Below are 61,119 nucleotides of genomic sequence, written 5' to 3'. Positions count from 1 at the left end.
TCAGCTTCAAGAATATTTGATAGCTTATTCAGATGATACAAACAAACTTTTATAAAAAAAAAAAGTTGAAAAAAAAAACCACTTAAGTCATGATTACATGAGTAAAATGAATAAGTTTAACCGCATAGATTTTATTTTTTTTCATTTCCAAAGTTTCACAATATTGTGATTTTAAGCGACACAAAATTATATGGATCAATAAGGAGGGTTGCAGAAAGGTAGAATTTTGACCATCATAGAAAGTTTACAAATTCTTAATATTTTAGAAATATTTATGACTTAAATTGCATATATAACGTTATACCAATCGGCCAGGCATCCATTTTTTATATCATTTAAGGATGACTGCACTTAAAGACAGGCGAAATTTGCGACAAAATAAACTTTCAAAACAAGCATTTTTCTTTCCATTGCAAGAATGGTCAACATCCAATCTACAACTTACTGTAATTACGTTTAATAAAAGTGTGTATTTACGAAGTTCGAATCTGTTTTCAAAGGCAGGGGTCATCACAATTTCTTGAATCTCCGTTCGATAATGAGGACGCCCACTTTTTTACTGACTTCATGCATAGTCAGCGCATGTTTGTCTATTGTTCTACGTTTAACAGTAGTTGTATATTTGCATAAATAATAATGTGTCAAAAGGAGATTAATAAACAAACATGCGCTCATGGTTAAAAAGAGAAAAAACTGCTTCTTCTTACATTCGCTCTCTGTGTTGTAACCAAGGGTTGTGACATGTTGAATATTATAATTCACCACGTGATTTCTTACCCCAGGTAACTTTGTGAATACTAAATTCCGTCACGTGACTTGTAAGGTAGCATGTTTTGTGCTTACTAGGACATTGTGTTCGAACACGTTAAGTCATCTGGCATTGATATGAAATCTGCTTTAATTACATTGACGTGCTCCTATTATTAATTTCGTTTTGAAACCTTTGTCAGTAGTGTATTTGTGCCATACAGAATGGAGAGGGAGATTGGAAAGAGTGATCACGTTCTTTTTTTCAAACAAGTCATTGTTATTTATCAAGTCTAATTTTAGACCCATTCTTACAATGTTAGCTCGACCTCTCATGCATATCTTATGTTCAATCAAGGGCAGGTAAGTGTAAATTCTCTATAGATCTAATTGGAAAGCAGTAAGGACAAAAAACATTGAATCATTTTATTGTATCACGGTCTAAAATCATTTTAAGATTTAAATTTAGTTCCAAATTGACAGGATTCTTTCATAAACATACAAAAGTGAAATAAGGTTTAGATATAAAAGCAACAGAAGCAACCGAAAAAGACCCAAAAACCGGCGTTAAGTGCAGTCATCCTTTGTCCTTAATTCGTAAATTAAAATATATCAGAGACCTAAAAAACATTATCCATTCATTATCTAATAAGATTTATGAACGGATGGATAAGAAGAGCTTAAAAAGATTATTGGATGCACATTAGATTACTGAATTTAAGAAGTCAGTACAAGATTGTACCTATGACAGATTTGAAATAATTTTTCGCGCCTTTATTCGTTGCCATATCTCGCGAGACAAAACGAGATTATGCACGATTTCCATCATGGAGGCTAAATGTGTTGTCAAGTGAAGCTTTCGCATGCTTGTTTATTTCTGTATTGTGAAGTGCCTCGAAAGATTCAGAGTACAGATGTAAAATATGTATCAATGGATAATTGTAAATAATGACCATAGTTTTGGATAAGTACAGTTTAAGTTAATTAATATGGGTAGCTTAGATGCGACGTCAACGTCGCTTGCTGAGGACTTGCAGGATTTGCAGCTTGATAGACCCACTAAAGGTCTAAAGGTATGTGATGCCTCATACGATCATATTTATTGCAAAATATAAATAAATAAAGAGAAATATTCCACAAAAGTACGAATGCACTTGCAATATTTATTTTGTAGTCGGTAGAGGAACTTGAAAAATTAACGGTTGACGAACATTTGAGTGATATCGAGAGGGCAGTTTATTTACTGAGGTGAGTATAAAACTGTACGAAGTGATGTGTTACAGAATATTATATGAAATTTTGACATAACATATTGAAGCCCTCAAATGACATATGAGTCGTTAATTTAAACAATTTAAATACCTGGGTATGATTATCTACCTTGCTAATCACTTCTTGTTGCCTCTTAAAATACAATGGAAGAGTAATCACAGATTGTGTTTAATATCTGCACTGCAAATATCCGCTTACTAAGATTAAAATCATTGAATGTATTTGTTAGAATTATGACTAGTTAGAGCTGCATGCGACAAGCAAATATATGTCTGTGTTTATTTTAGTGACATTAAATTGCATGCACTTGCGAAAAATATATTCCCAGGTAAAGTATGAAATGAGCTTTCACAGTGGGATTTTTAAAAAATCAAATATTGTTTTGATTCTGACAAAACATTTAGGTGGGCTCAACAAAATACAGCTCCAGTCAGGTTTAATGTGCATGATAATTTCAGTATGCCTAATATTTTTTTTGCATGCACAATTCAGAATAAATAATTTGATATGTTAGTTGTAATTTTTTAGTCCGCTGATCAGAGGTAATTTTGTTTAAAAATCTAAACCCCCTTGAGTAAGTTTAGATTTTCTCCCCCCCCCCCCTTCCCACCCCGTTTTGTTTGTTTGTACTTTAATTTATTTCATTTTATATGTGTTTTATCAAATCAAATTTTCTTGGAAGATTTCCGAATCAATTTAAAATTTTGAATGAATTTACTTTATTTGCATCTTGTCCTTTATCAAAAGATAAAATAAATCAAGGGGTTAAATTGCGATAAGAAATAAGTTTGACAATTTTAATTCTAGCTAATAAAAGTCAGGTCATATTTTAGCACATTCAATGTTATGTCTGAATGCATTCATCGACATTTATGAATATGTGTCTATGCATGTATTGGAACATGAAATGCTGCAGAATTTTTCTTGGGGAGGGGGGATGGAGTGGGGGAAGATTGATCTAGAATTATCAATTCAAATGTAAACACTGTCACTAACACTGCCAGATGGTGATACAGGTTAGAGCCCATTCACTTCAGATGTATTAATTTGTTAATACATGTATTGGACACATCATGCCCTTTTATAGATTTTGAAAACCTTTTCATTTTCCACTTTTGACAAGGTGTTGTAAAATAGGCAGAAGGTAGGGCATTAATATGCTGTAAATACGTGTAAAATTGGCACCAGAATTATTGACAATTATACTATACACCAGGAGTAAGCAACAGAATAGAGAATCAATTTTTCTAATGTGAATTTATCTGCCCTATTGAAGCATTTAATGTATGCCATATAATCTGTTTACCATTATTTAATTATATTCAAACATTGACCCGATTGAATTTTAAGGCAGCTCTTGAGTTTGTATGCTTCACATTATGGATTGATTGCTCAGTTTGTCAATAAAAAATTTAGCAAGCCACTGAGTTGAGAAGCCAGGTATATTCCTGTAAGAGCTTCATCTTTTATTCATATACTTGGGTAGTTTGTAGGAGGGCATGGATATACTACTTTGCCAACTTCCAAGATTAGTTCTACTTGTAAATAGGATTTACTTAGACAGTGTTTGTTGAAGTGTATTTGCTTCAAAATCATCACATGTCATCATGAAACAAGAAATGGTTAAAAAAATAAGTCACATAATATGTCTGAATATAAAATGTCTGAAACATCTCATCCATATTAATTTTTTTTTATATGAAGACTGTAGATGAAACACCTGATTGTGTCACTATGATAAAAGATTAAGGTGTTTCATTTGCCAATGTCAAGGTCAAATGTCAAACCCAAGGTCATCTCTGATAGTAGTGTTGGAAAAATCTCATCCTCATTAATTTCTGTATGATAATTTGAATGAGTCATCTATAGCAAATATAAACATGTTATATTCCTATCTTAAGGTCAAAAGTAGAGTTGTAATGATACAGCAATATATCGATCATATTGATCGTGTGTCTCAACGATACACATATTGTATCGTATTTCCAGAATTATGATACTGGAAGTGGTTTTTTACTTAACAAAAAAATTTTAAAAATCAAAACAAAATGGCGTCCAGTTTTGGAATTCCTATAGTAAGTGATCAAGTAGTCAAAGTGTTCTTTTCCAAAATATACCATAAATTGCTATTATACACATGATATTATACTGTTATACCTTTATAATATCATTACACAGAACAAAAGAAACAATCTTATGCTTTACATTGTATATTCAATTGTATCGTGATACAGAGTTGTATTGTATCATAGTATCATGATACGTATCGTATCATGACAATACCTGTGATACTCAAACCTAGTCAAAAGTCAATTAAGGTCAAGGTCTATTTTTAAAGGAGATAATTTTAGGTGCTCCAGGGCTCGACATTAACGCTTGTCCGCTTGTCTGGTACCAGTGAAAAAAACTTAGGGACAAGTGAATATTGCTGGGCACTTGTCCGATTGGACAAGTGCATTTTAATATAAAGGAGTCTCTAAATAATTAAAAAAAAAAAACGACTGTTGAAAGTTAATCGGTAGTTTCAAGACGGAAGCTGTACATAAAAACCGGAATTCAATCCCGATAGAGATAGCTATTAATTGAGTTCACATTCGATCGGGATCGAAGTTCACTAATTGCATACTACTGAAAAGGCATGGAACATACAAACCTAACGAAGTTTGGCTCACTTGTGGACATTTATGTTGTTGTCAGACCAGAAAGACTAGATAAAATTTCGTTTTATGTGTTTGTTGTATTAATCAATAACATCACGAATCAATCAAGCACATGTCATGTGTAATGGACTTTATTTTAGTTTTCCAGTTGATAGTATTAGATATTTATTCAAATTTTTTCGGACAAGTTAAGTTGAAGTTCGGACAAGTAAATGTCTTGGTCACTTGTCCGAATGGACAAGTAGGAAAAAAAGTGAATGTCGAGCCCTGTGCTCAAGAACAACAGAGGTAATAAAGTTATTGACACAGATAGACAAATGGATAGCTAAATTAATGTCTTCAATTCATAAGACCCGTTTTGATTTGCTTTCTGGCCACAAATTAATATCGTCTTTTTCATATCCGAAAATTATGCTCTATTACAGTGAAATGTGAATTTAATTTGTAGTGTCAAAGTGACTTGAGAAATATGTTCTTTTCTTTATTCTAAATCTTTATCTCATAATTCTGGGGGATAGGTCCCTGCCACACACATAAATAGATGATTTATAATTAGTCTGCAGAAAGGACAAAAAACTCGGTTTGGTGTAAACACCCATGTATATATACCCAATAAGAGTATTAACAAAAGATGTGGAGTAAAGATTTAAATGCCAGTAGTGTATATAGTGATTGTATAATTAAAGCTAGTATCTATTGATCCGGGTCCTGTGAAGTATGTGACTCCTTTGTGTGTACAGTAAGGCACCGTTACTGGCGGGTCTTCAGAGTGTGATATTACAGACACATGTCATAAGTCAGTATTATATTTACCGAGTAATCTGATTATGTCTGACAAAATAAAATAAAGGCCTAGATTTTGAATATTGACCCTCCCCCAACCCCTGACCCTCTGTCGCGCACATCAACCACCCCAACCAAAAAATAAGAAAACAGGATTGAGGCCCAGATTGAAAATACTGTCCCTCACATTACCCCTCACTCTCCCATCCCCCTCTCACCCCCTCACAATCAACCCCCAAATTTGGTAACAATTTACATTATATAGACCCAGTTTAAAATCGGACTCTCTCATGTCTCCCTGTAGGGCTTACTGTCAAACACCCCAACCAAATTAACTTGTTCCTGTGTTGTACAGTGGTTTGTAGCTTTGTTTAATGTTTGACCTGTGTTGTTGTTGGAGATTAAATTGGTTTTTTTGGAGCTGATGACTATCATGTGGGGAATCAGACCTAATTGCTCCTAAAGTTGTAATTATAAACATAAACACAGAAAACTGTATTGATTGTGTGTGTCAACTGATTAGTGTAGGAGCTCCTAGTTCTCTGGTACAATCGAATTAGGTCTGCTTTGGGTATCAAAGGATTTATTTTATTGTCAAAGAGTTTGTTTGATATTCAGCCAGAAAATTGCTTGAAATTAGCCAAAGCCTATTTTAGCCTTTTTTTCCTGTCTAAAATCAAAGTTGTATATCAGAAGTAAATGTTATTGTTAGATAGGCTCGGTGCTTTCCTCCTCAAACAATTGTGCTAATTGCGATATACTATTTTGACATCGTTTATTTTTTCCCCTTTTATTTTAGAGAAGCTGTTGAGTGCTATAGTTTTAGGTTTGAAAGAATCTGCTGATATAAGCTAATGGAAACTGGAAAGAGGCTTGTCCATTTAGCATCCTACACAGTTTTAGAAAAAAGTAACTGGCCGTACCCTAGAACATTACTCATTTCTACTGTTTGTAACAATTAAGGAACAAAGATCTGAACATTATTTGATATCTCCTGATTTTTAAAACTTATAATAGGTTACAACATACACTAGGCTTTTAAAATACTTCAGTCGTGCTTTTTTCTGCATGGGATTAATTTATACTGTGTACGCGGTTACAAATTTTCCACAGAAATTTTTCACAGCGTACTTTAAGGCAGGGGATCTAAGACATACAGTGGCAATCAAAGATTAAGGATTGAACAGAAATTGTGATTCTGCGGAATTGTAACCCCATGGAAAAAAAAGTGCATTTACAGTATACTGAAATACTGCTGTCAATGTCGTAATAAATATAAGCTTTTGCTTTGTCAGTGATGGGCCATTGGAATTGTAAACGCCACCTTAAAGTAGAATGTTTTGATATAAAGAAAAAAATGTTTATCTCAGACATCGGATATATCATACACATTTCTGAATTTGTTATAAACTTAATTCATTATATCCGTATAGCTTAACATTATTTTAAAACCTACGGGTAATGAAAGTCTTTCACTATAAGCGTCAATTCATTATAAGCTTGTTTTACTGTATGTGACAAGGTCAGGAAATTCTGGCATGCTTTACTAATAATAAACACAAATGTTTACCATAGCTTTGGAAAACATTTAGACATGTTTGCACAGAATGAAATGATGCTATAAAAATTCTTTTTTAAAAAAATCCATAAAATGGGAAAATAATTAACTCAAAAATTTTCCACATAAAAAAGGCTTCCCCATTCAGCAGTGAATAATTGCGTTTAATCATAAAGCCATAATTCATTAACACAGAAAACAATCTCCATGGCTCAATAATGCATAGCAGGAATAGCAAGTATAAAGGACGACAAAACTCCTCTTCATCAATAGCTTCTGTCTGAACAGTTAAATCAATCCTCCGATAGCACAGATGACATAATGGCCGATAAGACTGCATGTGTGAAGCACAGAACAATGTAGAAATGTCAGATCTTGACTGTAGGACTGACAATCTTTTCTAATTGTACGAAATTTTGAGTGAAATACCTCACAATCACTAGCAGAGATGTGACAGCTCATTCAATGGCTGACACATACTTAGGAACACACAAAGCCGGAAGAGAGAGCGCTCTGTGACTGCCCACATATTTTATCTGAGCGAGGCTGATGCATCAGCAATCAGCATGTGTGTGTTGTTATGGAGTAGTTCACTGTTTCTTATAATGTGGACATGTTTTCTGTGAGCTTTCTGTTATGGATGACATTGAAGTGTGTTATACAAACACAAGTACCGGAGAAAATGTGAATTTGTTTTGGGACGAGGTGCCCACCTCCTCCCTGGATAATGTCGAGGAGGACAACACGAGGTATGTTTATACTTCTCTAACCCCCCTTTTTCGATCACGAGGAAGTAGATTTTGTCAATGACTCTCAATGTCAGTGGTTCGATGAAGCCAGAGAAGGGAAAATAGAGAGTGTGGAATAAATTGTTTAAATCAGACACTAATTTGTTTGCTCTGTTATGTCGTCACTAAGAAACATGCCTCTGGGTCTTGCAAATGGTGCATCAGAGCATGTGATTTGTTGTCTTTGGGTATTGGAGATGTGTCCCAGCACTCTGGTAACACATAATTATTGAAAATAAATTTCTTGAGAGAGAGAGAGCTAGTTTCCTCATTTGGTGTGCAAAAAATTGCTTTGTCGACCATGTGTGTTTACAGTTGGCTAATATTATTCTGGGAGAATGAATTTAACTTATGTTTACTGTACAGATAATTATGTGTCTATGTATTTTAACTAATCTCTTATGAAGTGTGTTTGAGAATAATGTCTTTTTTCCCCCCTTACATTATATAATTCCAAGTAAAAGATGTGGTTCACTCCCATATAAAATGCTATAATTTACTGTCATGTAGAACTAAAATGTCAAGTACTTACATGTGTATACACTTTAACTTTGCAAAAACAGGAAATTTCAGGGAAACTGCAGGCAATATGTTTCCTAGCTGTCATCAACAAGGAAATATTTCAAAGTTTTTTATACATACATGCATCTTGTTAGCTTTATATTGTTTACATTTTGTTACTATGACTTTTTTTTTAAAGATTGGCATTTGGTAGCAGATTGTTTGTGGTCTATCTTTTGTTTGTCTGTCAGACTGTCCAATTTCTTTTATAAAATCAAGTTTTTAAAATCAGAGTGGAAGGTATAGACTGGGTTTTTTGGAGTATTCAGTCAAAGAGAAGGTCATGCAGAGAGAGTATATTAGGTCAAGGTTAAACTTAGGGGTTAGAGGTCAAATAAAATTGGTCAAAACCGAAAAAAATTGTGCCTACAATGCCCTACATATCATTTGTAATTTCTAATCAAACCTTCTGTATTTCAGCGGATAGAATAGATGAAGATAGAAAGTCTGATTTTGAAATGATTGAAAGCGGCTTGTCGTATGAGTGTTCCAGAACATTATATTCAGTTCAATACACAAAGATTACATTTAATTTCTCCAGTGAAAATCAAACCATGTAGTCAAGTCAGATAGGGTTTTAAAGATCAACATTGGAGGGGACCCACATGAATGAGAAGCAAAATTAGATTTATTGTTAGAGAGTGTAAGAGATTCCTTTATTTCTGAAGGGTCCTATATTCAATTATTGTAAAAAGAAATTAAAATTTAATCTAACAGTTTTTCTTCTTTGGATAGTCACACATGATCTCAATTTTTGATAATTGGTAAATTAAACGTTTTGATTGATAGCACATGTGTTCCATTATAAAGGTAATAGCAAGGATGTCATTGATGAATGCAGCAAATTATTTTCCAGTCTGAAATTAAATTTCCAGTATTTCTCTGAGGGGATAAAACATCATATGTGCCAGAAAACTTCATGATTGAAAAATTGAAGCTTAGGTGCGATGATTAGACCTTGAGATTAAAGTTTTTGTATTATCTTTTAAATTTTTTTTTATAAACTTTTATTAAGCCCCAATTACATACATGTTCACAGGCTGTAATAGATAAGATGGGCCCAGATCTCTACATCATTCTCTTTTACTAACATCTGTTTTATCATCATTCTCACTGAAATCTAATGTCATTATAAAGAAGAAGCTGATAAAAACTTTAAAAACTTCCAACTGTTCAGGCATGATGTTTACATGTGATGTAAGAGAGATGATTCAGTTGTTGGTGCTACATGACTGTTGAGGAGGTGATAAATTGACCTGCATTATCTTCTTAATTGGGGGATGCTTCATCTCTGTGGGGGTTTTATTTTACTGTATTACAGCTGGTGCTGTTTCATTCCTCCCCATGCCCTCCTTGGGACAGGTTGACTAATGCTGTGTTGCCAAATCCGTTAGAGAGTTAGAGGAAAAAAGTCAATATTTACATTTGTTGGTCATTTATTGATTTGCCTATGGCTTTATCCAGTGATTATGTCTATAGTTGCATACTATTACTAGCAATGCTGGCAGGCATTTTACTAAAATTAGTTGTTCAGTGTGTTGATGCATTCTAATTCTATTCATAAATCATGAGGCCAGTTAATTGACACAGTATTTGAAATGAAAACTGCATAATGGCAGACTTCACGTTCTGACACTTGTTAACGGGGTGTGAAAACGCTGCTGCAGCAGTCATCTGATAAACTGTCAATTTTTTCTTGTAGACTATTGATGATATAATTGAGAAATGAAATATTGGTATGACGTATGACATATGAAGTCCTGAATGTCCGATAAGCTCTTGTTTTGATGGGTATTTTCTTTCAATGAATCATTCACAAATATTTTTAAGGTAATTCAATAAATTCAGAAATGGCTAAATGGAGAGAGGGGAAAGAGATGGTCTTATGATTCACTGCGGGTTCTCCTAGGGTCACAGAGACAGACTGCCAGATACTGTTCACTTGCTTCTGATAATTATACCCCCTGATTAAAGCCTGGTGTGGGGCCTCATTATGTTCTGTCTACTATGATTATAATGTGTTCCATATGACACCCTCAGAAAGCAACACTCACTTTCCCAGATGTTGGTCATTTCCTGCGCTGTCTGTTGTGTCTTGTATACACATCGTTGTCTTCTGGAGATAGACAGGCAGGCATCACTATCCCATCAGACATGGCTTGATGAGCCTTGCCTTTTGACTTTATGAGAAAACTCTTTGTATTTTCTCTTTGTGATATTCAATAGTCTTCTTTCAGGGAGAGGAATTTGTTTCTGTTTTGCGTGATGAACATAATTGACTTCAGTAATTTTTTTTAGTAATAAGATTATTTTGAAGATACTTTGTGGAAGGACAGATTTCAGAATAATTGACATCAAAGAAATATTGAAGAGGTCAAGTGCAGAGAAAAAACATTTTCAGGAGACTGGGATTTATTGAGGTTTTATATTGCTTATCTTTGTATCTTCCATGAGAGCATATTGGAAGAGAAAACTAATCAGAAAATCTGTCTATTGGCAGCTATTATTCAGATTCAGAATTTAAATTCAATGATTTTTTTCTCCCCCTCGTCAACCATTATGCAATTCGTAGGGGCAAATTGATGTATAAGATAGCCTTCTTGTACAGCACGATATAATAAATGTGGCAAAAATGGCTTTCCTGTAGCGAGAGTAATTATCCAATAAAAAAGGGTTAGATCTGTGGAAAAAAAGAGTTTTGGTGCCAGATGCCTGGTTGGAACACCTCATAAGCTTGTGTGTGTACAACCTGATAAACAAGGATAAGATCTTTATTATGAGAAATTAATGAATTTAAGCCCCAGCTTTCATATATCAAAAATCGGCAGGAGATTATTTCATTAATCGGAGCATCCGGGCACAAGATGTCTGTCTTGATGATAAAAAAGGTCCTGCGATTCAGTTGTGTAGTAGCATTGATATCTTACTAGATTTACTACATTAAACATGACTGTTGATCAAAGAAGTTATGATCAAACATGCTTATATATTCTCCATAAAACTATATCAATATCACAAATATAAAGGTGAAACAATTTTAAGCCTAGTTTGTTGTATGTCATATGGAGCCTGTTTCTTACAAGTGCTCGCGTATCAGTAGATATTACATGTGTAGGGTGATGTATAAAAATCCTTTCAAGTGGTCACTGTGACAAGGCTGGCTCTCTGGGGGAAAAATTAAAGAAGCATAATGTAGATGAGATTGTCTGTTAGTAGTCTTGCAAGAAAAAAAGGGCTCATCATCTACTGAAAAATGTTTTGGAATGGACTTTCTAAGAGAAGAAAGTTAGTATTTGACAGAAAGGAAAGGCAGTCTTTTTACATATTAATTTTCCTTCCAATTAATTAAATGTTATTTGTCATAAAACCATATTCATATGGATTTTGCAGAAATCTTGTTTTAATTAGTTTACCTTATGAAGCATTTGGAGAATTTAACAATTTTTTATTTGTTGCATTTGTTTTCTGTGATATTTCTTTTTTGATGTTAAATCTGAATTTTCCTCTGTGATTTTTCAGTTCTGGACAAGAAGTACAAAGGATAAGTGTGATCCACAACCTGCCGGACTTACTCCGCGACACCGAGAGTCATGATGAGTGTATGCGACGCGTCGTCCCTAAAGTCAGGGTAAGTTCTGATTGGTCAGATTATCAGGGTATCAATGAATGATGCAATCCGTTTCTCCTTGTTCATTAAGTCCATGTAAAGTTCAGTGCCAGATGTGGGTCTCTCATATGCAGAAGATACCGTTAGTAATTGCATATTTATTTTAGCAGGATTCATGTAAAGCGGCTTCTGGCATTGGTTCTTTATTGATGCTCATTGCCAAAATATGATTTTATATAAGTATATTTGTAAAAACACTGATGGCCCTAATTTATGATTACAGTAAACTGTCCATGACCTCCCAAATGTTCTATATGCTAGAAAAAGAAAAAAAAGCAGGCTGAGTATTGTGAATTTGATATCTGGTCATGAGAAGTTCTCTCCCCTTAGATAAATGTACTGCTTGTTCCGTAATTTGTGTATGCTACTGTGCAGTCTAACAGTTTCAGTGATGAATTTGTGCTCCCTGTTCAATTCAATGTGTCAGGTGTACAAACATATGGTTATAACTATTGGTGTGCTTTTAATTGATTGTGGTAAACTCTCGTCAATATGTTACACCTGTAAGATAGAATTTCAATTCCCCAGCATGAATAACAAACCACAATCCAGAAAAAAATTCTGTTATGGATTTTGTTTGATGGTGTTTTTTTTTTTTGTTCATGTTTTTTTTTCTTCCTTTTCAATATTGGTCATAGATAGGAATGTTTTTGAGAGATTTAACAATGACCCTTCAATTCAAAGAGTCCTCTTATTGTAGGATTCTTTATATATTCATGTGTGTAGGGTATAGTTTTTGTAATAGATGTTGAAGTAGCCAGAAGAGGGGTTAGGGTATACACTTAAAGGTGGGAGGAGGGGAATTTTAAACCATACTTGTATACCATCAGTGTTTGAATTAGGACAGCTCATGTAATATTTGTGTGTACTGAGAAGAATGACTTTTATGGGGATTAGGCCTCTGAGAGAGTGCTTCAAAAAGAAAAGAAGAAAATTATATAGAACTTTTACAAAGCTCATCTGTAATGTTAAGCCAGAGAGAGAGAGAGAGAGAGAGAGTGTAAATTTTGTCAATTTAGTTTAAATCTTGTCTTGAGCAGGTGTCGTAGACAGTTATCTTCTTGTCATTATGTGATGGGAGAATATAGAATCACAACATGAGAGGCCATAAATCGGAATTATGAACAGATATAAGCATTTGTTTTTCGTATTATGACACAAACGCTAGGCCATGAAGGCCCGGGGCCAGTATTGATTAGCAAGCAGGTCTCAGGATGAATGCCAAGTTATGAATTTCTGATCCCTCCGTAATCTTTTTTTGGAAACGAGCACTGGTTTTATGGCAAATGAAACTAAGTGTAGAAGTAATGCTTATGTCTCCATCATTCCCAGACCAAAAATTTTGAATTAAAGTGATATATATATTCTTTGAGTCAGGTGTTGGTGATAGACAGGGATTTGTAAACTTCTTTTGTGTCGTGATAATATGTTTTATCATTTTTCAATTCAATTTTGAGCTTGAATAGAAACCCCTCTCTTGGATTTATTTTTCTTTTTTGTCAAATCAGTCACTTCATATAAATTTTATTATCAGAAATATTGAAGCACCTTGATTTGAGCAGAAACCTTTGCAAAAGAAATGCAGATTCTTGAGACTTTAGGAATTTTAATTAAAATGACTACATGTACCGTGGTGGTATTTTGGTGTCCTTTAATGAGGAAAGTTTTGGCAACTGCTTGAAGATAGCAGTGAAGGCTATGAAAGAGCAAATTAGATCCAAATAACTATAACAAGGACTCTGTGTGAGATTTTTTTCCTCTAACTGGCTTTTCATTCATCTGTTCATCAGCTGTTCCTGTACATTACATAAATTAAGTACAGTGTATATCTTAAAACTATGGTCAGGTGGATCTGCAAGGATATTGAAAAATCTCCCAGAAATATATCAGATCATTACTGAAAGAGGTTAAGTGTGTAAGTTAAAAAATTCACTGTTTCCCATCTGCTACCCTGAAGTTTAAATGTTGAGTAACGATATGGGAAAGGAACAAAATTTTTATTTTAATAGACTGTTTATTATGTTTTATCGCAGGTAGTATGTAATATTAAAAAAACATTGCTAAGAAAAGTATAAAGAGAAAGAAATATTTATTTATGCATAATTGTGTATTATTGAAAACAATCTTGTCAAACACAAATATAGAATAACAATAAGGGTGTTTAAAACTAGACACTTACGAACTATCTCCTACTGTATCCCAGTAGACAAAATAAACTGCGTTAGTCAGTGGTATTTTAATTAAAGTCTGCCTTCTGTAATGGCATCTTACGTCTTTGTTAATGCAGTTAATCTCATTGTGTTTCCAGACTCTTAAAACATACTGATTCATTTTTCACCAGTGACAAATTTAATTCTGTTGTATATAAATTTTACTTCTGTGTCTAAAGCTAATTCTCTGTTTGCTTTGCCAATTCATGAGAAGTTCAATTACTTTTACGTTCTTGCACTTAGAGAAACCACTATGTGTACACCCATGAGAAATATTTTGCAAAGAGAAAAAAAATTTGCACTCAGTTTTGTAAAACTCTGTTCATGTACGATACTTCATTTTGACCTGTAGGTAAGTGCCTCTCCCAACCACTAAGCATTGAGTAGTGCAAGTGTACTTTTCTACAATATACATTTTATTTCGCTGTATGTAGTATCCCTAACAAATCCCTAATGAGCTTTATATAATGCACATGATGATATTTGCATATATTTAAACTGTTACGGGACTTAGAGTAGAAAATTGTTACACTTCAGAAAGTGCATCTTAGAGGCTTAGTACATAGCCTGCATAGAGTGTTTCCGGTTGCTATGTTTTCCCGTCCAAACCCTGATTAAATATGCATCATCCATATAGGGACTTTTTTCCTATCAAACACAGCGTGATCCGGGCCCATGTTCCGAATTAGTGGTAGATGTGATAAAGGGGACGTGGGGTGGTTCACAATGTAGTGTAAAGAGATAGCACTTTACATCAATTGACAGAACAATTTACTGACTGAAATAAGTTTTACTGCATTTTAAATGTTGAGGGCAAACATCTATATCATTGATGACAGCCGCGAAAGAACCAAGACTTTATTTAGGGTGCATAATCTTGCTGTTGGCACCCAGAGAGAAGATAGCATGTGTACACAGTTGATAAGGTTAAAGTTTCTACTACTGATAGTTGCCATCCTAAATCAAACAACTATAATTTGAAATTATGAAGATTTATAAAAATGATAACCAGGAAATGCTGAATGTATCTGCCAACTGCACCATGAATTTATGGAGCCTCGCACCTTCAAAATAATCAGTGGGAATGATACCAAGATATGAAATATATGTAAAAAAAATAATGCATAGGCACACTTCCATTTTCCTTTTCTTGAAGCTATTAATTATAGCTGTCTCAAAAGAGTGTTTTAGTGGAGTGCTGTGTTACCCTGTAGTTATATATTTATACCTTATTCACTTCCGCGAGCGAAGGTATAGTCTAAAGTTCCTCTTTGTCTAATTTTTAGCCAGGAACCATGCATGTGTGTTTAAAGGGGGGAGGTTCACTCATTAGTATAACATTTTTATGTTTCAAATTGTTTATGAGTTAATCTGTGATGGACCTTTTAATATGATATTTTACATGGTATCATGGGGCCATATCATGGTGTATTTTTAATGCTGTGGTAAAACATGAAGGAGGAATTTCCTGGTGAGATTATTGACTGTCACTTAGTCATTATAGGTTATAAATAAATTACAGGAGGTACTCCATTGTAATTGACTGATACTTAGTCACTATAGGTTATAATTACATTACAGGAGGTGCTCCATGGTAATTGACTATCACCTAGTCACTGTAAGTTATTAATACATGACAGGAGGTGCTTCATGGTAATTAATTGTCATTTATAGTCACTATATGTTTTGAATACATTACAGGAGGTGCCCCATGGTAATTGACTAGCACTTAGTCACTAATAGGTTATGAATACGTGTCAGGAGGTGCTCAATGGTTATTAATTGTCATTTAGTCACTATAGGTTTTGAATACATTACAGGAGGTGCTCCATGTGGCCCAGACTGAGATGCAGCTGGCCGCTTCCTCAGCTTTCCTTCAGATCTTACAGAAGAACCTCGTTCCTATCCAAAATTACTCACAGACATTCCTACAGACAATCCTCAATAGTGTGGACAGCAAAGATCCAGGTAATATAAAGCAAAGAACTAGGTAATATAGCAAAGAAACAGGTAATATAGCAAAGGTCCATATAACATAAATCAAAGATCCATATAACATATAGCAAAGATCCAGATAATATAGCAAAGAACCAGGTAATATAGCAAAGAACCAGGTAATATAGCAAAGGTCCAGATAATATAGCAAAGAACCAGGTTATATAGCAAAGAAACAGGTAATATAGCAAAGAACCAGGTAATATAGCAAAGAAACAGGTAACATAGCAAAGGTCCAGGTAATAAAGCAAAGATCCAGGTAATATAGCAAAGAACCAGGTAATATAGCAAAGATCAATGTAACATATAGCAAAGGTCCAGGTAATAAAGCAAAGAACCAGGTAATATAGCAAAGAACCAGGTAATATAACAAAGGTCCATATAACATAAAGATCCATATTACATATAGCAAAGATCCAGATAATATAGCAAAGAACCAGGTAATATAGCAAAGAACCAGGTAATATAACAAAGGTCCAGGTAATATAGCAAAGGTCCAGGTAATATAGCAAAGAACCAGGTAATATAGCAAAGAATCAGGTAATATAGCAAAGGTCCAGGTAATATAGCAAAGAACCAGGTAATATAGCAAAGAAACAGGTAATATAGCAAAGAACCAGGTAATATAGCAAAGATCCAGGTAATATAGCAAAGGTCCAGGTAATATAGCAAAGAACCAGGTAATATAGCAAAGATCCATGTAACATATAGCAAAGATCCATGTAATATAGCAAAGATCCATGTAACATATAGCAAAGATCCAGATAATATAGCAAAGGTCCATGTAATATAAGCAAAGATCCAGGTAATATAGCAAAGATCCATGTAATGCATCTATAGTAATATTTCAAATATACCAAAATTGTACCTTATAAGATAAGGCAAATAATGTACCCATGTAAAATACATGTATAGCAAAGAACAATGTAATCTAGCAAGGAACCAGATATTACAGCAAAGATCTAAGTATTATAACAAAATTTCAATGTAGGTAAGACCCAGGCAACATAACAAAGAACAGACCCCAAATATATATCTTAGATCCTCTATTAATAAAACTCACCAATACTTAGTTTCAGAAACAGATGTATTTAGCTGAAGCAGTTTTAAAGGATAAAAGTTAAAATTAAATGACATGGAAAGTTCAGTAAAACTTCCGCTGAATGTTAGATGTCTGGTATTTTTATGATCGTATGTTTTAGATGTGGCTTCAGCCTGGTTGGATACCCTACTAGATGTCATCGATCTCCTACCCAAAGAAGTCATCAAAAAAGAGGTCAGTTTATTACAACCCCTCCCCCTCTCCTCAAGTCCCAGATAGACCCTCCAGTTGATTGATTAGTACCTTACACCCAGCAAATCTTTAAGAAACTTCCACATTAATATTTCGTAATTACATCATAGTAGAACTGAAATAACATCTTATTTGTAAATTGATATTGGACTTGTATAAGCTGCAGGGGTTGTGTCTTTTCAGAGGCACACCAGGAATAACATTTATATTTAATAGCCAATATAAAAACTAATAAAAACTTTTATATTCAGTGATAAAGGAACCTGTTCACAGCAATTACATAAAACTCTTTGTAAGAAGTTGTTTGTGGTTCATGTGTGAAAGACTTTTTACAGAACTTTAAATATTTTACTGTTGTTTTATTATAGATTCTGGGGTCTGCCATCGCCAAGGGACAACTAGCTCAATCGGTTCAGTCACGATTAGCATGCTGTCGAATTCTGGGCAAAATATCTACCAAATTCGAACCATTCGTGTAGGTGACAAATTTTTTAATTTTTTTGTGTGTTTACTTTTTGTCTGAAGTGTATGCAAGGTGCATTAAGTGGTACATGTACAAGGTGCAAATATACACTGTTCTTTTATGTCTTACTTTAAATAAACAATATTGATTCAGAAAATCAGAATAGTTTGGGCAACAGGCAATGCCTTATATATATAAGTGCCCTCTCCATACAAACAAAAGAGTCAGGTCTTGAGATAAAGATTAATAATTCTAAATCATTCGATCTTTATAACTGAATTGATAAGTAGCATATTATTCAGTTCCCCAACTTGTTTCTAGATAGCATTTTTAATACATGATTCATAACCTCTGTTATCTGTGCTGAGTATATGAATTATGAATTAGGTAGCTTATGCTTTTGTTATTAAAGATTTATTTGAATTTCAGAATCAAGAAAGAGATTCTACCTGTTGTACAGTCCCTTTGTCAGGACGTCGATTACGAGGTCAGAGGTTGCATGTGTCGGCAGTTAGACTGTGTTGCCAGGGGGCTAGGGTCTGTATAAATAATACCATAATTATAAATTGATGTGAAAAACAGAATTTGTTATCTAAAAAAAAATTGTATTATTGAACATTTGTTACAGGGTGTTAATCTAAATGATAGGTGATGTATGAAGATTTCTAGTTTTATGACAAGACTGTTTATCATGTACAGTCCCTGAAACGTTCTACTTTCCCATTTTTCCGTTCGCTCACCGTTCGTTCACCGTTCGTTCAGCGTGCGTTCACCGTTCGTTCACCGTGCGTTCACCGTTCGCTCTCCGTTCACAGTTTTGCGTTCAGCGTTCACCGTGCGCTCGCGTTCACCGTTCACAAAGCGTTCACCGTTCGCTCTTCGTTCGTTCACTTTGCGTTCACCTTGCGTTCAGCGTTCACTTATCGTTCAGACTCCAGTGTCATTCGGAACTCCGAAGTGAAAGGACTTATCTTTTATTTAAGTAAGGATTTACAGGTTTTGAATTTAATAAATAACATACCGTGTTTAATGAATCATTATTTCATGGGGAAAAAAATTATCTACAATATTTATTTTTATTATTCTAACTTAGCTGTTAGGTTATTTATAAAATTTATTTGGAAAATTAATGTTGTTATCAGTACATGTATGTACCTATGTAGAACGATGCTGAAAAATTAAATTTAAATACGGGCAAAATACTGATACTTCAAGCACATCAAACATTTTGTTGTTATGTTAAAGACGACAAATCGTTAATGGATAGATAATAATCGAAGTCAATTAATTTACCAACTGCAGCAAAAATACGAAAATATTTATTTTATCAAATTTTTTTCAAATAATACAGAAATACATGTTAGAACTTGTTCTGAGAATGATGAACAGTACTGCGGATATCCAATTAATTAAATATCTTTAGAGCGAATTAAATTGATAGTGTGGTTTAAAAGAAATATTTGTTTAAAATGTAATACATTAAAGAATTTTTTTTCTCCTTTACATATATAAAGTCTTTAATTAGAGAGAGAGAAATGCCTTTATAACATGATTATCATTTATATAACCAAAGTGATTCTCCAGTAATGATATTTTTCACGTAACTTTATATGTTTGTCATTCGATATTATTAAGAGCCCCCCCCCCCCTTTCTCCTAAATCGGTTACTTAGGTAGTATATCCAGTACATTTTAATTAACATTTAAAAAGAAGTTAATGTGTTTTGTAGCACAAATATTTCAGTCTGAAAACAAACATGCATCTAAACAAAGTCATTAAACAGTAGTTAGTTCAAAATATACATGTGCCGGCGGTGATATTTTAAATTGGCAGGGAGTATGTTTCAAATTCAAGCGGCTTAATTATTCCAAGTATTTATTCCCAATGTATTTTATTTATTTATTTATTTATTTATTTTTAGAAATGTTGGAATCAGATCTAGAAATGATAAGAAAAATGTTAAAACTACTTGGAAATACTAACACTTTGCCTTCGTTGTGACGAGATTTTCACACCTGCACAGTGCCGAATGATTTTGATTGACAGGTCAAGCACGTGGACTTCGTGTGAACTTGAAGCAGGAAAATAAAAACCGATTATGACTGTAAAACAAATGAATTTGTTGATAAAAAAAAGGTACTTTCACTGCCTGATATATTTAGAAAAATATTAGAATTTTTGTTTGATATAGGTACAAACATTTGAGGAAGGGGGGGGGGGCTAAAACCGAATCCCTCTCTCTCTCTCTCTCTCTCTCTCTCTCTCTCTCTCTCTCTCATTTGTCTGTTTAATAAAACTTACGACAGCATATTACTTAAATATCAAGTTGTGAAAATTTTATATATAACAAATAATATGATTGCCTCTTTATATCATCTTGTCCGAGTATAATCACGGCCAGGAAATGTCTACAGATACATGCAGAAGTCTGCTCAATAAATCATCATAAAAAATAAAACTGACACATAAATATATTATTGCATTAAAATTTTGAACTGTATATTTATGCAATACGTCCACATACCTTTGCAAAATATTTCTTTTTCTCATTATTTTACACGGAATCGCCTTGTATGGTTGTTACAACCGTTGTAATTCATTCTATAAGTCCGTAGTTTTCTCTTCTAAAATCCACATCATTTTAATGGTTTTATACATCAAATAAGAATAAACATATTTATTTCACAACTAGATTAATTTCATCTGTTATACTACAGCGTTCGGTAACAATTACAACGTTTTACTGCGATAAGAATCGTGTTATCAAAAAGTTGAATTTAAACATCGTACATATGTGCAGAAATATTGTAAGAAACTTAAATTAATAATTTTACTTAATGTACATGTATCGACTTTCTTAGGACAATTTTCATTGATTTGTTTATTTATTTTTTATCTATTTTTTTAGCACCAGGCATTCGAATACAATAGAATAGTTTCAATGCAAGGAAAAGATCAGAGGCATTCCGAATAAATCGTTCATCTTGCGTTCACCGTTCGTTCACCGTTCACTTTGCGCTCGCGTTTGCGCTCCGTTCGCGTTCTGCGTTCGCTCACCGTTCACCGTTCACACATCGTTCACCAAGTTGCGTTCAGCGTTCACACATCGTTCACTCACCGTTCGCTCTGCGTTCGTTCAGCGTTCGTTCACCGTTCGTTCAGCGTTCGCTCACCGTTCAAGTGGGAAAGTAGAACGTTTCAGGGACTGTAACATCATCTTGTGTAAATATTCCAGCCAGGAAAGTTAATAAAGGTAGAAGATCATTATCTGTTTGTTCCATTGTGTTACACAAAACATGGTAGAATTTTACTGCTACCAGGCAATCTGCACAAGCTCTATGTGAATCAATACATCAGTAGGTCACTTTGTATTCAAAACTTATTGAAAAGTCTTCACATGTTTCAAATTTCTAAGAGGGAGTTGTTGCTATATGCATTGGTTTTGCATGAATGTTCATATGTACTTGGATATTGCTTACTGTTGCAATAATTTGAAGACTCTATCAAAACTATGTCTTTTTTTAAGTAAATGCTATGCAGTTATGTCTCAAAAGTAAATAAAAGTCTAGTGAAGTTTAAGTGGTATATAGTATTATACTGTATACCACTATAGTTCCATTGGCCAAGACAATTTTTATGCCAGCATCGTAGTATGAACTAAATAGGCTTGTAGCAGAAGTGGGCAATAACGACTTATGTCTGTTAACTTTTTTGTACAAAAGACATTAAAATTATGTCTTAGAAATATAATGTTACCTGTATAGGCTTTATGAAATATAAAAAATAAGAGAAAGAAAAAACAAAAAACACACAAACTGTATGTAATTTTACAATAGTTCTATTGCTAGGACAATTTTCACACCATAACATGAACTCTGACCTCTGAATTCTATATATAGGTTGGAGGCCACAAAGAGTGCAATACTTCCAGAGCTTGTAGAGTTGACCAATGATGAAGAATGTCATGTACGGATAGCTGGTCTGGAGACCGTGGTCAACATTCTCAGTCTGCTGGACTCAGGTATAGATGACCAGTCACGGGGTACTGGGGTACAGTTCTGTTTTCAGGTGGTTTGTAGAGTGATGATACTGCTTAGGAAAAGTAAAAATCAAACTAACAACATAGGCTTTTATTATTCAGTTGGTTTGTAGAATCATTTTAGGTTTGATTTATAGAAAATGAACATACATGATAAATACAACATCACAGGTTATTTTAGTGAACTGCAAATTTTAGTGTTTTTATCCTTAAAGTTATGTATTTTTATTACTAGCTTAATTTTTAGCCACTTAAGGGATAAATATTTTCTTGGACAGCATTTGTGACTGAACTGTCACTCATTCATTAGCAATGGCAAAACCATAGCAATGTCCGAAACCCACGTGAAACGTTTTTCAATAAGTACATGCGAGATTGACAGTGGATTTCTGATGATAAGGTCATAGTTAATAATGTCAAAATTTGGATGGTTGCTAAAAATTCAGGCTAGTGATGTTGGAAAAATTTTTGCTAGAGGATGACATGAATTTTGTTTGTTTCAGAAACTTGTGGTACCACAATAATTCCTCTGGTGTGTAAGATCTGCCAGCAGGCAGTGCAGGCTGAAGATGCCACGTTACCTGTGGTGGCTACTCAGCTGGGCAAGTTGTGTCATGGTATTTCAGGTGAGTGGTGATTGAAATTTACTGAACAATGTTAAAAGAGAAGCATTCTGGGAGTATTGGATAAGGAATGCTGGGTCATTCATAGATATGGCATGTAATTTGGTAAAAAAAAAAAAAGCATTAAAGCAGAACAAAATGCCATACATGTGATATGTACCGGCGGTACGCAAAATGTACAGTTTTTCGAGCCCCTTCATCATGTACCGGCGGGACACCAAAATTCATGGAATATGAAAATTTGTACAGTATTTTGAATTTCTCGCTAAATGCCGCCATTTTCCTCTCATTCTCGCTCGCGAGACACTGGAAAACGTCACCTTGTTTCACACTTGACCTGATGATAATTGTGTAGTGTACACAAACCATCGCGTGCGAAGGTGTGAACTGCCAAATTGGATAATTATCTTGCTATAAATCTGTATCAAATACCCCTTTAGGTAGCTTTATTTTTAAAGGGGTACTTAATTATAACTGTTAATATTTCGTAACTTGATTGAAAAAAATTAAGCCAACTTCTAAAGTCACGAATCTGACCCAGATCTTTGTAGGTATAAAATATACAATGTTTATTACCATGATTACGCTGAAATTTCAGAAGAATTTAAGCGATATTTTATACCGTTTTTTGTACCATTTTTTGATAGGCAGTGTACAGTTTTTTTCACCCAAATTCCAGTTTTTTATGGCTCCTGTACAGTTTTGTGGTCTTTGACTTATCACATGTATGAAATGCATACTTGATCTGTTACTTGTCAAATTAGAAACACACACCAAAAATCAGGAATTAAGAAAAAAAATGAAAAAATATCAGTATGATAAACAAAAGTGAAAGTAAAGGGTTTAGAAAATACATGTATTTACAACTGCAGTAAATTTTTATATATAGTACCGGTAATTTCATACCCAGCTGTTTATATTGTTTGCAGACAATTTGACAGATGAACAGAAGCAGTGGTTTATAGACTACTATAAGAAGCTTTGTCATGTGGGTTTAGAAAAGAACAAGGCAAGTAGTAGAGTGACCACGCCTGTAAGTGAAAAGGATCGCAATAAAGTAAGTCATCTGTGTTATACGAGTGCTTGGGAGCGGCTAATCTCTTACCCCAGGGGATCACGCATGGAGCAACAACTCACCTTATTAAAGACTGATACATTCCTTGCCCAGTAATAAAGTGAAGAAATATGTTTTTTTGTAAACATGTATTATCTCAGATCTTTTATGCTACGTTGTATGAAATTTTATCTTAAGTTTAGTTGTTGTTCTGTGAAAAATTCCATATTTTCCTTGATTTTGAATGATGTGTTTTCCATCATTACCTTTCCCCATTTCTCCCGATTGATAGTTTTGAGTGAAATTCCATGAAACTAGCAGTTTGTTTCTTAACATTAAAACACTGATCACCTAAACACCCATATTAATGTGTCCTTCTGTTTATCGAAAAATGGTTTTCAATTAACCTGAAATGTCATGGTTGAGTGATTTCCCATAATGAAACAACATCTTTCTGATCATACTAGATAAAATTTGACCATGTTTGAGTGCCTCCTCCATCCCCCCTCCCTACTCACCCCCAACCATGCTTGATCCCCCACACTTAAGCTACAAGAGGTAATGGGTTTTTACTTACACTTAGTTATATATCAGCTTTTTAATACTCTTCGTAGACTGACTCAGCTAATGAACAATATGGGAAAAGGTCAGAGTGTGACATCACTCAATTATTAATGGCCAGAACTTGAAAAAATATAACCAATTCCATCATATATCAATATATAATGTTCAACAGCTCTCAAGTAATAAGTAATACAGTATTTCAATAATAAAGAGTAAATTACTGCTTTCTAATTTAATTTCTAAACAATTTCTTCTGATAAAATAATTTAGAATATATTTTTTTAAAAATGCAGTTAATACTTATGTAGCAAGAGATATATCTGTATTCTATAGAAGTAGTTTATATATAAGCTAGTAATGTAGAAATGGATTTTCTAGTAATCAGATTCAGACAGTAATAAATCTTTTTCCAGTGGATGCTTCATTCTGTTTCTGATTGTGAGATCAATTTTTAGGAAGCAGACTTGCCTGATATCTTTGAGTTGGAAGACAAATTGGTGGAGTGTAGAAAAAACAGTGCATTTAATTTCCCTGTAAGTTTTCTTTTGATTATTTGCCTGATCTTGCTGTCTATTCATGATTAATATATCTTCAATTTTCTTAGTCTGAGGACTGTCCATTTATTCACTGAAAGAAACATAATGAAAACCAGAAGTAATATGTATAGAACAGTAAATGATGTAAGTTTAAGGGAGCTAGAACTCCTCTGCTTACTGAAATGGATTTTTTATGCCCCGCCATGAATATGGCCGGGGTATATAGTGTTTGTCATGTCCGTCTTCCGTCCTTCCGTCCTTCCGTCTGTCCTTCCGTCACACTTTGCGTTTAGCTCTGTTCAAAGCTCAGTTTCAAAGAAACTATCCAAGATATTTTTATCAAACTTCATATGCTGATAGATATTGATTAAGGCTATGCAACTGCATCAACATTTTTTGACCTTGACCTTTCCTTTGACCTTGACCTCGCTTTTCTTAAATTAGTGTTTAGCTCAGTTTTAAAGATACCATTCAAGATAGTGTAATCAAACTTCATATGTTGATACATACTGATGTAAGCTATTCAATTGCATCAACATTTTTTTGACCTTGACCTTTATTTTGACCTTGACCGCACTTTTCTTAAATTAATGTTTAGCTCTGTTTTAATGAAACCATTCAAAATATTTTTAACAAACTTAATATGCTGATACATACTGATGAGAGCTATTCAGCTGCATCAATATTTTTTACCTTGACCTTTCCTTTGACCTTGACCTCACTTTTCTTAAATAAGTTTTTAGCTCAGTTTTAAAGATACCATTCAAGATAGTGTTATCAAACTTCATATGCTGATACATACTGATGAGAGCTATTCAACTGCATCAATATTTTTTGACCTTGACCTTTCCTTTGACCTTGACCTCACTTTTCTTAAATTAGTGTTTAGCTCAGTTTTAAAGAAACCATTCATAATATTTTCATCAAACTTCATATGCTAATACATACTGATTTAACCTTTTCAACTGCATCAACATTTTTTGACCTTGACCTTTCCTTTGACCTTGACTTCACTTTTCTTAAATTAGTGTCAAACTTCATATGCTGATACATACTGATGAGAGCTATTCAACTGCATCAATATTTTTTGACCTTGACCTTTCCTTTGACCTTGACCTCACTTTTCTTAAATTAGTGTTTAGCTCAGTTTTAAAGAAACCATTCATAATATTTTCATCAAACTTCATATACTAATACATACTGATTTAACCTTTTCAACTGCATCAACGTTTTTTGACTTTGACCTTTCCTTTGACCTTGACCTCACTTTTCTTAAATTAGTGTCAAACTTCATATGCTGATACATACTGATGAGAGCTATTCAACTGCATCAATATTTTTTGACCTTGACCTTTCCTTTGACCTTGACCTCACTTTTCTTAAATTAGTGTTTAGCTCAGTTTTAAAGAAACCATTCATAATATTTTCATCAAACTTCATATGCTAATACATACTGATGTATCCTTTTCAACTACATCAACATTTTTTTATCTTGACCTTTCCTTTGATCTTGACCTCACTTTTCTTAAATTAGTTTCTGAATCAAATGTCATATGCTGATACATACTGATGTAAGCTATTCAACTGCAGCAATATTTTTTGACCTTGACCTTTCCTTTGACCTTGACCTCACTTTTCTCAATTTGTGTTAAAATGTTGCATTACTAATATACCCTTGGCGGGGCATTCATGTCCTATGGACATATTTCTAGTTTTTTTGCAATTTTCTCACAAAAGATGATAAAAAAGAAATAAAATTCATGTACATTTAGTCATTATTCAAGGTAAAATTGGGTTGGGGGATCTTCGTGGAAGAAGAGTATTTATAAAAAGGATTCAAGGTCTCTTAGCTAGAGTTATATCTCTTAGCACAGTTATCTCTCTTAGCAAGAGTTATCTCTCATAGCAGAGGGTCAATTCTCTTTAAGTAAGTCTGGTATAGAAATGATAAGGGTGACTACTCTTAAGTTATAGAGATGAGGGAGATTACTCTTAAGTTATGGAGATGATGGAGATTAGGGAGATTACTCTTAAAATATGGAAATAAGGGATACTCTCTCAAGTTATGGAGATGAGGAAGATTACTCTTAAGTTATGGAGATAAGGGAGATAACTCTTAAGTTATGGAGATAAGGGAGATTACTATAAAGTTTTGCATGAAGAATCTGTTTTAAAACATTTGAACCTAATATGTGTAATTTATTCATTGTTCCTTTGTGTTGTTTCTAGGCAATGGTTTTATTTACTGGTGCAAAACAGTTCAAGTCTGACCTACATGTGACCTTTACTCACCTCTGTAAGGATCCCCATTTCATAGTTCGGAAAACTATTTCAAGCGGTTTTCACGAAGTAAGTTTACAGTATTTCTTCAACATTTTTCAAATGAGTGTTAAATTTTATTTTAATTACTTGTGAAATCTGAAAAGCGCTGTTTAAATGGTAGCTTGCAGTAGCTTTTATATTTGTTTGCCAGGATTTAATTTTTTGACATTTCTCAACAGGTATGTAAGCTGCTAGGAAACAGCGCACAGTTGATTCAGTCAGATTTAGTGGCCTTGTTGAAGGATGACTCAATAGACGTGAGTTTTATCACCAGTCTTTAAAGTGAAATATGTTTTCAAAATCTTCATTATTCCAAAATTAATAGACTTATCTTTAAGCTTTCTACAATTATAATTATTGTATAAATCTTTTTTTCTCCTCATCAATGTAAAATTAAATAATGAATTGTCATCTCCTTGTCATGTTTTCTTAATCATTGTAGAATTATCTGAGGATATCTACATGTATATTGTGATTAACTTATTTTGAATTTTATATGTAGAAACTAAATTTATTTTAATTTTTTTTATTCAGGTACTAAAAGGTGTTGTGAGCAATATGCCAGCCATTCTGGACTGTTACATGACCAGTGGCAGCAATCACACAGTTACCGAGTCTAAAGTAAGAGGGACAACTCTGGTTTACCAATTTGTTTTCAGCATTTCCTGAGAGAGTTCTCTCCCTTACACCACTACCTCTATAAAGCAGATCTGATGTCCTGTTTATTTTTATTTTCAGTCTGGCCCCCTTTCCGACATCATTCCAGCCTTTCTGGCATCAGAGAATGTGATTTTTACCTCCAATAACTGGAGACTTCAGCAGGAGTTGATGGAGAGTATGGCTTGCCTTATTAGATGTTACTCCAGTGAAAACCTCTACAACAAAGTCATTCCAATACTGAAACAAAAGCTCTGCAAAGCTGTAAGATTTCATTTCTCCCAGAATTTAGTTTCAGAAGACATATAACTAGTTACATCTTAGTCACTGCATATTCTTCATGATATTTGTCTTTTCAAGAAGATAGTGCAGATACTTTGCTTATGCTATAATGATGTAATTATCTTTGATCCTGTACTTTGAGTTGAGGGATGATGGAATGACTGTATGTTGTTTTGTTTTTCAGAGGGCACTGCCAGTGAAGATAGCGGCTGCTAGGTCTTTATTGACCTTGACAAGGAAGGTGAAGAAACGCGAACAAAGAGAAGAAATATTTCACATTTTAATTCAAGGTTAGAAATTATAGGTCCACAGTAACAATATTGAATGAGAAGCATTGCTGTGCTAAAAATAATAAATTAATAATTCTCTCAAATTAGTGTTCCTACCATGAACATGTATTTTTCTTTTTTTTTGGTTTCAGAAAGTTTTACCTCTGAAGTAAAAAGAAACTGCATGGAGATCCATGTTTTATTATGTCCTTCTCTTAAGCATTATGCCTATTGCCTTGATTATTGAAACATTTTTTGGGTTTGATTTTTGCAGACTTTTGCCATGCCAGGAAGTGTTATCTTAGAAGTGTCTTTGTGGACATCTGTAGTGTTGTGATAGAACTGTACTCCAAGAAATTCTTCAAGGAAACTTTCTTTGAATATCTATTGGAATTACACACAGACAGTGTGCCAAATATAAGACTACGTTTGTGTTCAATTTTACCTGACTTAAAACGTTTACTAATCCTTCCGACTGATCGAGGTCTCTTACAGCAATTAGACGCTTGTGTTCGCAAATTGTTAGTTTCTGAAAAGGATAGAGACGTGGCAGATGCTATTCACAGTGCTGTGGAGGAATTGGACAAAATTCACATTCCAATGCAATCTGTAAGTCTTGGTTATTACAGTCAGTGTACATAATTTAGCAGTTATCATATTTTAGTGCCTTTGGCTATGCTTCTTGACTGCTAATTCAGGTTCATATATGGTTGAAACAAATACGTACAGAAGCTTGGCTTCCCATACCTGAATTTATAATTTCACTAATCAGTTGTTGAGGGAGATTGCACTTAGTTTTGAGTGCGTTAATTAATTTACATTTAAGGTAGTCTGAGAAAAATCATCACATAGGGCAGAAGACCTATAAACTTTAAAAATCTAAGTGTTGGATTCTTAATAAACAGGGTTTTTTTCTGTATGAAAAAGCAATATTTTTTCATGTGTTTTCATAGAAATGTGTTGCAAGGATCGACACAGAATATAATTAGGCACTACGGTAAACAATACTAAGAATTACCAGTAAATGTTTCTTTCTTTCTTTCTTTAAGATGACACGAAGAAACTTCTTTGAACAAGATTTTGAAGATCAAAAGAAAGAGGAAGAAGAAAAAATATTACTGGAGAATGTAAGTGTTGGGGTCCTGAAATAGAGAGAAAGGAATTGCAATTCACCAAGAAATGTTGTTTACACATTCAGTTAATTGCATGTGATTGATTATAAAGATTTGACAGCACATACAGTTAAACCTTGTTATCTCGAACTCAATGGGACTGAGAAAAATCTTCGAGATATCCAAGGATTCGCGATATCCAGGGTAAAATACTTAAAGAATAAGGGGTTGGGACTTCCAAATCACTTCAACATATCCATGGTATTTGAGATATCAGTGTTCGACATACCGAAGTTCAACTGTACTTTTGTAAGATTGTAACACCCATTATTTTATGTTTATTTGCTGTATGTATATGGATTTATTTTTACTGTAGGAGGAGAGGGAAATGAAGAAGGAGGAAGAAGCGGCAGAAAAGAAGAAGGGAGACAAACGCAATCTAGTGTCGGCTAAAAAGGGCTCGGAAAACGGCTCCTCCAGTAAAATCCCAGCCCCACGGAAAGGTAACGATCCTGACTAACAGGGCAGAGTTAGCTTAGTGTTTGAGTAATTCTTCTACTCTTAACTCTATTTCAGCATTTAAAACATTGATGCTGTTTTCAGGTTCGCGAGCTGGCTTATCGGGCTCAAATTCCACTACAAAGAGTAAGAATGATTTTTTTGACCTAGTTTTTTCTTATGTACATCTGCTGTATGTTTCTCCACCTCTGCACTAATCATCAGTACACCTGTACTCGCCTTTGAAGTCGGAAAAGGTTTTTTAAGAACATATGCACTTGTATTAAATTGAAGCATTTTCTTGCACAGCTATTGTTTTGGTAGAGGTGAACGTGTTTTAAAAAAAAAAAATTAGTTATCCCTTAGTCTCCTTGATTGATTTTGTTTGATGTAAAAATAGTTTTCGGACATGTATTTAATATTTAATGTATTGTCACTTCATTTACCCTGGGCACGCACAAAAAATATGCATGCAATTTTCATGGTATGCACTTGAACTCTTTCTTCGTTATAAATTGTCATGTAATTTGAAAACTGGCAATATTATTTTGAAGACAAGCTTTGCTTGCATTTTGAATTTTCCAAGAGAAAGTTTCTTGTAATCAGATTTTGTGTTTTTGACAGAGTTTTTATATCCATCACACATTGCAACAGAAGGTAATAAATCAACCCCTGGGGCTTGCTGATTTATTTTATCTGCTTGTGCATATCAAGAGATCTGAGCATCATTTTTTTTCTTGATCATATTCTGTGTATATATTCTATTAGAACAAGAGGGTCAGATTTTCTACTTGGGTTTAAACTGTTTTTTATGTGTGGTATATACTGTTGTAAGGCACATTATTATTTTAATATGTAAGTGATCTTATATATATAGATTGTGATAACATTGTGGTGAGGGAATTACATGTATATATATGTATATATAAAGTTAATCTGTACACAATATATATTTTTTAGGCAAATGTTACAGATAATAATATTCCTAAATATACAATGTATATTGAATACTTGATAAATGATTCGGGTCGGAATGTTTTCTTTTATAGTTGCACTATAGTTTCTTTCATTCAAACATATATATCTAGTTTGAGGACATTTTTTGAAATATACAGAGTAATGATTTACTTCACAGAATTAGGACATCCTAGTTTTCACTTATTGATTTAATAATATAACAAAATTAGATTTAGTTTTAAACATTTAATTGCCATACATAAAGCACACAATAGATTGGGTTTCCTGGAGAGGTTTTTCTTTTGCTGTGTTTGAAGAGTGTAGCAAGAGAAGGAAGGAAAATATAAACCTAGACATAATCCAGAAAATATCTCTGATCTAGGGTAGTTTGTTGTTATCTATTCATCATCTGAATTTCCTGATGAAATTTTTTTTCTGTCTGCTTTTAAATCTGTAACAGGCCATACAGCTTTGACTAGAGCAGACAATTTGCCTTTACATTGTATTTGATCTGGAATAGCAGAGTACAGATTTATCTAATGTTGATGAATGTAGGGAGGACATGATACATCATGAAAGATTAATCTTAAAATTTCAACTCACCAATGAAAATAATGAGAATTGATATGGGACAAAATGTAAACTTTTTTGTGATATTCAGACATGTTATTTAAAAATTTGTAATAATTAATGCATCTGCATGTAGCATTTTCTCTTGATGTTAATGGTCACAGTTTGATTTTTTTTTTTAATGATGGGTCTATTTTAAATTTTGTGGATTAATTACATAAATTACAGTTGAGCTTGTATAACATTTTGATGTTTATTTTTATTCAAGATGAGAACAAACCGGTCACTCCCAACACAAAGGGGACGGGAACCAGTAATAATAGACTGGTCAAATCTAAGTCCATCAATTGTATTTCTCAAATTCCAAGACGAGGTAAAAAAAAAAGCATGTGCATCCCCATAACATGTCTGAAACATTGACAAAAAACCTAGAATATGCTTCCCCTTTACCAACTTGTGCAGTACCAGTAATGTTTTGTCATTATTTTTTGTAGATACTGAAGATCTAGGTTAATAGAGCATGCTTTTTTCATGATAAATGAGAGCATGCAAATTTTATTCTCTAATGCTTGTGCTGAGATTCTATTTTTTTTTTAAATATATATAATTAACAGTATAGGAAAGTTAGTGAGAAGAAGTTGTAGGATTTTTTTCTTAGAAATTTAATTGAATGATATACATTTACATAGCATGAAGCACAATATGAAATTAAACAATTAAGATATGTTTGTGAAACACTGATACTGCATTATGGCAACTAATGGCTGAGGTTTAAGTTTTTCAAAAGAAAGTCATACTCCAAGGTCAAGATAAAACAAAAAATTGGGATCCAAAGAAAGGCTTGTCAAAAGGAATACACATGTGAAATATGAAAGTTGTAGCACTAACTATTCAGAAATCATGGCCAAGGTTAAAGCTTTTCAAATAAGGTCATACTCCTAGGTCAAGGTCTTGAAATCAAAAATGTTGAAAATCAAAATATAGGTCTTGTCTCTAGAAATAGACATGTGAAATATGAAAGCCATAGCACCAACCTTTTAGAAATTATGGCAAGGTTATTTGTTTTTCAAAAGTAGGTCAAACTTCATGGTCAAGATCTTGATAAAACATGTTGTAATCCCCAAAAAAAGAGCTTGTCAAAAGGAATACACATAGAAAATATGTAAGCCTTAGCATCAACCATTCAGAAGTTATGGGCAAGGTTAACATTTTTCAAAAGTAGGTCAAACTCCAAGGTCAAGGTCTTGAGGTCAAAATTGGTAGTACCCAAAGATAGGTCTTGTCACAAGAAATACCCATGTGAAATATGAAAGCCCTTGCACTTACCTATGGGAAAGGCTAAAGTTTTTCAAAAGAAGGTCAAGGTCATGAGGTCAAAAATGTTGGTACCCAAAGAAAGGTCTTGCCACAATGAATTCACTTCTGAAATCTAAAAGCCCTAGCACCAACTTTTCAGAAGTTATGACAAAGATAAAAGGTGGTTTAAATTTTTTCAAAAATAGGTCAGAGTCGAACTTCAAGGTCATTTGGTAAAAAATGTTGGTACCCAAAGAAAGGTCATAAGAAATACATATGTGAAATATGAAAGTTCTAGCTCCAGCAATTTAAAAGTTAATATGGGCAAAAGTAAAGTTTTTGTGGACAGACCAAAAACTATATGCCTCCGAATCTTCAATTACAGGGGCATAAAAAACAATAAAAACATACGACTTCTAAAATGTGCGCACATAGTCATTAGTAAATTTTAGTTTATATTATAGCTTAAGTTTAATCCTTTTCTTTTACATCAACTTTTGATATATATAGCTTGCTGACCAGAATAAAGAAGGTGTTTTATGACCTAATTAAACTTTTATTTTGTATCTTGAATTTCAGTTTTTCTGATTGAACATTCATTTTCTATCTCAATTTTCAAGTATCAATGGACTTTAATTTTTCTATATTGCAGCATGTCCAATGTAATTTCTTGATCTTGTTTAATTTTATAATTTGAAGGTTCTTTATTAATATTGTATATACAGATACTGCCATTTTTTTGTTGAAATATATCTTTGTAATAGCTAATTTTAAGCCATTGTGGATTTTTTTGTTGTTGTAAATTTATATGAAATGAGTGCACTCAAAACAAATAAATTTAAGCAATTTTTGTTAATATCATTCATATGATAAGATTTTAGTCCCACTAAACAGATTATTTTGAAGCTATGATGTTATTGAAGACTTTTGCTGCACGAGTTGTTGGTTCATGGCCGTCCCAGAAAATCTTGGTATTGTGCAGTTTTGTTTAAGTCCATGCATATACGAAAGTCTTTCTTATCTTTAAATTTGGTCTTCAGATAGCAAGGAGTTGTCAAAGACTAAGATTGTGTCATCTGCCCCCACCCCGGGGAAGACTCCAGGTCAGTATGTCTGTCTGTCTCGTTTCGTGGCTGTCGTAGCGTTTCTTTGACTGTTCCGTCTACGTACGTCTTTCGTTTATAATATTAAGGATCCCAATTCTGTTGACTTTCATCAGTCTTGTTTTTATCTATATCTGTCATATCCCATGGATAATTTCTGTTTTGTTCATATGGATTACTAATACCAAGTGTATTATATTGGAAACTTTCTTTGTATGTAGAAAGTGTGTTTATTAAGAATTGTCTCTGAATTGAGAGGTGGACTAGGAGAAACTTTTTCCTGCCTTCTTGTTTTAAATTCCACTAATCTTTTTATCCTTTCTCAGTATCTATACAACTCCAAATGTAAATTTAAACCACAGTTTTTTTCCCAGCATTTTATTTCACTTTATATATTCTCCACCAATTCCCATTTTAAGGCAATAAAGCTCAGGTGAACAGTAACACATCCAAACTGCCATCAAGAGATTCCAACGTAAACAAAAAGGGAGTTTCGTCTCCTAAACTATCACGACTGCCTCTGTACAACTCCAACCCAAATCTTCACCAGGGACGACCGTCTTCTCCCTCCCTTATCCCCATCAAAGGTGAGGCTAGGAGGAGGCATAAGTGAAGCATTGTACAGCATTGTGCAGCATGAATTGTGTTTTGAAGGCTAGAGGCATTGTTTTGGTGGAGGGACACTGTGTCACATTGTGGGCATGTTCTATTAATTTGATTTGCTCTTCTTATCATTTATCTCATACTTTTCTTCATTGACGGTGATCTTTTGTATAGCTGTATTGTCGTTAGTAAACGTTGATTGTGGCTGAATGAGTTGTGTTGCCGAGCTTGGTGTAACTTGTATGCATTGTGGTGCCAGCATTAACAAACAGTAACAGCTAGGTGTTTTTTTATTCTACGTTGAAGCATTGATAATTGATCAATTTTGTTTCTTTTACTTAGAGCATGTAGTCCTGATATGATTTTCCAGGAGAATGGAAGAGGACAGACTTTGTGGTGCTTGTCTTTAAACATTGAATTGATTATCCTATTCTACTGCTATGTCTTGATTTATTCTGTTGCATCAAGTCTCTAAAGTTGCATTATTGTATTCTTATTTTTTTCTCCTCTCTCTAGAATCCTGTTTTTAGCTGTGAATACAAGACTATACCAGAATCAACAGACTTTTTTGTGCACTGTATTCCAAATAGCCTGCTGAATGTGTTAAAGAACAACTTTATAATTACCATTCCTGAACTATGTTCCTCTCTTTTTTATAATACATTGTAATTAAGTTTTTTACTGTTTTAACATACATATCTATATATACATGTATGTTGTATTTTGCTGTCTGCATAACCTGTCTGATTTAAAACTGGAAGTGGGGATTTTATTTCATGTTGAACGGAACAGATTTTTTTGGTTGTACTTAATTTATGCACAAAATATGCTTTTCAGACGGAAGAAAAAATGTTTTGATAACATTTCAGAGTACAATTTTTTTGTTTTTTTCTGTTAGTTGTTTTTTGCAAAGGAAGAAGAAAACAACACTGCAACTGGAATTTAACTGGAATTGAATTGATTTTGTTTGGTTTCTAATATTTTAGCCTCCACCACAAGTACAACCAACAAAACGAGCAAGACGACTCGCGGAAGTGGTATCCCGGCCCCCGGGAGTGCAGGATTAAGGTGAGATTTCTTGATTTCTCCTGTTGTAATAGTGCGCTGTGTCCTCTAAACTTTTGTGTTGTTTTTGGCTAAACAGCACAAAGAAAGTATTAATGTCTTCTGGCTCTTTTCTGAGTTTATTTCCTTATAAGGAGAATTGACATTTCTTTTGCCTCCTAAATTTTTCATAAATCCTTTAACAGATTATATATCCGGATATTTCATTTTATTTCTTCTTCGTTTTTTTTTTTTTTTATTATTTAACAGAACTGTTTCTTCATCATTGACATCTAATTTATTTACTTTTACAAACATAAGTTTTTTTTAAGTTCAAAATGGATCATCATAAGTCAATCTGTATATTATGTTTAATGTACTTGTATCTACCTATAAGTATTATCCCATAGACCAAAATGCTATTTTTATAAGTATGAGGTGGTTTGTTTTATTGTATATAAACCAGAAATGTAAAGCTAGGCTACAATATGATTGATTTGAAACTGAAAAGAGCTAAATTGCAGACAGTAATGTAAAGCTAGGCTATATGGTATCATAATGACTTTATTATTGATAATGTAAATGCATACAGTAATATTAAGGTAGGCTTTGAAATTGAAAACTAAATTGTACATGTTGAAAGCAGGAATGTAAAGCTAGGCTACAATATGATTGATTTGAAAATGAAGAACTAATATTTAAATATATGAGTTTTGTGTTCAAAATGGATAATTTTCTTGGAATTAAAGACATGTGATTAGTGTGAGCCAAGAAATATTGGAGTCAATCCAAGAATTTATATAAAAATATATATCTACTGATGTACCTGTAAGAATTGCAGTGCATTAACAAGCATGGAGCTTAAATGTGAAAATTAATGAAGCATAAATTTCATTCTTCATGTATTATGTATTCATTGACCAGAAAAAGAATGTCAAATTTTAAATGAAGAAAAACATGAGATGTAGCATTTTGCAAAAAACAAAACCAACAACTTAAAAGCCTAAATTTTTAAGTAATAAGCTCATGCACCTACATTGTATACTGGCAGCGTGTGTGTGTCCACTTGGTGTTGATGTTTTAGTAGCTCCACAATTTGTGTGTTTGTTTGTTGGTGTTTCAGACGTGCCTCTGTGCCCACTATTTCTACCAACAGAAGAGGATCATTAGGTGGTCAGCTTAGCACTGGTAGTTACAAACGCTTTCAATCTGTTGGCTTGGCTAGCTTTTAGCGCAGCTGACTTTTTCAGCTTTTTTTCTTTTTGCAGTTTTTTCAGCAGGACCTAAAGCCGTTTTTTTTTTATTTTTAGAAAATTGAGTTTCAATTGGTTAATAGTTCAAGTATATATACTTATTGCAAAATTTCATTCTAATTTGTACTTAAACATTGTATGCACCAATTGCTCATTTATAGCATCTGCTCATTTAAAATATATAAATTATTTAAAATTATGCAATAATTGTATAAAAAAAATGTATTTATATATATATATATAGTTGTTTAAAGCTAGATTTATGTGTAAAGCACTTACATAGCTTGTAATTGAAACTCACTTTTAAGTGTGAATTAAGATCGATTTCAAACAATCCAGAGTGATTTTAACATAGGGTACATATGCCCTGGCACCAACAGCACTGGCACCTTATAACCTCTCTTCCTCTTAACTTTAAACGAATAATTAACACAGTTAAATTACATCACAATTATGAAATCATTTCACATGGGCATTGTTGCATTGATGGTTAAAACAAGTTTGTTTTCCTGTTTATTAAAGAATATTATGTCATTTTTAGAGCATTTTTATTACCAAGTATGAATTTATTGAAAATATTCATTATGGTGGGTTTTTTTTTTACACATTAATGGTCAAATCATTTAATTTTCAATTTTCTATGCATAAGATAAGATATTAAGTTCCTAACATCATTCATATATTTCATTATATGGATCAGCTCAATTGCATTCGCCACTTTAGATTTAGAAGTGTGCAATAAATTTGTTATTAATTATTCGAACTGTCTTGACTAACTTTAAAAAAGGCTTAAAACAACTTCAGGTATTTTGTTTTTGACTTATTTTGACATTGATTTTTTGGAGATTATTTTGTGCAAGATCTATAGATTAAATTTTTTGAAATATTATCAGCAAATGATGTATGAATTAATTGCTTCTTGTTTGATTTTGACATCATTTTACCTATCAAGTGTATTGTTGTATGAAACTTTAATTACAAACAAAAACACAAAAAATGACAAATACTTTTAAAATATATAGGTGATTTTTATAGAAGAAAGAATTTAAGATGAATTTAAATTCAAATTAATTCAAAATCAATTTAAATTGATGATGTCTTTTACTAATACAGCTTGTTTTTCAAGGTTTGATTTGATTTTTGTTGAAGTTTTGATTTGATTTTTTTTTTTACGTAAAACTAATTAATTAAACCCTCCTTCCATCACACTGGCCCAATCATTCACACCTGTTGGTACTTATAACATCTCGAGAGTTAACTATTACAGAATCCTTTTGTTTAATTCTTCATCACCGTGACCATTATTATATAGATCTGCTCTCCACAGATAGAATTCAAAACATTGTGTTAGAAATGATTAATGATTCCATCTTAAACATAAATCTTGTTAAAAGGTTACAGCATTACATGTGTTAATCATAATTTTTTTTTACCTGTTTTTATTTAATATTTACACAGTGGTGAAATCAGGGGTTATTCCCCTCATTAATATTAAAACAAGATGAGTGTTTCAGCTTTTAAAAAAAAAGACCTCGTAACATTAATTCATATTGATATGCAATTTTTTTTTCACTAGTTGTATAGAGATTTGTAATTAATTAGAAATGTAATTTAATGTTTGTATCAATGTTATTTGACATTTTGGCTTATACGATGTTCCCTGTTTTTTTTTTCTTTGACAGAGGTGACTCCAAAAGCAAAAGGCAGTAATGGTGCACTGACTCCGTCCATTAAGTAAGTGTCAAATTACTTTGGAGCTGTTAATTATTTTTTAATATCATTTGCATTTTAATAGCTTGTTTTCCTTTCTGAGTTAAAATCTTATATTTTAATAATTTTTTTAACCATGTTCTTTGAAAAACAAAATTATTGGACATAGTTCATAAACGGCCCAACTTGATTAAGCTCAAACTTGTCAGGACTGTCGACAAAGTTTGAGATACATGTAAGCAGGTGTTTTAGGATATTGTAGGTAAAACTCATACACATGTATTATAGTAAGGTCATGATCAAGTCAACTTTGACTTATTTTGACATCACTTTATTACATCTTGGCTTGGTGAATATTGTTCTCTTTAGCTGATCATCATACTGACATAAAAAACAGCAGTTATTGTTTAACTAAATATCAATATTTTAGACATCCTATTCAAACTTTATTTAGGTAATCATACTATACTTTTTATTTTACAGAGAAAGGAAACAATCGAGATAATCTGGTGCAGTAAGGAAGCATCTGCATCAAGATGCATCTTGGGAAACATTGTTTCTATAGTGACTGTGATAGAACCAATCAGATTTCACCTGATGTTTGTGTATTATGTTGATCCTGTTAAGTTTATTACTTATATACTGCTGAAAAACACGGACAGATTTTACTTCAAAAAAGAAGGAAGTTAATAAAAAGACATCTGCTAAATCAATACTGCTAATGAAGACATCTGCTAAATCAATACTGTGTTAATGAAGACAGCTGCTAAATCAATACTGTTAATGAAGACATCTGCTAAATCAGTACTGTGTTAATGAACACATCTTCTAAATCAATACATGTACTGTTAACTAATGACGGTGGCAAATCATGAGGGTGGACTAGCACCATTTGTAAAGTGCCTGGAAGTTGAAGTATATTTGTATGTCATTTGAGATGTGCAAGACCGGACAACATTCCATTCTTTTTTTTTTTGTTTTATTCATAATTTATAATAGTCATATTAGCAAAATGATCACAAGTATAAATCAAAATCCTGTGATGTCTTCATGTTGATTTTGTACTGAAAAACTGTTGCAGGATTTTTTTTTTTTAGAAGACAATGTATTACAAAATGGCTTTCTGTGTCAGTTGGAATAAATACGCATAGTAGAAACTATGAAATGTCAGTTATTCAGGTACAAAACTGAGTCATTCCAGTAATTTAAAGCTAGATTAAAAAAAAGTGCCTAGATTGTTGAAAACTTGTAAATTTCAGTGAAGAAATAATGTTGCAATTATTACTCTGTAGGTTATTTGTCTCAGATTTCTGTATGTGTTGCTATCAGCATGTTTTCTGGGTGCAATCATTAGATGAGAGTTATTCCAGAAATATATGGGAAATTAATGTAATACATGTATATTTTTTAAGGGAAATGGCAGAGCATTGTTACAATAATCCTAGATTTGTTACTTTAAACAAAGTTGAAATTTCTGTTTTTGCAGAGCTAGAGTGTAAAAATTCATTAAAAATTAAATCACTTTTTTTATATTTTCATTCCAGTATTCTGAAGACTTTCTATGCCATAATTTGATTGTTTTAAACAGTGTTAAGAAGCGAATGTTCTGTAATGTTGATGTATTAGTGTTTTTGTTGAATGAAGAATTTTGTGCAATTGGCAATGAATCAGACATAATTCTATGTGCATGTGTGTTTTACACAGTATTTTTCTTGGTGTTACATATGTTGAAAGACTGTGTTATCTATGAGAGGGAGTTTATTTTTGTTGATTAAGAAACCTAGATGTGCCTGTTGTGTATGAAATTTTAATATTTTACTCTTTAAAGTTGAGATCATTTTTTTAATTTTTAAAAAAATGTTAAGTAACAGCTCATTGTAGAAGCCCATACTTTCAGATATTTACTACTTGGCACCTACATTTAATTGTAGTATTAGATATATTGTCTTCTTTTGTTTACACTACAGTATTTTGAAAATAAAAATTGCACTATAGACAGCTGGTAGAGAAAAAAAGGATTTTTTACATTTATATTCAGTGATAAACATTTTAAACTAAAGATAATGCATTCTTCTGTGATGAACACAGTCTGTGTTCAGTGCTTGTAACCTCTGATGCAATAGAAACCTAAAGAGATTGTTCCAAGTTTTATTTACGACCAATCATGTTACAATGTTTTATCAAAAGCACTGCAAGTACAAGGGTTAAACAGGAAGTCAAAAGTTTGAAGAATCATAGAATAGCCTCCCTTTAGCCAAAATAAAATGTCACTTCTAAAGGCAATAAAATAGTTCCTTAGATGTGACAGACAGGTAGACAAGGAGACTCTTCTTTTTCTTGACTTCTTCTTTGAAAATTATGCTAGTAATGAAATTAAGAATGCCCCCCCCCCCCCCCCCCCCCCCCAACTGGTATTTGAATAAATAATTTTTAAGAATTAAGATTTACATTTATGTCCCTTGAGTTGTGGCAGTGTTAAATGTCTTTTGATGAAATTATAACTTTGTAGTAAACATACTGTTACTGTTTTTTTTTCCTTGAGAAATGTGATAAAGAGACCATGACACATTTTTATCAGAGTTCTCTCTCCTGTTATTGGTTGTTGATCTGACACTATATCTAAGCCCCTGTTGTAGCTAATGTCTGTGTATAACTGCTGGTATTGTATAAACTCTGTCACTTATATAGAACTATTTTCTTTACTATTGTACATGTAGTTGCAGCTAAACATGTCAAAATGTTATTTTTTTTATTTTGAAGAACTGAACTAGAATTTCCTCTCTACTTTACAGTACTGGTTAAATTTTGATAATGGAGCTGGTAGAATTTGTACACCAGATTCAGCTGTGATTCTGTTGCATTGTTTGTGGAGAGAACTTGGGTGCTTCAGACCTTGTGGTTATAATGATGTCATCGTATTAAAATGCAATATTATTAAATGACTCAACTGATTGACTTTAGTTTTTGGTTTTATTTGTCACAAAATGAAGTTTGCCAAAATTTATCGTTTCAACATGAAATGATACAGAGATCGAGAGGGAAGTTCATGTAATAATGCATTTCACCTTTGAAAGATTGTGTGCACTTTATTATGCTTGAAAATGGACATTTCGTACTTTGTGTCAAACGTAGCATTTAACATTATAATCCTTAATTAGATTTAAATTGTCATGCTGTTTGACTTTGAAAGTGATAGTTATCTTTTGTAATAATCCCCACCTGCAGTAAATGCTTTTGTGTGCATGTGAATTTGTAATTCACAAAGTTTGGTAAATTGGCCGTAAAATCTTTCCATAGATATAAGGATCAAATCTGTTCATGAAGATGTAATTTAGCTGCTCAACTCCTTGTGAGTCTACGCTGGAGATCTTTGTGATCATATTCAATTCTTGTTCTCTAGTTAAACATTGATCATGTTAAACCAGGTCTTTAATTAAGATTTGTTCTGATGAACACCTCCACATCAATCGTTTTCTACAAAGACAACGCCTTAACAGCTATGTCACGCAACGTCTACTGAAATATAGATAATACACTGGTACCAAAATTTTAAATGGAGACCTTTCCAGTAGTCAATATACCATATACAGAATTGAAATGTGTTATAAATCCAATCAAGACTGGCTTTAAATTAAAGGACAACCAAGTTAATGAAATCAGCGACAATGACTTGTAGTATTCCAAATGCTCATTATCTTTTTTTATTGGACAGTAACTGCCATATTTGACAAATGTACATCCATAATTGATGGTTTGGAATGTCTCTGCGCAAGTTCAAGAACGCGGTATCTTAATAATTTATTCTGGTGATGTTTGTTCCAAACACGAAGACACACAGACTGGTTGCTATGAGTAACGGGAGGCTGGGAGGTGACGTGACTGGACCATTTTATGACAACACCAGCTTGGGATATCGGTATTTGTTAATTACAAGGAAATTCTTATTATTGACAGAAAAGTGTATGAACCTTGTTGGAAGAATGTAGACAACAAAAATAACATTAACATACGAATTAGCAAATTTCCGGTGCATTGTTAAGGTTTCCGTCAGTTAGTGAATTTTGATTACTGGGATTTACAACAAAACTTGAAATCAAGGAAATTGCAATAAAAAGCAAAGTATAGGATCTTTGAATTAAAACTTTAAAATTTGTACCTAGTTGTAATCATCTGTGCACTAAGACAGACACTCAATATATGGAACAAATAGCTTTATCCGCAACAGGCCCGTAGGAACCCCCCCCCCCCCCCCCATAATTTTACCAATTATGCTTTACTATAGAAAAAAAAGATTCATTTAGAGTAACTGTTGTGCCGCCAAATATTCTTGCCAGTATATGCTAAACATTAGAAAACAAAGCTCATTTACGGTTCAGGTCCTTCAAAAATGGTTGATGTCCTTTTTTTTTGTCTTGCAAGAGTTTCTGTTATCCCCCCCCCCCTTTCACACGCACAATGAAATTTATTCCTACGGGCCACATTGTATTCGCCAATTCCAAATTATCTTCTGTTTGAAATTTCTTTTAATCGTTTTTCTATTTGAAAAATCAGCTTTTGTTAAGTTATTTTTCTTTACTTCTTAAATTATATTTAACAGTAAGTTCGTATGATTTCAGTTGTCTCAGTTGAGTAAATTACTATTCTAGTAAAACACGATTTTTTTTCCTTTTCAATGTTTTGCAAATACATGTATCCAAACTAGTCGTTCGATAAAAAAAAGTACTATGTAACTTCGAAGTAAAGTCTTTTGATGTTATTGATATAGATTGTAAGTTCAATTTCAACAAAAGGTACCTATTATATTTCTACATAAACAAGATATGTTTGCGAAACACTGATGCCCCCGTATGGCATCTTATAGCAAAGGTTAAACTTTCTCAAATGTATATCAAATATGTTGGCACCCAAAGTAAGGTCTTGTCTCGAGGAATATACCTGTGAAATATAAAACCCTAGCAGCAACCATTGAATAGATATGGAAAAGGTTAAAGTTTTTCAAAAGTAAGTCAAACATCAAGGTCAAGGTCAAATCGTCAATATTAATGGTGCCCAAGGAAAGCCCTTCTCACAAGGAATACACATGTGAAATATGAAAGCCGTAGCACCAATCGATCAAAAGTTATGACCAAGGTTAAAGTTTTCCAAAAATAGGTCAAACCTCAAGGTCAAAGGGTCAAAGTTGTTGGTATCCAAAGAAAGGCCTCGTCACAAGGATTACATATGTGAAGTATGAAAGCCGTAGCACCAATCGTTCAAAAGTTATGGCCAAGGTTAAAGTTTTTCAAAAGTAGGTCAAACTCCAAGGTCAAGGTCAAAGGGTCAAAGTTGTTAGTATCCAAAGAAAGATCTTGTCACAAGAATTACACATGTGAAGTATGAAAGCCCTAGCACCTATGGCTAAGGTTAAAGTTCAGTAAAATTTTGCAAAACTGGGCCAAACTCCAAGATAAGGTCAAAAGGTTAAATATGGTGGTACCCAAAGAAAGGTCTTGGCACAAGGAATACACATGTGAAATATGAAAGCAATAGCTCCAGTTATGGGCAATGTTAAAGTTTTTGCAGACAAACAGACAGACAGATGGACGGACAGGGCAAAAACTACACACCTCTGAATCTTCGACGGGGCCATAAAAATGTTCTTAACTCAAATTATGTACGTCCCTTTGAACGACGTAAATGCAACGATCCTGACTGTCTGCTTTACATTATGCAAATGCTTAGTCACTGTTAACAAGCAGCAGGCTTGTACATACTACATGTATATAAGACTTAAAAATACTAACAAGGGAGTAAGGTTACTGTCACATGGAAAGTCACGTTTTAATGTGACCTTATCTCACTGAACAAGAACTGCTAAGCAGGAGTCAACAATGCGACACTTTCTTTTTCTCCCTTTACCGTTGAAATTATGCTAATACTGTAATACACCAAAATATTTGATAAAAAATCAGAACTAAATCCATACTTTCACCAAAAAATTGGTTGATATTTTTATCATCGACTGTCACCAACTAGTTACAAAATTTCATTCATCTGTAACAGAAGAAGGTTCTTTTTGCATTGCTTGCAATTTTCACTCATCCCCCAGCATCAATGATTATTGTTTGATGAGTAGTTGGTTGTAAATATTGTTATCAAAATTAATTTTTTATGCATCAACATGAAAAAACTCAACTGCAAGGGAACTAGTTCAGAATTTTTACTCATCAGTCAAACAAGCAGGAGAATTAATTTCAGTCTTTTTGATGTTTCTTAGACCCCAACTGCATATAGTTGTTCCATTATAAAGTCTTTTGACACTTGGATATCATTTTAGAAAACAAGGAAAATCCATATCATAAAATTCAATATCCTACACTGATCAGAATAATAGATGCAAAAGCCCAGGGTCGGTTAGTCTTATTTTAAAACAAAGAATTAGGAATATTTTTTATGCTTTGTTTAAGCTTTTCAGTTTGTAAAAATATTTCATTCAGTCTGCTTTTCAAAACTTAAAAGAACACTGAAACAGAAAAAAAGCGAACTATCAAACGTATTTTTGAGTGAATCTTCATTCATACCTTTGAGGAAAATACTAGACTAGGTTTATTTTGATCGGCTAATTAAACTGGTGCTGCCAGGCATTGAAATGCGATGCATTGCAGTACAGCGCAATAAATGCAGATAACATTCTATTTCAACAAGCATTTTACTTGTTTCCATCAATTATTGTTTGATGAATAATTAGTTGTAAATATTGTTACTAAAATTAATACCTGCTATGCCTCTCTGAGCTCAACTGCAAGGGTATAAAATTTTCACTCATCAGTCAAACAGGAGTTTCGATGTTTCTTAGACCCACAAAACCAGTCATTCGATAAAAACAGCACATGTAACATGACATTTATTTCCTTGCCTCATCAAACGAAATGATATTCATTTACGAACACCTCCCTTGACACATTTAGCATTTATTTTTATTTTTTTTTATACAAAGAAGAATAAATAATACACGTTAAGATTTCTATCAGGTAATTCAACGGGATCAGAATTTCCATAAGCAAATATAGAACTGCCTTTGTGTACAGAAAAGTGCATTTATTCCTGTCACTTGAAAGACTGAAGCCTTATAAATCTACCTTTAGACAAAAATATAATTCAAAGACCTAAATCAAAAGGTTGGAGAAATAATTGAAGACATTAAATTTAACAGTACAGCTTTGAGAGCATTGTTGAATAAAAGACTTCTGCACTTTCCATATCAGCGGAAAAGCAATCGAACTCTATGCGTTATGAACTATCTTTGTGAAAGATGTTAATTTCTTTGCTTTATTTCTTAATTTTTCATTGTAAGTTAAAAGAATTCAACACTAATTTCTACAAATTTACGAATTATAGACGTCAACATCTCTATGTCAAAAAATGAATTAAAACTAGTATTTCAAAGGTTGTTTTCTTCTCCATGTATTACAATTTATCACTAAAAACGGGACAGGATACACATGATCCATCAAGGTCGGGAAATAGATCATGCCTTATAGAGAAATGCTAGGGGAATACTATACCAGTCATACGTGATACCAAAGGATGTATAGTAATGGTGGTTCCCAACGGCAACTGTACTCTGTCTTGTTTTATTGCTGTTCGTTTCCTTCCTGTTTTAATTTAAAAAAAAACTGTTGCCTAGGAACAACAATTAATTTGAAAAAATTAGAGGACTGATTTCAACCCTGGTGTGTCCAGGGGTTTGTGTTTTTGCCCTCTTCATGATTTGTAATGTTAATATAAATGGATGTACGAAATCGATAAATGTTCGTTGTTTTCATCTTTTTCATTAGTATTAAATCCTCACAAAATGATATTTCCTGGCTCTTGTAGAAAAAAAATTCCGGCCAATTAACCAGTCTTTGTAAAAACATATATTAAAATGCACGTGAAACTATTTTGTGCAGGTGGGAATAATTATTAATATAAACGTCATGTTCACAATCAAACAGCGTGAAGATAAAGGTTATATCAAGGTTTACACTGTTAAATGCTTCGTTTGGCACTATAATTACAAAATATATATCCAATTTCAACCCAAGAACACACTCTTAAGATTCATACACTGCATTTCTCCATAATCATAATCTTTATAAAACAGAAATCAATTTTGTTTTAAGTACAAGGAGACACTTTTTATTATTAAGCCTAAAACATCTCCGTTCTCTCTGTAAGACAATGCAATTCGGATCACACAGTTTATCACCTCTTATCATCGAAATTACCAATTCTATACAAACTGTTATCGGGGATCTGTAAGTATATATTGAGTTACTCCTTTTCAAACAATTTTCACAAACTTGTACAGATATTACAGATTAAAACTCATTTTGAATTTTCAAAATGAAGAAAAATATTGAACACTTCTTCTCTCTAATTACAGGAAAACAGAAAACATGATTAATTGACAAGAAGATGCAATACAGGGTGAGGAATTTTGAAACATGCTCTCTATCACACAGTTATCAGAAATATTTCCAAGTATAACTTTGTTACAATTCGAAGTAAAGCAGGAAAGCGGAGATTTAAATTCAAATTGTAGTTTATCATCAAAACACAAACCAAAATTCAGTTCCATATCAGCAAACACGCCAAGAAGTTGTAAATTTGCAAGATGTATAATTAGAAATAAACCTCAGAGAAAAAACTGAAATGTGAACTGTAATAACAACATACCAATTTATGTTTGAATTCAGCTCAATCCCTACACTATCTGCAAACTTAAAATACCCTGATGTAAAATGCAAAAAAGCATAGTGACGATGAACATGGGTTCGTGCATGTAAGAGTTTGTATCTTCCATGTTAAAGGGATTGGGTTCACCTTCTACTTAAAGAATTTCTGTAAAATCAAGGACAACATCTTTTCTCATATACAATCAGCGATCTGAGAAAAAATTCTCAGATTTGAGTAAAATACAGCCCTTGAGTTCGACTAAAGACGTTTGTGGCCCCGGGACCAGAGCTTCATTCCAAACCTGACTCATATACAATCAAAGCTTTACTCAAGCCTTACTGAGAATGTACAAATTAACATTTTTTGCAGTAATTTAAAGAGATCAAAGTAAATATTGAAGTCATTATCAAGTGATTTGTAATCTCTTTGATAGATAATTACTGATTTTTAAAAGAATAATTTGATCTTTTGACTCTGAAAGGTCATACATTTGCAAAGCCATTCCTACACTGATTTCTGTAGTTCCTCTAAATACTTTATGATGTCTTGGCATATTTTTGTTCATTAGACTTACTTTTTTCCTTATGATATCTGGTATAAGCACATTATATATAAGTAGTATTTATCTCCAACGTAATTGTTTTCTTTACTTATGACGATTCCTAGTTTTCTACGTGCTATGTGGGTAACAAAAATACGATGATTCAATGCATATCAAAAAGCATTATATTTTAAAGGTTCTATACCAAAATACCAGATCAGCCAGTACATACACAAACAAAGTAAATGAAACTACAAGTTCATAAATGTTCAAAATTTTCTTTTTTTCCAAACCCTAATTCTTTCGTGTTACATAAATGGTATTTAAAAGAAACCAAATAGGCTATTTAGTCATTAATCATTGTAACAGTGAATCAAAATCTGTCTCATTTCTTTAAAATGGCAAATGAGCTTGAAAATCAAAAATGTCAGCTCAGAACTGATGGTTTTCAACACATAATTTCTAAGAAAAGAATGAATTACATTGGCATCAAATATCAAAATCCGATAAGTTATTCTCTTTTCATACTTCGGTAATTTCTGCTCTTAATGATTGAATTACACTGTCCAGCAAAGAAGTTCAATGTTATTTGTACTCCTTGTTACCAACATGGACCCGACGACCAGATGCTTCGAATCTTTTGCACGATCCTTCAAGATGATCATTTTAGCTAAATCTTCTCTTTATCAAGATCACATTTCAATCACCAAGAACCCGCTTGATGAAGCTTCAGCGTTTTCGGAACTTTAAATTCGCCATCACAACCTGTTCAAAGACCTCTCTGACACATCTTTTGCTTGCTACTGGACACTCTATGTACCTGAAAGCCCCGATTTCTTTGGCGAGATTTTCTCCTACCACTTTTGTGACAGGACAGGGATCTTCCTCCCTAAGATAGGTCTGGGTGGCCACCAAAATAATGGGGCGCTTTTTTATCAATCTGTCGGATCCAGAAAGTCTGAACACTCTCGGAAGATTCCCAATCCACGACACTGAAGCAGACAACAAAAATATCGTCCTGTGTTCTTACGTAATCGTAATCATGCTGAAAGTAAAACAAAAGAATAGTGAACTAAGACATCATGAAAGACATTGAAACAAAAACTTTATCTGCAACAGAATTAAGTAAAAAACAAATCTTTACCTGCCTTGATAAATCCATTATATTTAAAGAATATGCATCCCCGATAACTGATATGGAAAAGGAATAGATATCTTCTGTTGTGGCAATATATCCATCATCCAGAGCTTGTCCTGTGATGGCTTTAGCTCGGGAAGTTTTACCCACCATTTCATCACCCACCAAAGAACACTGTACAGGAAATTTATCCTCTGATACAAACATTTTACGTTAATAACCTTAATTGTGAATCTACAGGGCAATTCAAACAAAATATATATGCTAGAGCCACAGTCACAGCCACAGTTCGTTTTTCATATGGTTCATTATATTCATTTACTAATCATCAGCTCACGTACGTGCTTAAATTTACTCGGTGTAATTCGCCTTAAAACTTTCTTTTTATTCAATAGAATGTCGTAGCATTTGTCACATTAACACAGAGGCAGATTAGGCTTTGGTCTCATTGTATGTTTACGTATTTAACTTTATCATAAAACAATGCATTTTTATTTTTGTCTTCCTGAAACAGTTATACCTTAAGCTGTAAACAGATTTTAAGGGGGTGTTAAAATCAAGCGTATTTCATTGTAAAGTTTAGACCAAATTTTTAACTACATTCTGAAATATTTTAGTTGAAGGATTTTTTTTGGTTATTGCTAAATGTTTATGAAATTGAGCATCATATATCAAAGCTGTTTGTTTTGCATTATAGACATTTACACATAAAGATTTGATCTGAATGATGTTTTAAGGAAATTTTTATTAAGGTATGTCACTCGTGAAATTAGTTATATCAAGGATTTATTGAGAAGTATAATTTGGATAAGTACTCATATAGTATGACTAAAAATCGCAAAGAAAATGGGGGGTCAGTGTCAATATGTGATTTTCAGGCCAGAAACTGTGTAAATTTTATCTTGACTTCCTTAATATATCTTCATTTTTTTGGCAAACTTTGTTTGCATTCTTTAATTTAAATATGTTATAAAAATGGATTGTAATAATTAGTTTTGAAGTAAGTAGTTCTGACTGAACTTTGACATACCATAAGAAGGAAAGAAAAGCATATTATACTTAGTCTCAGACATATATTTCATCTTGTAAATTTCCCATTCTCACTCAAAAGTCCATTTAAAGACTACAAATGTTTTAGCAGAGAGCAAACACGGACCTCCAAAAACATCAGAGGCGGGATCAGGTGCCATGGAGGAGTAAGCATCCCCTGTCGATCGAATACACCCGACTTGTGTATTCGGTCGACAGTATACACCTGAATTGTCTACGGAAGATCCGTAGACAATTCAGTGTGAAAATAGTAGAGTAACAATTTGTATAATATATGTCAGTCAACATTCAACCAAACGACATATTCTTTTTGCAAACAAGGTCATTGTATCGATGATAGAGTTTTGGAAATATTGACCTTAAACAAGATTGTTGAAATTTTTGTATCATTGAATTATTTGTCATTATCCTGCCTTGTTTTAGAAATTGTTCGTTCATAGAACATGCTCTTGCGTAACGAATCAACTGGGAGACATAACCTCCATATACATGCAGGTGATTGTAGTATATTACTATATTGTAAGGGAAGTTGATAGAAAAACTGAAGTCATCTATAATTTACATGAGGAAAGCATCAAAGGTTACATGTTTTAATTATAAGGGCAATAAAAATTATATAACGTAATTCACCTTCCTTTTTGTGACTATGAGATATTTAAAATTTTTATTTGAATCACACTTTTCTAGGAACTGCCTTTTAATACAGTCTTCTTCATGTTTCATTTCTGTGATAAAAATTGATGAAATATATTGGCCAAAATTATATTTGTTCGACAAAGATACACTTTTCAATTCATACCGTCGGTATGTGACACTTTGAATAAGAAAAACCTCCTTTTCTATATCAAATACTTAAGAAAAAAAAGGTTTTCGTTTGTGACAAGAAAATTTAATTTGGCACATTTTAAGAGAATTTGGTCATATAACATTTGGGGTTGATACTTATTAGTATCATTACCTCTCAGAGAACAATAATCTTAGTTATTCTGTTCATGACAATTATAATCTATTGTATCGCTAAAGACAGAAAAGGTCTAAAAGGGCGTGTTAAATAGGACATTAAATGCAGTCATGTAGTGTGGGTAAAAAAGCATGGTTTATGATGGGTGGGAAATGTATATAAGTAAAGTAAAAAAGGTTTTTCGGAAGTTGGTAATTAGCAAGGCATAATATATGTCAAAATACTGCCTAAAATAATTAGTAATAACGGCAACACTTAATCTTAATGCTTAAAAACAACGCAGTAATCTTCATTAAGATCAGCTCTATTTGCAGCTTTACACTTAAAGTGACAGCATTAATTAATTAACCGAAAACCCTTGAATAGCGATAAAAAGCTTACTACAATAGAGCCGAGAAATTTTAGTTTTATTGCGGACTCCGGTGGGTGGTATTTAAAGGTTTTCAAGATACCATAATGTTATAGACTAAACAAATTTATACAAATTTATCATTTTTGTTTAGAATTTTTAGTTTTTAAAAGAAAAAAATTGATAAACAATACTAAAGAGCGCTACTTTTTATTTTTCAAAAATTACAGAATGACCAGCATCGGCATATACATGTATATGTATGGTCTGAGCATGTGCATACATGTATGATCTCTGTTTGAAGACTTTTAGAATTTTCAGCAACTTTATATAATCTCACAAAAGGGTTTTCCCCTTTTTCCCCCATCTATTTGTGTAAAATGTAGGATTCAATTTTGACAAGGCATTAATTTTATATTTTGTTGATAATACCTCATCATTAAAAAATAGCACACAGTTGTAACAGTTTGATTATATTTCTTTACAAACTCTACTGAAGTTGAATTGTTTATTTTTATGTCATTTTAAAAAGAGCTTGTAGTTATAACTCATGTGTTTTAAGTTTATAAGTTTCATATAAGAAGTAGCAAAAGAAAATCAACTTTGATTGTCAATGAGAAATGTTTCGATGTATTATTGTCATAGGTCGACATTATGCATTTCGTTTTTACATAAGTGTCGTAAAAAATCAGGCTTCTCTTAGAATTAAGTTAACGTCATTTTTTCCCTTCAAGCGGAACTTAAATAAAAAAATGCATTGATAAATGGTTCAGTGAAAAAACTGAGATTTTTTTTGTCACTTTAATATAGCAATTGTTCCAGCATTCTAATTCCTGATATAAGTATTAATTACACTATATATATTTGACTCTGTGACAAGTTAGTACAATTATACGTTAATGTATCTGACCCTGTGATATGTCAAAATAAAAAAAACCCCTCTTAATTCAGACGTGTAATTGATTATTCATTGTAAATGTCATAATTACAAAAATAATAAGAATGGAACTTGTTTTTGATTGATTTTGTTTGATGCCTTCCTGGAATAGTACAACCTTACAAAAAACAAAACAATCAAACAAACAAAATACCATCGTAAACTATAATTACTATAGTGATATTTAGTTAACTATTGTATTTATTTGATACTTTGATTTACTAAAGTAATAACTTAATAATAATAAAAAAAAATAATAAGAAAAATTCGATATACTACAGTGATGACTATGGTACTATAGTATACTTTGAATTACTATAGTGATAACTTAAAAAAAACTTTGATTAACTTAAGATATCGCTCAAATGTATAAATCGTTATGTATAATGTGAGAACTCTCTACATCTAGGTTATTGACATTTATATGTTTATATGTTTATTCACCAATCAAGGGCCCTCAAGGGGCATGTACAATTAAAAACAATACAATCATGATTGTAACAAGTAATGACTGCATTGGGTGCAGTATTGACCTGATCCTCACTTGCAAGTGTTCTCAACTAACAATTAAATCAAATTACTGGTATGGTTCATACAATGAAATATAAGCATTACATGCAATATAATGCAAACTGTTGTACACTTCAATGAACAGACTAGGTTAAGAAGCAGTAGTTACAGTAAGCAAGTAATCATAAAATTACTGTCATAATGAAAGTATAACAAAGCAGATCAGTTTGTGGCTCTACAAATTATATATGGAGAAGTGGAAAATATATATATTGCTGGTCTGGCAGCATAGTGTACCAAGGGATGATGCCTTTTGAACAGTCTGGCAATATGTATTTCAGAAGAACCAGATTGCTCGGTCTTGTACCCCAAGCAACTAAGACAGCTTACAGAATGAAAACTGAACTTGTTGGCCTGACTACCCTGGGTGCCAAGGGACGGTGCCTTTTGAACAGTCTGATGGTATGGACTGTCAGTCTTGTACCCAAGGTAACCAAGACAGCTTATAAAAGATCCTATTATATAACTTGAAATGTAATGCATAACAATACAATTCTTCAGGAATCATATTCCATTGTTCTGAATCATTTTACAGATTTGAGTAAGAATGTCAACATTTTCATTGGTCATTAGCCATATGAGTTTTTGGTCATTGTCCATCTTATCAAAATTCTTGCAATATTTTTCTATCATCTTATACAAAATGGCCCTTTCTTCTTAAACTTGACTACAACAGAATAAAAAATGTTTTTCATCATCAACTGAATTGTTGTTACATCTCTGACAAAACCTTTCATGTTGAGGAATGTTTTGGTATAATGTGACTTACTAACCTTGAACTACTATAGTGATCACTTTGAAAACTTTGATTTACTATAGTGATAACTAAAAAACTTTGATGATTGGAAAAAAAAATTAGCAGAAGAAATTGTTAATAAAACAGCAGGAATGTCTATCGGTTGCCTCTTAATTCACCTTTAAAATCATCAACTTTCTGTCACATTCAATAATCAGTTGCTAATTTCAGAAATGCTTCCAAATGGAATGTCTATACATGTCAGTTCCACAGATTAAAAAAAATGAATTCTATTTCTAATAAACTTTGAAGGGTATTACGTTATGAAAAAAAAATTAAATAGAATAAAATAAATTGACAAAGATTGATTGCATGTTTAAAATGTAAAAATAATTTATGCTCTATATATGCTGCATCTTGCTTGATAACTATACTGTATTTTCATTAGAAGGAAATAACTTTTCAGCGTCAAATAGTCGTAATAATTTAGTCTCATCTGACAAATGATAACATTTCTGAGAGAAGATTGATAGTCTATACTCTGATACTTATGTTTTGAAATGCAAATAAATCTCAAAACGGAGCCATTATTGAAAATATTTGCTTAACAGTTTTATAATGAATGTTATAGATGAACTATTGTCATGACTTGACAGTACGAAATTGATTTCAATTGAAAGCAACAAGACATATGAAATATATATATATATATATATATATATATATATATATATATATATATATATATATATATATATATATATATATATATATATAAAGCACTAAAAATGACCAACGACACGAACAATAATAATTGTCAAATTTTCGAGACAACCTGTCCCTTCCTCAGGACAAAGAAAAAAGTTAAGAAGTCATAAAAACAAAGGAAATAGAGAAGCAAAAACAACTAGCACTACTACTAAACTACCAAACACTAAATATTTACAATGTTACATGTTTAATTTGGAGTTTATAAACAGTTGTGAACAAAGAAATCCGGAGCGCTATGAATTGCGTCCGGTCTATCGGGTATACGCTGGTGAAGTCAACTGACAATTATTATTGTTCGTGTCGTTGGTCATTTTTAGTGCTTTATATAAATTTCCATCCGTGACCTTGTATCTACTTAGTAGATCCGACACTTAGGATATACAGTGTTGTTGGTTTTTAGTGCTTTATATATATATATATATATATATATATATATATATATATATATATATATATATATAATTATATATATATATATATATATATATATAATTATATATATATATAATTATATATATATATATATATATATATATATATATATATATATATATATATATATATATATATAAAGATAGATATTTACACGAGTGCGATAAATTAAAAAAGTATCAAGAAGATATCTTAAAATTGCTGAATGATCTAAGATTATCGGGGTAGCTTTTAAATTTAAAATGAAAGTAAGAAAATGACATAGAATGAAAATGAAAGACAGAATCTATTGATGTCCTCTAATTCTAACGATGGCTGTTTCTGTATTTTATTTCTATTAAAAAAATCATGCTGCAAAAGTAAAAGAAGTAAGGTCCTTTTCCCCCAAGAATTGCTGGAGCCTTACTTTTTTTTTTAATGTCAATGTATTATTTTATGTAGTTATTTATTTATGCTTTTTATGCATATAACGTTCTTTCCCAAATCTTTAAATATTGCATACAACTGTTACTATAACTTATTGCAGCGATATAAAAGAATGTAAGACTCCAGCATTTTGCATCGTTTTATCGTAGACACATCTTAAATATAGCAGTAGATTTTAAAAATTTGCACTCAGTCGGTAAAGTGCACGCTCCGTGATCGGAAGGTCGTGTTTTCGAATCACGGCCGCGACTGACCTAAGTCGATAAAAAATAGGTAGCAACTGTTCCTTCGCCAAGCGCTCGGTACTTTGAAGTGAAAGCTGCGGGTCCTTCGGATGAGACCTTAAAAACCGAGGCCCCGTGTCACGGTAGGCGTTGGCACGATAAAGAACCCTCACTGCTCAATGGTCCTGAGTGCCGAGTAAAGATCTAGATTTGAAGCCCTTCACCGGTATATGGTGACGTCTCTATTTGAGTGAAAAATTCTCGAACGAGACGTAAAACAACATACAATCAATCAATCAATCAATAAAAATTTGCATGAAACTAATCGACAATCATAATCACAAGAATATTATTTAAGCATCGGTTATTTCGATTAAACTCTTTTCTCTATTTTTCATAATAATACGGATTGAAATAGCTTCCTAACTCCTAGATATTAGTGTAGCAGATTTTTTTAAAAAATTTATTTTAAACAGTCATAAACAAGTGTTTAATTTTGAAACTCTTCATTATGACACATTTGTCTGTTATTAATGACAGATTTATTTTCACTTTGAACCCTTATTCAGATAAATTAAAAAAAGTTATATTACAGTAGCAAGCTGAGTAAGCCACCAAGTTAAAAATGTCCTAAGTTTGGAAAATGATAAGTATACTGATGTGTCATAATGGGATGTTAATGGGAATATTGTGTGTTTAAGAGATGATGTGACAATTCATTTATGATCACAATGAAATGGAATGAGATGATAAAACTCGTGTCCTACGTTTGTCGAGTGCTTTCAGTGTGTTTCTTACTTTGAGATGACATTGTCTGTCATTTGTGTCATTTTTTAATACTCAAACTCTAGGTTAGTGTGTCATTCAAGTAGCGATGCGGTGCCATGCCGATTGGATACATTGTAAAAATATTTTAAGTGGTCGAATGTACCTAAAATTGAATTCTACCCAGCAAGAGATATACAAAAATGCTTTGATGTGCTATTCTAAATTCAAGTCAATCTGACCTCTAAGATGTATCTTATTATGACTTTTAATGTGTTCATTTCAGAGAAATGATGCGTAACTCTCCAGGAACATGAAACAAACTAATACTAAGTCAATCTAAGTCATCTGTAACCTGATTATTAATCATGAACTAAAAATAGAAATAATATTGCAAATTATAGCAATTTCATAGTGCAATGCTTAATAACACTTCTGCTTTGGATACTTAATCTCTACATCATTTCAATGCAATGCGAAAATGTTGACCTAAGTCTAAATCGTTTCATGATTTTAAGGCCATAGACAAAATATTTTTTATATCCTTACTTCCTTCTTATGATTTTTTAAAACTTGTTCATGACACTAAAAGTTCTTTCTTTCAGAACATCTTCTGATAGATGGATATCAAGGTAAATATCAAATCCTATAATGAGCTATTAATTTCTTAGGATCGACAAAGATGGAAAGAAAAGGTGTCTTAGTATGCATTAAAACAAAGTCATTAATTTAATTGCACAGCTTGAAGAAATTATAAAGACCTGGTGAAATTCTGAAAAAAGTTAAAGGTTAATACCTTCTACAAGACAAAATGTTCTCTTTGATCATCTCATTATGAAAAGCATACATTGGTCTGCAGAGTTAAGATACGAAGTAGAGAGGACTTTGATTTCAAACTATTTGTAACATTTTTGTTAAAATAATAATTATCAACAACAAACTCGATTATGATTAATGGTTCTATTCACTAAAATATTTTTGCATGAGGATTTTTAGGCTTTGCATATATAACACGTACATGTAAGAAACATTTTATATCTTAATGTTCTATAAATAGAAAATGTATATAATTATGTAGATGTACTTACAAAGTAACAACTGACAGTGAGGTATGTTTGGTGTTTGGTATCTCGGTATGATAGATTTAATTATCTAATTCAGTTTTAAGAATTTAGCATTAAAGTAGTCTAAAAAAAGAAGAGGGTAATGGCATTAAATTTTGAAAACTACGAAAAATGTATGATATAATTTGATATTATAGATATCTGTTGGATGAAAATTAAAAGATAAAATAAGAAGTTTTATGATAAGTCATGTTTGACCTTTATTGCCTCATAAATGTAACGTCTGAATATAAATATCATATCAATAACTATAGAAATAAGGCAAAAATTGCAATCTTGGTGTGGAGCAATTGGTATACATTTTCGAAAATTGTTCAGAAGTATTATGTCACATATGTTTCTCGTCACAGACAGAAAGTCTAGTATATCCAAAGACAAAGGCACCTTCCGATACAAAAAGGTTTTAAAGTTTTTTTTTAAACTTTCATTTTCGGTTGAACACGGGTTATACTAGATACTATATGCCTTTCATTAATTCTAATTGTCATGAAAATAATGAATTCCTGATGAATCATAATTTAATAATAGAAATGGTTCTAATGATCCTTCTTTTAATGGATTCATCCTTACTTAGATAATTTAGAGTCAATTAAAGTGATCAGTAGTTTAAACTGTCTTAGTGTTAGCAAATTTTTCAAGTCAGGTTAATGTGTCTGAACTTCTATGTTTAGAAATTAAAACAAAATTGATTGGTACATTGTAGTACCACGGTATTAAAATGCCTAAGGTTGCAATTAATATTTCACAATTTTGTAACATTTAGTATTCTTTAAAGCATGAATTAAACACTCAACTGTTTTTATTTATTTATTTATTTTTTGAATATTGAAATTTGACTTCAGAAATTAAATAAGTCCTTACGTCCTATGAATAAGACATTAAGATTTAATTTTTATTTTTGAAATACAAGTATAATAAAATGGCGCCTTATCACTACCTTAATGGCACAATGACCTGACATTGTTCAACAAAGACATCGAAGTTCATGTTCTCTTGATTGATAGCTATTTCATTTTAAACCAGTTTTAGCAAGAAAATGAAAGTTAACTTCATTGAAACGACTCAAAGGGGACACATATACTTGAATTGTTGGTGGCATGTTCAAGGACTCCATAATGAAAATATCTTTAAAATTTTAACCAACATGTTAAATGAATATCTCAATTACCTTTTGAATTTTGTAAAAAAAAAACATTTGGAGTTCTTTCTGTAATTTATTTATTAAAGTAGATTTTCTATTCATATCGTTGTCTTTGTCAAGAACGCGGGGTCAGTGTTCATTTAAGGTAATTTAAGGCGCATTTTTCTTATGTTAAAGCAGATACACTTGAAGGTCAGCCAAGTCCTTCATCTTGTCATGTTCCGTCAAGCAAGCAATGGATCCGAGAAAAAACCCCACATTCCTTTCTTAAGCACATTTTTAAGATATTTTGCGTAGATTATATGATTAAATAAAAGACCATGTTTTAGCAAACAAAAAATTGCATATGAAGACTTTTTAAATAATATGTTCGCCCAGACAATTTTCAGAAAGTACATCTTTATGGTCTTAAACAGAGCGGGGAAGTGCTTTGTTTCTTTGATCACCTCGGTATGAAATTCAGAAATAAGTAAAATAGAAGTGGTTTTAAAAAAAGATATTTTTTCCATAGAGCGTTAAATTGTACATTTTCATCATGTTAAGTGCATTAATAAAATCAAGTAAATAAAACATTGAGTGCTTTTGACTTTCACAATAAGCGAACAAAATATACATTATTTTCAAGGACATTTTTATTGTGGGGGAAACTAGAAAATATGCAGTTATTGGCCATGCTTTAACAGTCAAGAGAACAGAAATATGCTGTATAGTGATGAGAATTTAAAAGTACATCATTTAAGAGAGCTTTCCAAAAGCTGTCCTTATATTACTGTTATTTTAATAGAATTGATCCCTCCTCTGATGTTTTTAAATACCAGGGGTACATGTTTTTGCTTTGCTCCTAATTTGTATCGTTCCATTGGAATCTTGAGCTTGATAACTGTTCATTACCTTCATATTTCATTTATTATGCTTTAAAAGAAACAGTAATCTTATTTTAAAAAAATCTGCTGTCCATGATATTCTCTTGCTATAATTCATTTCATTTTTATTAACTTTTGACAGAATTTGATTGAAAGAGCCTTATTTGTCCCAGACAATCAAAAACTAAAAATAAAGAAAAAGTTGTTAAAAGAATGAAATTTATTTTAAATATAAAATAGTTCAGTCCTTCATTTTTTTACCTGGTGGGATTAATGTACACATATTTTTATGGCATTGTATTTTTATTGTTATTTTTTTGTAAATTATTTCTGTAGACTAATGTTTGTTTTTTGAATTTGATTGATTGATTTAATGTTGTTTTACGTCCAATTGGATAATTTTTTCCCATATAGATACGTCACCATATACCGGTGAAGGGCTGCAAATGTAAACTTTACTCGGCACTCAGGGCCATTGAGCAGTGAGGGTTCTTTATCGTACCGACGCCTACCGTGACACGGGGCCTCGATTTTTAAGGCCTCATCCGAAAGACCCACAACTTTCACTTCAAAGTGCCGAGCGCTTGGCGAAGGAACAGTTGAGCTACCTATTTTTTTTTTTAGGTCAGTCGCGGCCGTAATTCGAACACACGACCTTCCGATCAAGGAGCGAGCGATCTACCAACTGAACTACTGTGACGGTTTTTAAATTTGAAGTTCATCACTTAATGTATTTGCACCGGTGTCAAGTTAAAAAAAAATATGAGTGCTTTTAAAATAATTATGTCGAATCTTTTTCCAGCTACTCCTTGGACATGCATACAAATATGATGCGATGTAATACTAAGTGCGAACCTCCCAAAATTCAAAGACTATATTATGCATATTATAACCTTGCGGTAAAATAACTGGTTCCTTATAGCAAACGTTAATCTGTTACTCTTTTTTTATATTAAATACTACTGTACCACTCGCTGGTCTTATTTCAGTGTTTCCACAGGTCTGTTTTGTTACAGACAGAAACAGCTTGTAATATGGACATTAACAGACTTTGTTTGACCTTCAAAATTTACAATGTTACTATTTCAAACATAATTCATTCTCATGACCATTCGCTTAGCGAATATAACTTTCTGATGGAATAAAAGAATATGAGAATCAGACTTGTCTTTGAGATCATTTTAAGATAGTCTGTTCAATTCTCTACAATATACTCTTTGGACATTTATCATACACATTTTTTTAAATACATGTATTATCATAATTTCTGAATAGCATTAACTTTCTATTATCGTTTTAAAATTCTTTATTGTTCTTTATTATTTGTAAAGCAACTTTTTTTTTGTATTTTTACGAATTAGTATTTCTCACAAGATGTAATCCAATGAGCATAATTTAACAGCACTTAAAGGAAAACGTAGGAGTATCAAAAGTGTTATTTTAAAAGACATTGACCAATAAAACTTTGTTCTCGGTTACCTACTTCGTGGTAATTCCGAACGCTTATTAGTTTTTACTGGTTGCTGACGGGTATTTTAGTAGTTGAGATTTGTGGGAGTTTATTTACAAATTGCTGTTTACGATGACTATTCAAAATTTCGTTAATACCATCATTAATTCATGTTATTTATATTTTTCACTTGGATTGCAGCCTGTAGATTTCTTGGCATGGTAGCAATTTTGTCAAACGTGAAGTTTTAAAACATGCCTTTGATCTCGATATTGCAATGTATTTAAAAACAAGAGGTAACAAACACAGAGGGTGAATTGAACAAGTGGGGCCTGAGGGGGATCTTTAATGTCTTAGTACAGAGGCTTTTTATTGACATATTCGTGGTTGATGAAATCTGTTTACATTGAATAAAGAATTGTCCTACATTTTCAAACGATTTTTCCTCAGA

General features: G+C 32.5%; 1 protein-coding gene and 1 pseudogene across 11 annotated transcripts; one reads left to right on the top strand and one right to left on the bottom strand.

Moving 5' to 3' along the window:
- The first annotated feature begins 1,571 nt into the window (after positions 1-1,571).
- Positions 1,572-41,442, top strand: LOC133174734 (serine/threonine-protein phosphatase 4 regulatory subunit 4-like). Of its 11 annotated transcripts, none has more exons than XM_061309843.1 (28): positions 1,572-1,820; positions 1,922-1,995; positions 11,889-11,997; positions 16,067-16,214; positions 17,444-17,517; positions 17,904-18,010; positions 18,428-18,535; positions 21,898-22,019; positions 22,541-22,663; positions 23,590-23,673; positions 24,738-24,811; positions 27,044-27,163; positions 27,316-27,393; positions 27,671-27,757; positions 27,875-28,057; positions 28,260-28,365; positions 28,619-28,953; positions 29,394-29,471; positions 29,833-29,959; positions 30,060-30,101; positions 31,750-31,854; positions 31,976-31,990; positions 33,818-33,880; positions 34,300-34,467; positions 35,470-35,551; positions 36,651-36,715; positions 38,463-38,514; positions 38,974-41,442. In XM_061309843.1, exons 1-28 carry the CDS (start codon positions 1,737-1,739, stop codon positions 38,993-38,995), a joined length of 2,835 nt encoding a protein of 944 aa, XP_061165827.1. In that variant the 5' UTR covers positions 1,572-1,736; the 3' UTR covers positions 38,996-41,442. The 11 variants fall into 11 exon arrangements, with proteins under 11 accessions (XP_061165827.1, XP_061165804.1, XP_061165811.1 ...); XM_061309820.1 differs by having other exon boundaries at positions 23,590-23,717; positions 24,734-24,811; XM_061309827.1 differs by lacking the exon at positions 31,976-31,990 and having other exon boundaries at positions 23,590-23,717; positions 24,734-24,811.
- Positions 41,443-48,430: 6,988 nt separating this feature from the next.
- On the bottom strand, positions 48,431-49,076 carry LOC133178155 (cdc42 homolog; annotated as a pseudogene).
- Between the last annotated feature and the right edge of the window lie 12,043 nt (positions 49,077-61,119).

Source organism: Saccostrea echinata, unplaced genomic scaffold (genome assembly GCF_033153115.1).
Source record: "Saccostrea echinata isolate AGI-Se365-2 ecotype Australia unplaced genomic scaffold, CSIRO_AGI_Sech_v1 ptg000002l, whole genome shotgun sequence".
Classification (NCBI taxonomy): domain Eukaryota; kingdom Metazoa; phylum Mollusca; class Bivalvia; order Ostreida; family Ostreidae; genus Saccostrea; species Saccostrea echinata.
Note: the sequence above shows the minus strand (reverse complement) of the source record. Positions and strands in the feature narration are given on the sequence as shown.

Coding starts and splice junctions, on each gene's coding strand:
- LOC133174734 (XM_061309820.1), top strand. CDS start 1,737: ATGGGTAGCTTAGATGCGACGTCAACGTCGCTTGCTGAGGACTTGCAG. Junction 22,020..22,540: donor TCTCAGTCTGCTGGACTCAG/GTATAGATGACC, acceptor TGTTTGTTTCAG/AAACTTGTGGTACCACAATA. Junction 27,758..27,874: donor ACACAGTTACCGAGTCTAAA/GTAAGAGGGACA, acceptor TTTTATTTTCAG/TCTGGCCCCCTTTCCGACAT.